Source organism: Camellia sinensis, chromosome 9, assembly GCF_055761805.1.
Source record: "Camellia sinensis isolate YWXY chromosome 9, ASM5576180v1, whole genome shotgun sequence".
NCBI lineage: Eukaryota > Viridiplantae > Streptophyta > Magnoliopsida > Ericales > Theaceae > Camellia > Camellia sinensis.
The window spans coordinates 167227829-167299917 of record NC_138969.1 but is presented as its reverse complement, the minus strand read 5'-3'; the positions used below and the strand labels follow the sequence as shown (position 1 = coordinate 167299917).

At 38.9% G+C, this 72089-nt stretch overlaps 3 protein-coding genes across 3 annotated transcripts; 2 read left to right on the top strand and 1 right to left on the bottom strand.

Annotated features, from left to right (window-relative positions):
• Positions 1-5148: 5148 nt before the first annotated feature.
• On the bottom strand, positions 5149-6264 carry LOC145799888 (uncharacterized). The gene has a single exon (XM_082889530.1). The coding sequence runs from the start codon at positions 6262-6264 to the stop codon at positions 5149-5151; it is 1116 nt and encodes a 371-aa protein (XP_082745656.1).
• Positions 6265-31577: 25313 nt separating this feature from the next.
• On the top strand, positions 31578-32874 carry LOC145799887 (uncharacterized). The gene is made up of 2 exons (XM_082889529.1): positions 31578-31839; positions 32669-32874. Exons 1-2 carry the CDS (start codon positions 31578-31580, stop codon positions 32872-32874), a joined length of 468 nt encoding a protein of 155 aa, XP_082745655.1.
• A 26506-nt stretch (positions 32875-59380) lies between these two features.
• On the top strand, positions 59381-70799 carry LOC114294785 (G-type lectin S-receptor-like serine/threonine-protein kinase At1g61550). Its single transcript, XM_082889528.1, has 7 exons — positions 59381-59408; positions 59521-60879; positions 60970-61080; positions 61542-61696; positions 61773-61983; positions 62185-62422; positions 70119-70799. The coding sequence occupies exons 1-7, from the start codon at positions 59381-59383 to the stop codon at positions 70339-70341; spliced, it is 2325 nt and encodes a 774-aa protein (XP_082745654.1). The 3' UTR covers positions 70342-70799.
• Positions 70800-72089: the final 1290 nt, after the last annotated feature.

The window sequence follows — 72089 nt, the reverse complement described above, 5'->3', positions numbered from 1 at the left end:
GCTGCAGGACGTTTGGTCGGAATAACCAAGCATTTTATTCTAAGTTAGCTGGAAAAACTAACTTAGAGGTTGGCTGGATTAAACCAACACCTTCCTAAGCCCAGGATAAGGATCCAGGCTGCAGGACGTTTGGTCGGAATAACCAAACATTATTCTAAGTTAGCTGGAAAAACTAACTTAGAGGTTGGCTGGATTAAACCAACACCTTCCTAAGCCTAGGATAAGGATCCAGGCTGCAGGACGTTTGGTCGGAATAACCAAATATTATTCTAAGTTAGCTGGAAAAACTAACTTAGAGGTTGGCTAGAATAAACCAACTCTTGTTACTCTTCAGCCGAAGTAAGGGTATGGCTGAAGAGTGGTTGGCTGGAATAAACCAACTCTTGTTACTCTTCAGCCGAAGTAAGGGCATGGCTGAAGAGTGGTTGGCTGGAATTAACCAACTCTTGTTACTCTTCAGCCGAAGTAAGGGCATGGCTGAAGAGTGGTTGGCTGGAATTAACCAACTCTTGTTACTCTTCAGCCGAAGTAAAGGAATGGCTGAAGAGTGGTTGGCTGGAATAAACTCTTCAGCCGAAGTAAGGGAATGGCTGAAGAGTGGTTGGCTGGAATAAACCAACTCTTGTTACTCTTCAGCCGAAGTAAGGGCATGGCTGAAAAAGTGGTTGGCTGGATAAACCAACTCTGTGTACTCCTCAGCCGAAGTGATTATATCGGCTAAGGAGTGGTTGGCTGGTAAGCATAGTTTAACCACCTAAAACCGAAATAGCAGTTGAAGTAATAGAAGGCATTACAAAGTACAGGCATACATATCAGAACCGGAATGAGAGTTCAAGCAAAATTTTCATTCATTGAAAAGCCATTACAGGGGCATTACAGGGGCATAGCCCGGTTACAAAGTCAAAGTAACAAAAGAAAAAAGTACAAATTCAGTTAAAAAGATCATCAATCTCGGCATCAAAAGCTGCATCAGCATCAGCATGAAGACCAGCTTCAGATGGGAGCTCACTCACGGTTGGAAGAGTGGTTTCGGCTGGAACCACGGTTTCACCTGGAAGATCAATAGTCAGGTCTTCCACCGGGGGCTCCAACCGAACTGTCTGGTCCACACTAACAACCGGAGTATCCTCAGAAGAAGAGTCTTCATCAGAATCTGAGCCTTCAAGGAACTGCTGCTGCATGGCATTCGCATACTCCGCAAGGGAATTCGGTATGAAGTAGGCTGGAGGGTTGAAGACCTCGGTCTGTTGATCATGACCGAGCTTCTCAACAGCAGCCCTCCAGCCGCACTTGAAGAATAGCTCCTTGGCAGCTGCGCACTGCTTGGCATAAGCATCCTCTGCCTTCTTGAAGCCTTGTTTGCCGGCTTCTTTTGCGCTCTCCTTTATTTCGGCATCTTTCTTCCTTTCAAGCTTAACCAGCTCGCGCAGGTACTTGTCTTTCAGAGCTATGGCAGCCTTCTGCCTTTCATCTTCGGCCGAACTAACCAGTCCGGTCAGTCGGCTGTTTTCAGCTTGTAGCTCGGCCATTTGCTTCTTGATGTCTTCTAGCTCGGCCGACTTAACTTCAGTTTCTGCCACAGCTTGCCTTGTAGTTTTTCTGAGTTCCAACACTTTCTTGTGAGTGTTGTAGTTTTTCTGAATTGCCTGACAAAACAAAGACTTCCCATGAGCCGAAGTAAAAGTTTAAAAAACTAGACCGAAAAACGGACAGAGCTACTTACCAGGATCATGGACTTTGTGGCAGACCGGATGGACTTTAGTTCGGTGTTTAACTGCTTCTGGTGGTGCTCCATATCCTTGGGGAGGCACGCACTCCTGGCCAGGCTAAAGGCCAACTGGTGATCTTTTTCGGCGACAACCGAATCAGCATCTAGGATATCTCGGTCGTTGAAACTGAGCTTTGGTGCCCAGCTGGTGATAGTTCGGTCGGTAGGCTGCGGCTGGGGGCTCAGTGGCAGAATCGGTGGAACAGCAGTCTCATCTTCTACCAAACTTGGTTTAGACTCGGTGGTTCGGGCGCGCTTGGTTCGGCGCGATGAAGACGGCTGTTGAGAGGGGAGGGCCACAACGGCAGGCTGCGTTTGGCTTGGTAACGATACTTCGGGCCTGCTTGTCTCGGTCAGAAGCACCCTTAGTCTGTTCTTCTTGGTCATTTCCTCTTCAGCAGTTAAAGGAATTAATCTTATTTGTGGCAAGTTTGGGTCCGGCTCCGGGGCGCCTTCGAGAAGAAAGTTAGTTACTCTGGCCTTTCGGCGACCACTGTATCGGTAGGTCGGCTCGAAATTCAGCAATTTGGCCCAACTACGTTCAGGATATCGTAGTGCGGCTCGCAAAATCGCAAGGTTTGGATAGCTGTATAAGGAATGGAGGTGGGCGGAATCTGCGAAAGAAGAACTGTTAGTTCGGTTGATAGACTAACAAACCGAAATAAAAAAATACTAGGAAGGAGACCGAAGTCAAATTACCGGGCTCTCCTTTTTTCTAATTTATAGGTCGGCCAGGAATTGGGGCTTGAAAATCCTCAAAGTTCCCAGAGACCCAGAAAAAATCATCATCGTTTAAATCTTTGTCCGGTGTATATTTAATTATCTTCTCTCGGCGGCGACGTATTCTAAGATAATAAACCCACCCATCTTCTTTTGAGCCTATGGAATATTGGTAGAAGATTTCGGCCAGGCCAAGGTTTAGTCCGGCTTGGTGGTTCAGTGCGGCGATTCCCATAATGATACGATATGAATTGGTGGACAGTTGGGTAGGGCATAATCTAGTCTGCCTAAGAAATTCACAGATCAATGGTTGGACTGGAAACCGTAGTCCGGTTTCTATAATGGATAAAAGGGTAAAGGGGAGAAAGCCTTCATTATCCCATGGGATGACATCTTTTTTGGCTAAAGTCAAGTGGACATCATCAGGTATGTTATAGTCCTTTCTGAATTGGGCTAAATCGCCCGGAGTATCTACCAGATACCTATACTTCCCCATTTAATTTATAAGTTACTAATAAGTTAAGTTCGGTCGAGAGAATGTGCTCAGTAGCTCGGTTGAGCACACGAAGGAGTGCCTGGGCAACCTAAGTCTGCAAAGTAAAAAACAAAGGGGTTAAGCACAGATCATTAGACCGTGCTACAAATTAAAAGCAAGGTAAAAGAGCCCTACTTCGGCTTCGTGGACAGGTACTATCTCGGTTAAGCAAAATGCATGGTAGCTCGGTTTGAGCAGGGTTCTTATTAAGCCAGATCTGACGAGCATCTCGGCACGTTGGCTTTGGAAACAAATTCTGTTAGACCGGTTCATAGTCTAGGGGCAGCTTTTTGAGTTTGGTCTAAGGAACTAAGAAAGCTGGATTAGCCCCAAAGGCTCCAATCGGTTCAACTTTGAGTTTTGTTACTTCGGCTGAGCCTCTAGGGGCAGCTTTCTGAGTTTGGTTCAGAAACTTAGAAAGCTGGCTTAGCCCCAAAAGCTTAGCTCGGTTGAAGACCGAGGTTCCTAGTTTAATATGTTCAAACTTCGTTCGGTGATCTTATTTCGGCTAAAGTGAATCAAGAGTTGGTGACTCATTGAAACTTTTGTTATTTATACAAGTTCTAGTTCGGTTATTGTTTAAAGTGATCTACCTATAAATGACAAACGGTATCCTGGTTCGGTTGCTACATGATTTTGGATCTAAGACTAGTTTTCTACAGAATAGTTCATACACGCATGAGTTCTGCTAATGTTTTTCCAAGAAAGTACAGAAGCAAAGCAGAAATGGAAGAAAATGTTTTGCAAAAGTACAGTAAACAAAATGCATAGAACAGGTACGAAGGTAAAGCAGGGAAGGGAGATGGATTTGCTTACCAGATTGAATAAAAGAGGACTGGAGTCAGAAACGGTAGCAGCAAATGAAGAACACAAGCTTGATAAATGAAGAAGTAAAGGCACAGAGAGAGAAGACGAAGAATAGTAAGGAAAGTGATTCAAAAAATGAAAGGGTTGTTTTGTTTAATGGACGAAAGGGCGGGACTGTTCAAAAATTTCATAGTACGAGGGCGGCGTGACAGCTGCCCCCAGCCTATCAAAGCCTGCCACGTGTCATTGGAAAGGGAAGCGTTACAGTCGTGACTGAAGAGACGTTTTGACCGGACAAAACAGAGACCGGAGTAAAATTAGCTCGGCTTAAAGGATTAAGATTTTTTTTAGCTCGGCCGGAGAGGCTAAAGGGTTTTTAGCTCGGTTGGAAAGGCTTAAAAACTCCAGCTCGGCTGGAAGACTGATAATCCCAATCATGCTGAGCAGATGGAATTAAGGGGCAATTGAGAGGGTAATTTTTGGTGAAAATTGGGCCGAGCTGTAAGATGGACTTTGTGGGCCCAAAGTACGAAGGACAGTGTAAAAAGGCCTTAATGTTGACTCCGGCCCAAAAGAGATATAGTTACTCCGGCCCAAGAGAGGTAAAGTTACTTCGGTCCAAGAGGATGTAAAGCTACTCCGGTCCAGAGGTAACTTGGAGTTAGGCCGGTCGAAGAGATAGTCCGGTCATTATGTATTCTGGATAGGTCGGTCGGAATGTTGCTACTCGGTAGATCGGTCCAAACACACCATGGTTCGTGCATGAGAGAACCGAGATATGGTGTAGCAAGAAAAAGAATCGAACTACAGTTAGTACGGCATACTCTGTGGCTCAGTATAGCCAGGTTTATCTTAGTCGTATGGCAGTTCGGCCATGATGAAAACCATCCCACTTGGTTTAAGCAGTGGGGGGTGGGTGTAAAAGGATAAGCATTATCCTTAGGAGTATGAATCCTAGGAGGACTCTGCATGGAGGAATAGAAATCCTACTAGGATTGTGCCATTCGAAACTTATAAAAAGCTCACAAACATCACCTTGGAGGAGGTAACATAATTTTGCTTTATGAGAACATAGAGCTTTGTCTATTTGTCAAGTTTTCTGACTTAGGCATCGGAGAGGTTTCCGGCACACACCCGCCGGCTAGTTCACGTTTGTGTTTTCAGGTGATAAAGCGACGTCGTACGGAGGAGCGTGGACTTGGTCAACAGGATTATACGAGAAGGTGTATTTCTTTCCCGTACAAGGAGCATCCTAGCAAAGCAAACAAAAACATATCAGCAGAGCAGACCAAAACATATCAGCATTCTACCACCATATTCAGACTGAGGCATGATTCCTATAGCCCAGACACGTTCTCACCTGATTAAGATTGTGAATAAGATCATAGACAGAGTAGTCCAAGGTAAAAGCTGACTTGACCCACACTGCAATTCTGACCTTAATGTTTGCACATAAAGCATCAAAAGAGGGCTGCACCCCATTGAACACACAATCATTCCTTTGTTTCCAGATTGACCATAAAATAGCCAAAGGGACTACACTCCATATCTTCTTTACCATCTTAGTGTGCCTACACCCAGCCCACCAATCCAGCAGGTCCTGATCTGAACCTGGTAAAACCCATTGTAGCCTCCACCAATTAACAAAGTAAGACCAGATCAGCCAAACAAAAGGACATTGGAGTAGAACATGAAAAGAAGTTTCCTCTATCTCTTTACAAAAAATACAACAAACATCCACATTGCCATTAAGTATACCAATCCTTCTCAAGAAACTAGTAGTCTTAATTCTACCCCTCCAAGCCAACCAACCGAAAAATTGAACTCTTGGTGGTGCAGTATTCTTCGACAGTGAACTTGAGGCCATGCAAGGAGGACCAAAACCTAGTTCAAACCAATGATAGGCAGCAGAAACACTGAAAACACCAGCTGGAGTAGCATTCCATTTCAAACAGTCCGGAACATTGGCTTTGAGCAAAGAGAAGCTGCTGAGATGGACTGAAAGTCTCCTCAGTTCCTCTTCTTCCCAAGCAAAGAGGGATCTTCTAAAATTAAAAACCCAATTCCCAAAAGCATCTCTATTGGAATGGTACAGAGATACCGACCCATCTTTGGCATTTGATAGTGAGTAGAGTCTCGAAAACTCATCGCTGAGGAAAAACCCACCTGACCAACGATGAGTCCAAAATCTAGCTCTCTGACCAACACCAATCAAAACAACTGCATTGCTACTAAAGAAGTGAAGAAGCTCTGGCCTAGAGGCTACAATGTTGACAATATCACCCCAGATTTTAGACATCTTGCCAACCCTATCTGTTGAAGGGAACCAGCCCCTACCTTGCTTAATGTACTTCCCACAAATCACCTCCTTCCAGAAGGAGTTTTCTTCAGCACCAAACCTCCACCACCACTTTAGTAAAAGACAAATATTCATAACTTTTACTCTACTAACACCTAGCCCTCCAATACTTTTACTTTTGGAAACATCCTCCCTTTTACCAAATGTACTTTCCTTCTTAAATCAAAACCACCCCATAAGAAAGCAGATTGTATTCTATCAATCTCTTTTGCAACCACCTCGGGCATTTTGAAGAGAGGGAGATAAAAAAATAGGCAAGCTAGCAAGGACAGATTTGATCAAGGTCAATCTCCCAGGGAAGGATAAAAATCTTCTCTTCCAGGAAACAAGACGAAGCTTGCACTTATCAATCACAGGTTGCCAGGTTCTTCTCCTACTTGGGCTAGCACCTAATGGCAGACCCAAATACTTAAGAGGCAAGATTTGATGATAACAATTCAGACTTGTAGCGAACTCTTGGCCCAACTCAACAGGAATTCCCACCATACAGACCACGCTCTTATTGTAGTTAATCCTAAGGCCTGATACAATTTCAAAGCACCTTAGGATTCTTTTAATATTGGCTACCTCCCCTCGTTTAGCTTCACAAAACAAAATAGTATCATCTGCAAATTGTAAATGGGTGAGCCTAAGACCACTTGAGCCTACAGAGGCCCCTCTGAGTAGTCCCAAATGCTTGGCTGTTTCCAGCAAAATGTTGAGGGTTTCAACCACAATAATAAACAGAAATGGTGATAGTGGATCACCTTGCCTTAGCCTCCTCTGTGGACAAAATTTTGGGGTTGGAGATCCATTAACCAAAACTAAAATTCTTGCAGTTGCTACACATTCCTTCATCCAACTTACCCATTTACTCCCAAAACAAAAGTTTGACAGCATAGAAAACAAAAATTTCCAATTAATTGAGTCAAAGGCTTTTTCAAAATCGAGTTTAAGCACAATACCACTCTCGCCAGCCTTCTTCCAGCCATCTACTATCTCATTTGCAATAAGGATACCGTCGAAGATATATCTACCCTTGATGAAAGCTGATTGAGTTTCATTTATGATACTTGGCAACACCTGGGACAACCTGTTAGATAGAACCTTGGCCAATATTTTGTACAATGAACCTACTAAACTGATAGGCCTATATTCACTTAGGCAAGTTGGGTTCTCAACTTTAGGAATTAAAGTAATGAAAGAGCTGTTTAAACCATGGACCAACTTAGCATTAAGGTGAACATCCCTCATAAAGTGCAAGACATCCTCCTTAACTATACTCAATCATTTCTGAAAAAAGCCCAAATTAAAACCATCTAGCCCAGGAGCCTTGTTACCCCCACAGGATTTGATGGCATTACTGATTTCCACCTCTGTGAACTCAGCCTCTAAAAGGCTGAAAACATTGGCATCCCTAATTGACTTAAAAGGGCCATTAATGGAAGGTCTTTTCTTCCAAGGCTCAGCAAAAAGATTTCTAAAATGATTCAACACCTCTAATTTAACACCTGTGGGATCTTCAATATTAATTCCATTCACTAGAATTGAGCATAAGGCATTCCTATTGCGCCTGCAACTTGCCACAGAATGGAAAAAAGAGGTGTTTCTGTCGCCCGATGTTGCCCTGTTGAGTCTAGATTTTTGGAGCCACAACCTCTCTAACATTTTGTTCATCTTCCAAGCATCGCCATGCAATACTCTTCTCCTAGCCAGTTCATCTGCAGATAATGGCCTATCTTCAACAACTAGATCAAGAACATGAGCTTCCTCTTCTGTGGCTTTTAACTTATTCTCCACATTTCCAAACACCTTAATGTTCCACTTCTTAAGGGCAAATTTCAAGGATTTAAATTTAACTAAACATTTAAAACCAGCCCAACCCAACACTTGTAATTCAGCCCAAGTTTTCTCAACAAATGACAAGAACTGAGGATGCACAGACCAGGCATTAAGGTACCTAAAGGGTCTAGGGCCCCAATCTCTCTCATCTTCCATTAGGAGGATGGGACAATGGTCAGAGAACAATCTTGGTAATTCCCATAACTTGAAATTAAAAGACTGCAGCCATTCTGGGTTTAGTAAAAATCTATCTAACCTGCTCCATCTTTCATTCTTATGTGAGTTACACCATGTGAACTTCCTTCCACACATTGATAGATCAGACACCTTTAACTGCTCAATCATTTCATTAAACTCTCTCATCCCCTTATCCCTCCTAGAGCATCCTTTTCTTTCAGAGATGCATCTAATTTCATTAAAGTCACCCCCCAAACACCATGGAAATAAGAACTGTGATTTGAACTTCACTAGAATATCCCACAACTCTTTCCTTCTGTCAGAATCATTTGGCCCGTAGACATTCACCACTACACAGTTAAAGTTAAAAAAGATCGTACCCACGAGAAGAAGAAAATTACGATTGCAACAGCAACGATTGAGTTGAAAGACCTCAGGATTCTCGATGCAGAGTAACCCCCTAGCTGCACTCTCTGAGTCAACTGACATGAATTCCACTTTTTCTCTAGCCCAAATAGAGTTCACAAATTCTGCATTGATTCCCTGCTTTTTAGTCTCTTGCAGCAACACCATATCTATATTCCTTACCTTAAGAACCTTCATGATCTTCCTTCTTTTTTCAGACCTTCCTAGCCCCCTAATATTCCAAGATAACAACTTCATTAATAAAAATTAGCCCTCCTAAGCCTCCTGGAATAGTCATTCAGTAGACTACTCCCTTCCCCTTTTTTTGAACCATTTCCATGTCCTTTGTTTACAATTCAACAAGTTTACTTACAACCTCATCCTCTTTATCTTCAAAATTCAGCCCAAGAGCTTTCCCCATTTGTAGAGTTGCTTCAACCTCATTGAGTAGCATCCTACCACGATCTGATGCACTTGCCATAGAGAGAGATATTGTTGCAGCAGCGAATCTAAAAACAGCTCTTTTCCTGAGATTGATAGATGGCCCTAGAATGTTGTGGCCAAGATCAAGACCACCTTTCTTGTTCCAAGCTTTTCTTCTCACACCTTTACTCTTCTTTCTCGTGCAGGCCTTCCTTGTCTGGGCTGCTGAAGTTGAGCTTTCTCTAAACTTGCCAAGAATGACTCCACTGCCTTCTCCTATTTGGACCTGGTCATGATCTAAAGCCCCACCAATATCTAGAATAATTTTCTTAGGAATAATTGGGTTGCCTGGGCTGCTAGGACCACTAAATTTCTGGGCCAAACTAACAGAGTTCCCCCCACTGTAGGCCTTACTCAGCACAACTTCTAAATTTAAACCTGGCCCAAGACCTGCAGAACCACTCACGCTTCTAATGAAAGCCTGGCGTGAATAATTCGCCTTCCACAATACGCTTTCCATCACTCATACCATGCATAGAGCCCACCATTTTTCTGAAACACTAACATCCCGTGCGTCTCCAGCATTTGGCACTGCCATGATGGTGTTTGTTTCTTCCACCATAGAAGAACTCTGCTGACTATTCATACTCTGCCGACTGACATTCGCCGTCACTACCTCATTTGCAGCCAAGTTGACAGCTTTCCGACCCCCTACCACATCGCCACGCTGGACAGCTTGCAAGCTAACCATTCGTGTGCTAAGGTTGTCTTCTTCCTTGTTTGAACTCAGGACATCTTCTTTCTTGTGTGAACTCAGATCGGCCCTATCCCTTTGCTGGGAATGGCGATTGCACTGCGACATAACAACCTTAGAAATAATAATCTACTCCTCGCAAATCTTCACTGGGTATAAAATACCTTTGCAGTCCAGATCAACAGTGCAATTGATGGACTCCATACAAGATGTTGCTATCCTAATCTTACCACATTGAAGGTTCTTGAGGTGCAATGTATCATCATCTATTTCGACAACCTTACCCCAAAACCTCCCTATGCGACTGAAGGTGTTGAAACTCCACAAATTTGGGGGAACCCCATAGTAGCTGAGCCACACAAGCCTTTCTTGGTCAATCACCATGCCTTGTTTCCATTCTTTAACCATGTCACTCCACTCCTTAATCCACCCGTCCAAATGTTTGAGGTTCTCTTTCATCAATGGCACAGAATTGAAAGAGAGTATGACATCTCTACCACCACATAGAGAAAACTTGGTAACCCCTAAGCCCCTGTTCTGCAGTTCCTTCTTAGATTCGGCTGCAGAGCAGGTAGATTTTAGCCTAATAATGACACTCTCATATAACCAACCATTTCCTTCTTCAGTTGCCATAATGGTAATAGTTGGTTTGGATGAGGATCTCTCTTCTTTGACAACCTGAGCATACGATTTGTTCGCATTTTGCATCACAGAGGCAGCTATGGACTTACTACCATAGATCGGGTGAACTGACCTCTGCTTCCCAACGACCTCCTTACCAAATTCTGCTAGCTTGACTTTGAGAGTTTTATCATCACACCACAGCCCATCTATTTTTTGAACTGCCATGTTTACCGCTACTGGGCAATCGTATCTGACAAAACCGAATCTGGTGCGAGTCGTTTTCCTTCTCTTGAAATGGATAAAAACATCTCTCACAACTCCAAAGTAAGAAAATAAGGAGTGCAGTCTTCTTGGATCCATCGAATCTGGAATGTCATCCACAAAAATGGTGTGGATGACTGCCCGCACTTGCGTGCTCCATGATCCTGGCCTTCCATGTCTTTTAACCACCGGCCTCCAACCTCCAAACTCTCTCTCTCTAGAACCCATATCCTCCTCCTTGCAAAAACAGTTCGATAAATGGAGATGAGGGTGTAGGTGATTTTTATTTTTTTTTTATTAGAGTGATTGAGCTCTTTTTTTTTTTTTTTTTAGATTTCTAATTCGATTGCTGCCATTGTTTCTATTTTTTTGTCAATCAATGTGAATGTTTACATTTCACATTGTTTGAAGTCTGATAAATAAATGTTGGAATATAAATATGGACATAATTATATATTTTACAAGATGTGAATGTTCACATATCATTGGTTATTTGTTACTATATTTGTTGTTTGAACAATCATTTTTTACTACCATTAAACAATTGAAATAGTCTTCTTTTTTTTCCTTTCAATTTTGTTTCATGTTGCAGTGTGGATGTTTACATTGGTATGAATTTAGATTTCTAAGGTTAGTTGTATGTTAATTGTAAATTGTGAACATTCACATTATATTTTGGCATATATATATATATTTGAAGTTTTTTCGAAAGTTAGTTATATTTTGTTTTTTTTTTACTATACTTGTTAGTTGAAAATTTATTTTTGTTATCATTGAACAATCGAAATAGTCGATTTTTACTTTTTTAATTTTATTTTATGCTTTCACATTACAGTGTAAATGTTCACATCGGTATCAGTTTAATTTTTTTTAAAAACTAGCTGTATATTAATTGTAAATTGAAAACATTCACATTGTATTTTAATATAAGTTTTATTTTTTGAAAGTTAATTGTATATTTGTTGTTTTTGTTACTATGCTTGTTAATTGAACAATCATTTTTGCTATCATTGAACAATTGAAATAATCGATTTTTACTTTTGTCAATTTTGTTTTATGTTTTCACATTGCAATTACAATAGTATGAGTTTTTTTTTTTTTTTTTTTTTTTTTTTTTTTTTTTTTTTTTTTTTTTAAGGTTAGTCGTGTGTCAATTATAAATTATGAACATTCACATTATATTTTGGTATGAATTTTATTTTTCGAAGGTTAGTTGTCACGCCCCAAACTTTGGACAATTAAATATTAAATTAAGACTAAATCTCAATCAATATTCCATCATCTAAATCCTAGGGGTGAAACAAAAAATCTAAATGTTCTCGTATCTATAAAGTTTATGTAAATTTTAATGTTAAACAAAATACAAGGGATAAAAAATAAAAAATAAATTAATAAATGCCAACCAAACTATCTATCATAAATTCATAACTATCCAATACCTGTAGCATTAAAGTAGCAATAACTAGTCCAAATAACTTAAATAATGTAAAGTCAAAAAACAACCCAAAATGCCAAATTGTCAAAATACTAATGTCATAAAAAAAAAAAAAATACATACATAAACTAATATCAATCCCTAAACTAAAAATTCTAAAAAACAAAAGAAGTCCAAATGACAGATCCAACAAGTATAATCATTTCTTGTCACCATCGTAGTCCCAACTAATCCTGTAAAAGAAGCTCTGCTACGTTCAAATAGAACGCACGTGAGATGCCAAGAGACAAAATGGGTCAGTATACAAGTGTACTAGTATGAGTATAAGATTTGACACCCACGTGCTCACCATACACAAACAAAATTACATTTAATTCTTGTCTGGATGGTGTCGCAGCATATCGTAAACAGTCCTTACCAGTGATGGTCATGACCGAACTTTCTCGGATACAGAGAAAATGAAGATGGCCAAAACCAATATATGGACACAGTCACTTTGAAGGTGTTGGCGACTGGACTTTGGGATGAAATCGAAACCATTGTATGGACCAAGACGCTATGAAAGCGTTGGGGGCTGGACTTCAGAATGAAGTTGCCTACGTATCCCAAACATGGGAATCAAGCCTTACGTAGTTCTGGTTAAGGTACACTCGGGTATTTTAACCTTCACTTTTCAGGCTCTAACTTTTGCCAAGGTGCCCAATGCGGATTTTCGACCTTGCGAGCTTTTTCTTTTTTTTTTTCATTTCTTTTTCTTTCTTTTTTCTTTTTTTGTATTTTTTCCTTTCTTTTTTTGATTTTATTTCTTCTCTTTTTTTTTTTGCATTTTTTGTATTTTTCTCTTGCTCTAACTTCTGCCTGGGCCGCCCTTCCGGGTTTTCGGCCCAGCGAGTCTCTCAAAGGGTAAAAGTGTAACAAGTCCATGCCAAATGGTTTTTGAAGTTGAAGCCTCTTTGTATCTAGGAGAACGGCTGTTGCAATGATTTGTAAGAGAATCCATCATGGCTGCTCCACGAGCTTCTTTTGGTGAGATCTAATCTTTTTTATTCGACTTTGGTGCCTCTTGTTCGAGGGCTGCTTCTAATCTGGCCATGCAAACCTTACATGGCGTTTGACCGTTGAACTTTCTGAACGGGTTCAAGGTTTGAAACGGACGGGTTGAATCTTGAGGCTGAGAGTGATCCTAGGCTGCACAATCTCAAGAGCGATTCCACACAAGTCTTCACAGGGCCGCGCAAAACATTCGTTTTTGAAAGTTTTTAAGAAAGCGACAAATCGCTCGTGCCGAAGATAGTGTGGAACCAATCTGGATCAAGCCAGGGTCCTTCCCAGTACTCACGCTGACAAGCATGTTTTCATTCGTTAAAAGGCTTAGCATGCCCCTCTTTCTCTCAAAATGATCAAAATTTTGCAAAACCCAAGGAATTCCTTCCTCTTTGTTTTTATCATCGCAGTGTTCAAAAGGGGTTTTTGAAAAACTTAGGCTAATGCAATGAGTTTGGCGCGCAGGAGAGCAGGCGAGATGTACTGTCAGCCCATTCAAATCCTCTGGCATAACTAACTTACATTGAAAGCAAGCATGAAAATGAGATAGCCACAGCTGTTTCATTCAGATTTGTTGGTATAACCGGCCCCTCAGCAGAAACAGACTCAAAAACAAAAACGGGTAATTACAAGACAAAACGGTGTTCGAGGCAACAACCCCGAAATCACCTGGTATTCTATACAAAGGGGACTGACTCGCTACAACAAGACAGACCCTTAAGCAAAAAGACAGACTCAAGACAAAGAGACAGACTCAAAACAAAAAACCGACTCGATACCCAAGCTAGAATTTACAAAGCTAGCATTCACAGATGCTCAAAAATGCGTGCCAGACGCCACATCCAAAATATACCAAATGCCGCCCGCAGGTGGTTCACTTTCTGATTACATACTTGCAGTATCTGTGTCCTCAAAATCCAATAACTGGGTGGTAACGGACTTGGCTGAGGTGGGCGGGAGGATAACCTCGTTGTCAATCAAATCTTGCACCTCATGACGGAGGCGGAAATAATTGTCGGTAGCATGGCTCGTCTGCTGGTGGTACGCGTAGTACTGAGTAGCATCATGCGTAGCAGGGAGATTCTTCGGGAGAGGCCGAGGCACCAAGGGTTTAAGGTGTCCCCTCTCGGCAAGGATCTGAAGTGCCTTAGATAAAGGCATGTAGAGAGCATGAAAGATCCTACGCCCTTAGGGCAGGTACTTTGAAGTCTGAGCATTCTTACTAGACGCACTAGTAAAAGGGTCGGCAGGCACTGCCTTGGTTTTCTGATCTTTCCTAGGTGCAGGGTTGGAAATAGGAGGAACTGTTCTGGTATGACGGGGCCTATCCCGATTTTCTGACTGACTTGAACTACCCTCGGGTGGAGTGGGGAAAGCATCCTCCACAGTTTTTTTCACAACTGCGGATATCTGTTGCACGTTCATCCCCCCGGCTTTCAAAGCCTCGACTGCCCGCAGCAGTTGTTCAATGGGATCAGCGTCTGCCTTCATCTTGTTCTTGCCTCTGGCCTCAGCCTGGTCAAGGGTTTGGGTTGTTACTTCAGAGCGAAGCCCGGTTGTTACTGACATGTCGTGGCTGTAGCTGGAAGCCACCTCTGGCTGGCTGAGCTCTATCATAATCTGCCCCCGTAGCGGGGGCTCCTGTGGTATGAAATTCCCGGCATACGGTGCCGCTGGCGGTAAAGCCGAAATTCCATAGGCTAGATCGGCCACAGATCTCTGGAGGTCACCAATCATTCCCATCAGCTCGAATGTAGTGGGCTCGCGAGCCTGATACAACTGGGGGGTCCAGACTGGGTGCGCGACAGGCGACCTAGGCGGATGCGATACATCGACATTGGTTTCATCCTGCAGGGTGATCCCTTGATCTAGCGTAGCTGTCATAACCACAATCTCTTCTGAATTCTGCGTCATCATAAGTCCTGCATCAGCAAAGGGGAACACTAGCTATTCTGTATCAATTCTCTGGACACTCTGAACTGAAAGGAAAAACAAACAACATTTCAGCCCAAACAGATCAACCACAGGTGTAGCCGAACAACTGCACTCTATTGCTGATCACTGTTCCCCAGAATCACTGTCCCCAAAACTGAACCTGATACCCGCAGATAACTGATTCTCATAAACTGATACTGATGCCCTCAGGTCTAATACTCAAACTTGCAAACTGATATGTACGTTCCTGTAGAGAAAACACTCTAAAGCACATAGCAGATAAGTGAGAGCCAAAACACCCCTAAGTTGGGGTAGGGTTTCCCTGTCATATTTTGTCAAGAGCTAGGGTTTCACTATGCACACAGCGGTTTCAAACAACCTAACATCGGGTAAGCAACCTGTCCTAATTCAGAATGGTCACTATGGATTTCGATATGCACGAGGTCGAATGGTCGAAAAGGGTGCCCCGGTAAAACCGGGGTTTGTGTTCCCATACTGTCAGAGCCCATAACCGGTCAGCCTTATGGTCATGTCTTGACAAGACAAGCCTCCGGTAAATCGTTCAGGAATGGCAGATGGCAAACACGGTGTCCTAGGCGCACCAATGCACATGCAATGCAAAGAGACACATAAATGAAATCAAAACAGGATATCATGAGTTCGAGTCAAGCTCTCTAAAACCCCAACAGAGTTGCCAGAAACTGTAGACGCGCCCGCGTGGGGCCCTTGCTACAGTTCAGACTCGATTTGTGTCACGGTTCTTAATCTGAACCAAAGAGTCCAAATCCGGCAAATCATTTTGAGAAACAGGTTTTTGAAAAGAAGTGCCAAACATGGACTGCTTTGCCAGATACAGAGTCGCCACCTAAATATTTTATTTTGGGAAATTTAGGAAACCCTGACTCGGTGCCAAAGGCCACATGTCCGTCATCACCAAAGTTGCCTCGGCTCAGGAGCTAGGGTACGATCGGGGAAGGTCAGCTATGAGCACCCCCTCTCGCCCGATCCGAAGATCGGCCTCTACTAACCGTGATATCCGTTTTTAGAAACGTTATGTGTTCTTATCCCGATTATTAGCCTAGAATTACTATGTTATGCGCGCGCAACACAAAAGTATAGATTAGATTGCCTAATTTGGGAATAAGCGTTGCATATCTGTTTGTTTTGAAGAACACTTTGGAGTTTGCTACTCGCAAGTAGGCTAAAATACGGATTTCAACGAGTTTTTCCAACTCAGACAATCCAACCTTCACCCACAGGCATTCAAACAGTTTATCACATAAGCATTTAGCCACATGGTAAGCATGCTGTCATGATAGCATTCACACGCATGCGATATGCTAAAGCATGAAAATACTTACATCGTACTTCGTGCCAAAACAAAAACTAGTTAGTAATCATATGCATGATCCTAGTTCATTTTTAAATGTCTAATGCAACGCATGCAGAATGTCACTAGAGTAGGCTTGGCTATTCTATGAATGACATGTGAAAATGCACAAGTAGCATGTATTCAAGTTGGATTTGAAATACCAATGCAGTTAGCATGATGCGCCGAGCCCGATGCATGCAATACTGATGAATGATGCACGCATGCATAGCATAAGGTATGCTAAATTAAACATGTCCTATTACTAACCATCAAAGCAGGTAAGTAAAAGGGAGAAAGAAGTGGGGGTTGGAAGACATGCACACACTCACCCACACTTATTACAAATTTACTCTCGCTCGGAAGGGCCGAAAGAATAATACAAATTAACTAACTCGCAAGCTAATTAATTATTACAAATCACCTAATTAATTAGCAAATTAACTAAGCATAAGAAAAGCAATAAAAGGGGCCTCGGGAAGAGGGTTCGATGCGCGCGTGCTCGGGTCTTGCTCGGAAGTGTACTTCCATGCATAGGTTGCCTCTGTTTTCCCTGCTCTGCCTCTTTGAAAACTGCCAAAGTCTCAGAATTGCTTCCCTGGACATTGAGAGACACCACCGGCTGAGTAGAATGACCACCGGCAGTAGTGTGTAATCACCGGCTGTTGGTGAAGCTATCGGCCACCAATGGATTGCCGGTCGGCACTGAACACTGCCGGCCGGCAAATAATGTCTGCAGAACCTGCAATTGACAGCAGCAGAGGGCAAGGCAGAGCATGGCAATGCAATTCAAGCAATGTATGCACCGATCCTATCCCTTATCATATGTATGACTCAAAGGGACATGGTCCTTGGTTCTCGGACCATCAATCACGCATTTCAATGCGTGATGTCCCAAAGAATCAAGTGTGCACTTTGATTTCAAATGTAATGCACGCAAACACATAAGGGCCCAATCCCTATCACTAAATCAAGGGACAAGGCATGCATGTTCAATGCAACCTAAGCATGTTAACTAACATGCAACATGGTATAAAAGGGAGCATGCAAACATGCAATGCACATTAGGTACACAACCTAAGCAACAAGGCAAACAAGCATGCCACAACTATGCAAACTACTTAGAGCATGCAAGATGTAATCTAATCATGCAACATGCTAGTAATTTGACCAAGGGAATGCATATCGAATGCAAATGATTTCAAGCATGCAACACATGCAACCAAAGCATGCAAACATGAGATAATGTAATAGCATTTGAATGGCATACAAGGGATGGACTTGCACTAATTGGACGGCTCTAAGTTAGGTCCAAAACAGTGGCCAAAGCTTAAGAAGATGAGACAAAACACACATACACACATGCACACGTTAAGGCCTAAACACTTAAGCATCAAAGGGCATCTTTTAAGCACACTTAAAAGGGAATAATCGTGGACATGGGGCATGCATTAAGCTCTGAAAATCATGTAAGAACATGGTGCCAAACCAAGCAAACAAGATAGGCTAAACATGCAACAAATGGCCCAAGCATTCAAGGCAAGCTAATGAAGTATTGAACTACACTTGATATGACCACACATGGCAAGACTTAAATGACCAAAAACAGAGTTTTAGCACATAAAACAAAGCCCAAAAGACCACTTAGATGGCATCTAAATGGCTTGAATTCAAAAGCATGCACAATGACCAAAACATGGAGCATACAACACAAGCTTTCAAAGCATTAAAGAGGTGTCCAAGGCAAGCATACAAGCATGTCAAAGGGACTGAAGTGATGCTACAAATGGTGCCAAACCACTTAAATAAAGCAAGTAATGCATGCTACACACTCACACACTTAAGGCCAACAAACCAAAAATGCAAAGGGGGTATATAATGCATGTCATGGCCAACCAAAATGACTAAGGACAGACCTCAAACATGGCAAAATAAGCACAAAATCTTCACAAAGCTAGGCCTAAAACATGCTAGAACAATGGTTTACAACCTAAGGCATGTTAAGGCCTAAACATGGATTACAAGGTAGGTATGCTAAGCATGCATGGTGTACCAAAACCACCTAAAAATAGAGGCATATTATGACATAATAAGCACAAAAATCAGCTAAGGCATGGTCAACAAGAGCCTAAGCTAGGTGCTCTCTCAAGAGGCAAAAATGGTCATTTTCAAGGACAACAAGGAGAGGGGGTGACCCTCTCCTTCTTGGGACCTCAAGGCACCATCCTCACCTCTGAAATCCCTCAAGATTTCAGTGGTGAGGAGGCCCAAACACCAAGGTCTCGGAGCTCACTCAAAATGGCACAAAATGGAGCCTTACAAGGCTTAAGAGGGGTCAAACAACCTCAAACCATAAAACACTCTAAATAAACTATTTAGAGGGCCTAAAAATAGAACTTTTTATGTTATATACTAAACACAAAAACAATTTCAAGGTAGGAAAAAATAGTACGCAAGAATGGGATAAAAAGGGGTAAGATTGTTACCCTTGTTGACCTTCTTCACAAATGGTGGACCAGCCCCTTCCTTGAGCTCAAAACAGCTCCAAAGCTTCAAGAACAAACCTCTGGCCCTTCAATAACCAAGAAAAGGTGTAACACTATGTGTTTGTGTGCAATAGTAAGACACAAACACACGTATACACACACAAGAGAGAGATATAGAGATAGGATATGTATGAAACCCTAAACCTAAAACTCAAACCCTAAAATGGCTGTCTAAAATGTCTAACCCTTTTTTTTCTAACCCTCAAGCCAAGAGAGGAGGGCTCCTCTTATAGAGAAGCCAATCTTGTAAAGCTTACTCAAGAAGCTAACAAGGAAGCCATCCCTCCATACACGTGTATGGAGGGGAACAAAATGCAAGCCAACTGTATTAAAATATCTGCAAAAGCAGATGAACAGTAGTCGGCTGCTCAAAATTGCCATTTTGACAAAATGGACTGCCGACCGGCAACAAAGAATGCCGACCGACAATATACATTGCCGATGGCAACAAAACACCAGCCGGTGGCCTCTGGCCATGGCCGGTGATGTGTGGGGATGCCTCACAAGGCATTCCCTGCCCCTCCAAGGAAAAACACAAGTGTTTGGTGCAAAACCAGACACTAAACAGTCGAGTTCGGAGATCCTGAGGCAAGGCGCGTAGCTGAGACCTCCGGGAACTCCAAACGAACATAAACATGGATGATCACCGGGTGTTCAAACGGTGACGTCCAAGTCTTGAGGACGGTAAAAAATGGGGTGTCTACACGTTTTAGGTTAAGTAAAATTTTAATGATTCTTATATTTAGGTAAACCTAGTGGAGTATGGTAGGATACTCTTCATAAAAATCACCTATGTGAGTGTGAACTGGGCCGGTTCTGTGAGATTTGTGAATGGCTATAAGTCTTTAGAGCACTCATGAAAGACCAGGTTGTTTAGGACCAAAATAAACACAATAGTGAGAACTAACCTGTGTCTGGGGATATTCTGTGTGAATTCTATTGTCTTGGTTTACACAAACGGCTGAACAGTTCAAGACATCATGTTCACTGGTTAGCTAGTAAATCCGATAGTGTCTCACAAGAGAAGGTTCAAAGCCAAAAGTTACCTATCCTTTGCAAAATATTTTCAATTTCTGTACTCTCTGTAATTAGATCATGTTGTTGCATTTTCTCTCTGTCAAATTCCATTTATGTAGGGGATTGTTAGAAAATTTGGTTTTATAAGGCTTATTTTGCGCCAACTTTGAGCCCAAAATTGAGTGGGCCCCAAACGTCTTTTAGGGTGGATCCAAAGAGGTGACGTGTTCTTTGCCGCATGACAAGTCACACGGTGAAGACGGTTCATCAAAACCATTTATGAGTGAATGGAAATTTGACGTCGTTTTCGGATTCGTGGAATGAACATTTAAAGAATTAAATGTGAGTTTCCTTGTAAAGCTTGTCCCACATTGAAACTTGAAGAGAACTTATGTGTGTATATAAGCTCTTGGTGTACTAACTTGAGTTGGGCCCCAAGGGGCACTCTAAGTTTATAGAAGGGAGGAGTTATGGACAAATTGAACCTTAGCCCAAACCGCCACATGTGTATACTGCCGCAGCCGTCTGTCCGGCCAGGCCGAGCCAGGCACGGGTGTGGGTCGGGTCAGTTCTAATATTAATTTTTTGGACAAAATTTATTTTGAATTTTTTCTAAAATTCTTGCAGGAAATTATTTCAATTTCAAAATATATTTGAATTCAATTTTTTTTTTCCAAAATGCCTATGAATTCCTCTTAATTTCCAACTATTTAATGGGTTTTTTAACTGTTGAAACTGCCAGCAGTTTACAGATTCAACAGTGTCCAAATCTGTTTGTATTCAAAATTGTATCTGTTGAAACAGTATTATACCTGTTCAATGACAAACAACACCTATTCGGGGCTGTCAAATTTTCCTATAAACACCAATTTAATTCCAGCAGTTTGGGAATCTGAAATCAGTCTGAAAATCATCTAGAAAAAATCTGTTCTCTTCATTTTCTTGCTCTGTTTGTATAAATTCTTCATATTAATTTTTTAGAAAAATTAAAGAGAGTATAAAACACAAGGTTTTGTTCACCGTACAAGTTGTTTGAAGTGCTACCACAATTTGTGAAGATCATTCTATCTTGGGAGATAGACGCCACTTAACTGTAAGCACCATAGCGGAGCGAATCTGTCTTAAAGATAGAGTGTCACACACTCGACTTGATCTTTTAAATATTTATTTGGTTCGGTAAAAATAAATTCGATACGTAGTTTATTTTATTTATTTGATTTGTTTCTATTTATTTATTATTCACAGAAGATTGTTCCTACACATGATGTAATTTCTAAAATCACCGGGGGTAATTTGTAATTTAAGTAAATCTCAAGGGGTGTATTTATAATTTACCCTTAATAAAAAAAAAGAAGGAAATATGTCACATAAGAGAGAAAAATTAAAAAAACATACCACTTTTAATAATATATACGATATCATAAATATTATGTTGGGCGTTTAGTTCAAAAATTCAAATTTGAATTTTTGTTGTCCATAGGTCCAAGCACTAAAACATTTTGTCCATAAGAACAAATTAGTGTAAAATGACCAAACTATCCATTATATATATATATATATATATATTTATATGTTAATATAGTCATTCACACTTACTTTTTAGCCCTCTCTCTCTCTCTCTCGACGTCACTGTTGTAGTATAGCGCCTCGCTCGCTTCTCCTCCCTCTCTTACGGCCGCTCTACCACCGCCTCCACCAAAGCTATATAGGATGAAGCTATATATATGCGCATATTGTTTGTATCATTTGGTGGTGTAATGGAAAGGTACTCATAGTCCGAGGTGCCAGAATGAAGCTCTTCGGGGGACGAAATCGGGCTCCAAGGTCACTCCATTGACACTCTTTCGCCGATCTCCGCTGCCACCTTCTTCTGCTGTAGCTTTGGAGTTTCTACCTCTCTCTCTCTCTCTCTCTCTATATATATATATATATATTAGATTTGAGCTTAGATCTATGAGATATGTGTTCGATCTGCTGTTGATGAAGATGATGTGTTAGATCTGTGGTTGATGATTAGTGTAACACTTTATTAATTTATTTATTTATTTATTTTTGATTTTGTTTTTGTAATTTTTGTTGTTGTTGATTGTTCTTATTGTTAATAAGAAACATATTGTAACAAATAAAAAAAATCGGTGGTGTATATGAATATGTGGTGTAATAGATAAAAAAAATGTTATTAAGAAACATATTGCAATAGATAAAAAAAATTTGTGGTACTTTTTTTTTTAGTGTGAATATGATGAGAGAGAATGGCCAGGAAGAGAAGATGGATGGTGCTAGGGTTTGGGAGTTTTATGATAATGTTGTTGAAGTTGTTCATGAGATTTTGAGATATGTATATCTATGTGTATGTATTTATATCTTGAGTATATATATATATATATATATATCTAATCTGTGAGTGTATGTATGAAGTGAGTGTGCATGGGATAGATCTGGAAAAAAATTGATGGTTATGATGATGATTTCAACAGATAAAAAATTATGCTAGTGGCCATTGTTGAGAAGGGTTAAAACACACATACACACAAAGAGAGAGAGAGAGAGAGCAAAGATTTCAACAGAATCAAAAAAATTGAACATATATTTTCAAAAAAAAAAAAAATTGACAGGTAAAAAAATTTGAACAAATAAGAATTTTAATAGATAAAAATAATTTAAACAAATAGTTAAATAAAAGTCAAAAAGATTAAACAAAAGAAGTCAAAGGGTAAATTAAGAAACAAAATGTTCTCCAGAATTTCTTACGATGTTGGGTTGTTTGTGATGTGCTATATAAGTGCACTTTTTGACATTTTGGTTAAAAAAATAAGGAAAAAAAAAAGATATATGTATGGAATAACTTTTTTGATTTTTTACGAAAAGATGTATAATAAAATATTGTAGTAAAATTAAAACGACTATTTTACCCTTGTTAACTTTTTGAATTTTGGGTAGTTGAATTGAAAGGCTTCCCCACAAGGTAGGTCCCCCAAATAGTATGAATTTTTTGACTTTTTTAATAATTTTTTGACTTTAAGTATATTTTTTAACTTTTTACAAAAAGATATATAAAAAAATAAAGAGATGATATGACATAAAAAATATAATATATATATATATATATTTATATAGCACACCCAAAGCAAACCACCTAAAATTTATCACCAATTAACCGTATTATATATCAGCCAATATATTTTATTGTCACTTCTCTTCTAACAACCTTCCGTTGTTGACCTTCCTCGCCGAATCTAACTACCTTCCGCCTGACTTGCCAACACCTTCCACTTTCAACAACTCATCAAGGTTGTTTACTTTATATTATTAATTAGTTTTTATAACATTTATCCACGCTAGCACACAATTAGAAAGTTGGGTTGGCATGAGTTGGAGTTAAAATAACCATAAAAAAAAAAAAAAATTAATTTCAAATTAAAAAATATCACATTTAAATTATAATTATTTTTTTTGTTTTTATAAAAGTCAAAAAATCAAAAAAATTATTCTAAACGAGACTTTTTAGTCTTAAGTTAAAATAGTCAAAAAAATTAAAAGTTAAAAAGTCAACTTATATTCTAAATAAAACCTAAATATATTTTTTAATTTATTTTTGTAAAAAAAAATTATTTCTAATTTTGTGATAACAAAAAAATAAAAAATTAACAATGTTATTAAACGAAAACAACGGTATCTAATTTGACAGATGCTTGCCTACGTGGCTTAATAAGTGGATAGCCCAATTTGACCAAGACGAGAAAACAGTCAAATGAGGCAACTTGCCCTTTACTATAATCATTCAAGCAAAAATCTAAACTAATTTTGATGTTATACCAAAAATTACACTCAGTCAAAAAATGAAAAAAGAAAAAAAAAAGTTTATTGGTAATAAATAAAATCAAATATAAAAAATAAGGAAGGTTGTTTAGAGAACAAAGTGATTTTTGTGATCTTGTTTTAAAGGCATTGATCTCTTTTGAAATTTAAAAAAATTACAGTGAGTCCTACAATTTTGATCAAGTTAAATATATTAAAACTAATACATATAGTGTGAAGATACAAAAATAAACAAAGAAAAATATTTATTACAGTATAAAAGAAATGACAATATCATTTTCTATTCATTTAACTAATGAATTATTGACAAAAGAATGTTGTTAAATGTTATATAAACTAAAAAGAGAACTCAATATAATTATATCGAAACTGTAAGATTGATTGTATTTTCTCTAAATCTCAAAAGAAGTTAATGTAATCTATCCTTAATTAATTAGGGCATTTGATCTAGTGGTTGTGTAACTGTTGGCTGTATAATTTGTAAAAGCCAATCATAATTTAACACGTGGCACGAAGAGGGCAATGTGGGGAGTTAACATAAGTTGCCAATCAAAATCAGACACGTGGCAGTTCGTATTGGTAATAATAGATTTGCGTAGCACTGGAACAATCGAGAGATACAAGATGATATGGCTTAATAGTTATTCACAAAGTTTAAATTCAAAATCAGGAGGGAAGCCTAACTGTAAGAGTGGCGTAGTCGGACTGACTGTGAGAGGGCATGTTCAGTAATCATGAGAGGACATCTCGACGATTGGAAGCCCACTTCGACGATTATCATTGAAGAGTATAAATAGCAGAGAAGGCTTCAGACTTAGATCGAAAAATCAATTTATTTACTTCATTTTCCTTCCAGTTTTACAGTTCTTTACATTTCTGCACTTCAATTCCTGTACTGCACTTCATCTCCCAGGAGTAGTTTCAAATAGTTTATTGCTGTGAACCTTTGTGAGGCTGGGTCATATCATTGTAAGTTTTCATTTACTTAATGAAATTTAGATTCTGAAATTGTTCTTCACTTGTTGTTATTTACTAATTTCTCCTAAATAAGCCACCAGTAAAAGTCCTCTTCATTGAGGCTGAAAGAATTATAACACAATCGTTTGATAATTGGTTGGCAATTAATATTTTGTAAGGACTAATTGATCCTTGCTGGCACGCTTAAATTTACATTATTAACCTTCGAAAGTAAAAAAGCCAACATATATTTTTGGCACGCCCAGTGGGATCCTAAAATGGCTAGACATAAGAGACAAGGAGAAAATGAACGTCTAAAAGAAGGTGTGGAGGGAGAGGTAGAAGTACCTGATCCAGAGGATAATATGATAACATATCCTATGGAAGCACCTATCTCATTAGAACCTATGGTCAAACAGACCAGTAACTCGGAACATGCACCACATGTTCAAAATATTTGATGAGGCCATGGAATTGGACCATCTACTGTTCCGTCTACCCAGCCAATGAATCCGTGGGGAGGCTTGGTAGATGCCATGGGATAGCGGTTAATATATACAATGGAAAGATAGGCAACATCCTTCATGGATCGAATGAATTTCCATCAGCCAACTATCACAAGGCACATGAAGGAAAATTCAAATGTTCTTCAATAAAGATTGGCTAGAGATAAACAACCTATGCAAAGTAATGAACATACTAATGGTCCAACTAGTAATCAAAATTATGAAAGACCACCTATACCTCAGTCATAGTATAAGCCTCTTTGAAGGCCTGTGGTAAATCAAAATATCTCATTACCTAACAGCGAAACCATACAAATTGGTGGATCTGGGCCAACACAAGAAATGGCATGAGAATGCTTTCAAATCCCATGTTTGAAACCATGCCTGGCACAATGGGGGTTCACTAACCCTCAATTTGAATTCACACCCGGGGGGTTGGAAGGGTTTCTTGTGGTTAGGAGAGAAACAACACCTGTTCCTCCTCTTGCAGCACCTTTCGCAAGTCCGTTCGCAGGATAGGCTCAGAGAGGTCAACCATACCCTTAACAGCAACCAGTACCACAGGGACAACCAGTCCCAAATATACCTCCAGTAGTAGTCCAACAAGCACAAGCACATGGGATTCCACCAAACCCTATGTTTGTTCCTTTAGTAGTAGTCCAACAAGCACAAGCACTTGGGATTCCACCAAACCTTGTGTTTGTTCTTCCAGTAGTAGTCCAACAAGCACAGAATATGGTTCATAGGGACTAAATTGCTGATATTCTCAAAGAGATGTGTGGACCTATGGCTCGGGGGATTCAGACTACTGTATATAGAAAGCCATACCCAGAATGGGTAAATAGGGTGCATGAATACCCAAGGGGGTTTAGAATACCAGACTTTGCTCTCTTTTATGGAAATGGAAACCATTCAACAATAGAACACATTGTCAAGTTCGCAGGCCAACGTGGTGAATTTACCAATAATGATTATATGAAGTTGAGACTCTTTCCAAATTCTTTAACTGGGGCAGCCTTTGTATGGTATATTAACCTTACACCTGGCTCTATCCAAACTTGACAGAAAATGGATGTGGCATTTCATGCCCAATTCTTCCAAACAGAGCCTGAAGTTTCCATGGCAGATTTGGCAAGGTTGAGCCAAAGGCTTGATGAGAAGGCTGCTCAATTTATTGCCAGATTCAAAAGGGCATGAAACAAGTGTATGGTCATTCTACTAGAGCCTGAATTTGTGAGATTGGTTTAGGCTTCGAAAGAAGTTCGATTCAACTGAATTTCGAGACTTAGTGGAATTAACCTATAAGGTGTCTAGATATGAATCTTTACTTGAAGAAGAGCAGGATCGAAGTAATGCATTATATAAGATTTATTATAGGGACACTAATTATGAAATTGATGCAGCAGAGATCGTAGGGAAATAGCCTATGACTTTTGAGGCGTTAATTCGTAAGGACACTACAATAAACTAGCAGTTTAAAAAGAAAGACCTTCATAGGAAGTATTCTTTTGATTTAACAAAAGTAGATAACATTTTTGATCATTTGCTTGCAGCAAATTTCCTAAAGTTACCAAAGGGAGTTAAGATCTTTACCCCAGAAGAACTTAAAAGGAAAATGTACTGTAAATGACACAACTCTTGGTCTCATTCAACTAAAAACTGTATTATTTTTTGGGACAGAATTCGAAAGGGGAGTTTAAAGTTTCCAGCCAAAGTAAGAAAAACTATAGGGATTGACACCAACCCTTTCCCAAATATTGGGGAAGTTACAGCCAACAATGTTGGCGTGCCAGATTTCCAAAACCTATCCTTGAAGGAATTGGAGGAGCTTAATGTGATAATCCTGTCCCTTATTATGTTAATTGGTCCTTAATATGAATGTGATTATGTGTTTTGATATGATTTCGTGTGCCATTAAGTGAAAATATGTGGTTTTGAATTTTTATCTGTTCACCGTAGGAATATTTGTTTAATTGTCTGCTTTGGAAATTAAATTGGAGGCCTTATCGGCCACAGAACTCGGAATTGATTGCGCCATTGTGATTGGCATAATTTTTAGAGCTTACGGTGAAATTTAATTGAAAACTGATTCCGATCAAATTAAATTGATTTAATTAATGACTTAGTGCTCTATTATTTGATATTAAAATAATATAACAAGAGGGGCTTTTAATATGGGCACTACACACCCAATTTCTCGCCTTTAAGCTTTACTTGGCTGATCATAAACACTAAGAAAAGGAGAGGGTCGGCTAGAGGGAGAGAGGGTGAAGGAAAATTGAAGTTTTGACCTCAAAGCTTGGTGATCTTGAAGGCACACTCAAGAATTTACCATAGATTGTAAGGATTAAGCTCCTAGGTGAGTAATCATCCCTTGATTCATAAGTTTGGACTTGTGATTTTGTGTATTCAAGCTAATTGGGTAATCAAGAGTGAGAATTGACATAATTTGAGTTGTATGTGTTGAATTTAAAGCCAATAGATGCATGCATGTAGGAAATTACTATGAATTTCCATATTTGAACACAATGTGTATGATCTATGTTGAATCTTGTTTGAAATCCATGTATTTGATCATCTCTTCACCAATTAGGTTGATATGAATGAATATTTCTCGCACGCAAGAGTAGATCATGGGGGTATAAGCTTTGCATGTTTGAATTTGATGTATTGGTGATGAGTTTGGGTTAATTTGAGGCGTGCATGTAAGTAATTCAAGAAATGGAGCTTCATTGTGTTATGATTTGGTGTTGGTATCATGTGGGTATATGTATGTGTGAAATTGGAGCCATAATATCCAAGAAATGTGGTTGAAATGTCGAAATTGAACTCAAGAAACCATTCTGGAAAACCCATAATTTATGATGTCCGCTCGAGCGGGGGAACCGACGCTCGAGCGGGGAATTCATGCTCCCAGTATTTTTTGCAAGCATGGGTCTGCTCGAGCGGAGAAGTCCACGCTTGAGCGGGGAGCTATGTAGACAGACCTTCCGCTCGAGCGACCGAGTTCACGCTCGAGCGTGAATTTGATGCAACCAGCACTTTTGCAAACTAATTGGGTCCGCTCGAGCGGGGAAGTCCACGTTCGAGGAGGGATCCTGTTTTCGGAAATTTTGTTTATGCGTTCTGTGTTTCGTTTTCCGTTCTCCTTCACTTCTAAATACTCTTAGGCATGCATTGAGCATTGTAATTGAGTTAAAGAGATAAGAATAAAGCCTAAAGAGGAAAATGCAAATTTAAGAATGGATTGAATTGTTGGTGACCCTTTTGTGTTCATGGATTGTGTAGGGTCGAGCTCCAGGGCAAACCAACCAATCGATCACTGTGAGTAATATCGATATTTGGAAGCTTGTCATTTGTCTAATTGCTTATTTTCTTATAAGCCTTATGCCTTATGATTTGCTAGTTTGAATTGTGGACAAATGTCTGATAAGAATGAATGGGCCAGAGGCCGTTTTGACAAGAAAGAATGGATGGGCCAAAGGCCGTTTTAACATGAATGGTTTGGCCCCCATTAACTCTGTTAAAACACATTTGTTTTGGTTTGAGGCCGTAGGTAATCTCATGATTATTGGCCGGTTATGTCCTTAACCCACGGGGGCGGGTTTGGGTCATGACAGTTAATGTGCAGATACATGTTGCCAGCTAGACTGCTTCCAAGAAGGACAGAAGTTCACCAGCAAATGAACAAAGCTTTGCGGACCAAAAGGATGACTCTAGTGAGAAAGCATTGGATGATGACTCTCTTGAGGCAGTTGTCATGCAACAGATGTGTCCCAGATGTAGGTTAAGTTACAAATGGCTGAAAGGGCTCCCAATTGATGGGAAACAGTATTACAAGGATGTATAGAGACGTCCTAAGCCAACCAATACTTATAACAAGAGGCCATACCCAATTGGTCTCAGACAACAACCATTCTTGGCTGGACCACTAGCTACTAGAATGCAGTCCAAGGGTAAGAGACCTCTGTATGAGTTCAGACCATCCAATTACTACAGGATGAAAGACAATTATCATGAGAGAAGGCCAGAATTGGGCTCAAACCAGGGAATCAGAGCCAGTAATTGGCCTCCAAAGTCAACTTCGAATAAGATGCAAGGCAACTACCTTGAAAGAAGGCCTAAATTAAGCTCAAGAGCCAGTGATTGGCCTCAAAAGTTAGCTTCGAAAGTGGCTTCAAAAACTAGGAAAGCAAGTTCAGCAATTGAACTAGTGAGTTCATGGATACCTGGGGTGCCAGACTAGTTTGTCATACAGAACAAGCCTAAGGAAATACCTGCACAAAGAAGTGTCTTTGGAGACCAGGGCAGAATGATTAAACCTCTCTTGGTGACTCCAAATATTTGGGTATTACTCAAGCACCCAAAAACAAAGGAACCAGACATTGTTCCAGTAATCTCTAGGTCTCAAAGGAGGACGATCCAGCGAAGGTACACCCAGTACCAAAAGAACCTCAAGGAAAGTGGAGAGAGTTCTTCATTGGCCCAGTCAAAAGGCCAGACAGAGGAAAAAAAAAGTCCAAAATTGACTCCTCAGAACAAAAAAAAGTGTTATCATAGAGCGGTTGGCTAAGGTTCACACTGAACTGAAAGCCAAAGAAAGATCTAGCTTAGCAGGTCTTGAAAAGGCCTTGATGGAAAGCGACGGTGAGACAGAAAGAGAAGTTGAACTAGGCTAAAGAAAAGAAATGGCTGAAGATGAGATGTTTGAAGCCTTCATGGCTGAACAGACCTTCTTGGTTAAAAAGCCAACGGGAGCAGACCACAAACGAGTTAATTCGAAGGAAGTCACCAGTACTGAGGTACCAGAGTGCAGTGTGGAAGATGCTTCCAAAATAACTGAACAAGTTAATTTGGAAAAGAAGCAAGTGCAGCCAGCAGTAGTTTGGCTCATTTCTTCCAGTGTCAGTAAACATGGTATGTATATTGCCACAGGTGTTCTAGGCTAAAGATTGAAGCCAAGAAGGTCAGGAAGATGACCCTATTCCAGTTTCTAGTGAAGATTTATAGGTTAGCATGATTCAAGATGAGTCTGAAGTGGCCACACCAATGGAAACTGAAGATGAAAGTGAAGAGGTGAGTATTAATCTCTCGTATCCCTTCAAGTACCCTACAACATCTATGATGCAGCACGTTAAGCCCTAATATATCAAGGCTTATTTTGATGGGATACAAATGAACAGGGTATTAGTGGATAATGGGGCAGTAGTGAATCGGCTTCCGAAGTTGTCTTTGAAGAAATTAGGAAAAAGAAACCCCAGATTAATCCCAACTAGCACAACAATTGCTAGCTTTGCTGGGGATAAACAGATGGCTCAGGGTATCCTATCCATCAACTTGAGTGTGGGAATCAAAGATTGCATGAAAGCATTCTTTGTTATAGATAGTAATGCCAAGTATAATGCTTTACTTGGCAGGGATTGGATCCACACCAGCAAATGTGTGCCTTCCTCTCTACATCAGAAAATAATGATGGCCCTATGTAATGGAGAGACAGAGGAGATCAATGCAGACCCTTAACCCTTTATTGCTTATACTGACTTTGTAGAGGCTAAGTTATATACTGAAGGAGTGACACCACTCAGTATATTAAGGAAACCTGATGGAACAGTCGAAGTGACGGCTGATGAGGAAGTAGCACACTTGAAGCACTTAGTGCAGGAGAGTGCTGACGAAGAGTTCGTTACCAAGGATGCCAATGATGCCTGGTTGTAGGCAAGAAGATAAGACCCATGAAGTCAGACCCTTGGCTTTGGTTAAGTTTTCAGCTTTGGTTATAAAATCAATAGTCCAGAAGGTTTAGGAACAAGAAAGGGAAGCCATGGTGGTTGGCTGTAAGTAGGAGCAACAACAGGTCAGGCCTTTGACCCTTGATAAGTACTATGCATTGGACATCAAAACAAAAGTCCAAGAAATACATGAAGAAGAAGCATTAAGGAAAGATTTTGTCTATGAGGAAGAAGGTAAAAATGTTGAACCAGAGAAAGCGGGAGTAGAACAAAGCAAAGAAGTTGCTTCGAAGGCAGAAGAAGTCGAAGGAGAAACATTAGTAAGTGCTCAAGTAAAAGACCCCTTGGAAGAAGTCAATTTAGGGGAAGGTTCTGCGTAGCAACCCACTTATATCAGTGCTTGGTTAAGTTTTATTAACATGAACCAGTTGTTGGTAGTCCTAAAGAAATATAAGGATTGTTTTGCATGGTCTTATAATGAACTGCCAGGATTGGATAGGTCATTAGTGGAACATAGGCTCCCTATGAAGCCTAACTTCAAACCACACAAGTAGAAACCAAGACGGATGAGCCCTGAAGTGGTTCAGAAAGTGAAGGAGGAAATTCTTAGGCTCCTTAAGGTAGGCTTCATTAGAACAGCCAGGTATGTCGAATGGTTGTCTAATATTGTGCCTGTGGTTAAAAAGAATAACAAGATGAGGGTTTGCATCAATTTTAGGAATCTGAACTTGGCAACTCCAAAAGATGAATACCTCATGCCTATAGTGGATCTATTGGTAGACAGTTTAGCAGGACACAAGGTTTTGTCTATGATGGATGGGCATTCTAGTTAGAACCAGATCTGCATTGCAGATGAGGATATCCACAAGACATCATTTAGGTGTCCTACGAATATTGGTGCCTTTGAATGGGTAAAAATGCTATTTGGTCTAAAGAATGTGGGGCACCATATCAAAGGGTAATGAATACTATCTTTCATGATCTTATTGGAGGATACCTAGAGTATTACATTGATGATATTGTTGTAAAATCCCAGTCTATGGAGGAACACTTGGTTCACTTGGAAGCAGCTTTCGAAAGAATGAGAAATTTCAAGTTAAAGCTTAATCCTCTTAAATGTGCTTTTGGTGTATCAGCTGGAAACATCTTGGGATATGTTGTGCACAAGAAGGAAATGCAGATTGATCAGAATAAAGCCAGAGTCATCATTGAGGCCAAACACAAGAAAGAAGTACAAAAGTTCCTTGGTTAGGTTAATTTTCTTCGAAGATTTATTTTTAACACTGCTGGGAAAACTAAAGTATTTTCTTCTTTGTTAAAGTTGAAAGATGAAGAGGAGTCTGTGTTGACAGCAGAGCATCAAGCTTCTTTCGAAGGAATTAAAGCCTACTTGGCTAAGCCTCCAGTGTTGATGTCGCTAAGAAGCGACAAGCCCTTAAAGTTATATATTGCTGCAACAGAAGATTCATTGGGAGCTTTTCTAACCTAGGACAATAAAGAAGGCAATGAGCAAGTAGTTTATTACCTTAGTAGGTTTTAAAATTCTTGTAAATGTAAATACTCAATTGTAGAAAAGTTGTGCCTTGCATTGTACTTTGTAGCAATGAAATTAAGATATTATCTTTTGCTACTATTGTCTTGGTAATTGTAACCACAGACTTGGTTAAGTACATGTTATCTAGACTTATGTTGAGAAAAAGAATTGGTAAATGGATGTTAGATTTGTCAGAATTTTATCTAGAATATGTTCCACAAAAGGCAGCAAAAGGAGAAGATTTGGCTAACTTCTTGGCAGATCATCCATGTCAAACAGAAAGCCAAGAGATAACGGATCTTGGTATGGCCAATGTTGAGCCATGGTAAATGTGGTTTGACGGATCAAAGGCCAATGGTCTGATTGGAATTGGTGCTGTAATTAAGTCACCACAAGGGGTAGAAACCACACATGGTTTCAGGGTTGATGAAATTATTTGTTCTAATAATCAAGCTGAATATGAAGCTTTAACAATGGGACTGGAAATGCTTATTGGATTACAAGCTCAAGCAGTTGATATATTTGGAGATTCTTAATTGGTAGTCAACCAAGTGAAAGGAATTTTCAAATGTCAAAGTACAAGCATGTTACCATATTATGTTGCTGCATTACATTTTCTTTCTCAGTTTCAGATAGCAAATGTGACTTATATCCAAAGGTCCATGAATAACAAAGCCAATGATGTAGCTCAGAAAGTTTCGAATTTCAGAATGAGGGATGATACTCAATTGAACATAAGTCAAGTAATATATCAAAAATTAATACCACCTTTAGCTAAAAGGAATATTGTGTTGGAAGTCAATCATAATGACTTACAGGATCAAGATTGGAGGCATCCAATCATACAGTACTTAATTGGCCCATCTTCGAAGGCCAACAGAAAGATTAAATTATAGTTTATACAATACATAGTGTATGGTAATGCTTTTTACAAAAGGGGAGCAGATAAGTTGTTATTGGATTGTCTAGGGCCGAAAGAGGCACTGATAGTCATGGCTGAAGTCCATGAAGGCATTTGTGGTGCCCATTAACTTGGTGTGAAGATGAGGTGGTTGGTTCGAAGTCATTCCTACTATTGGCCAACCATCCTTAAAGATTGTATAGAGTATGCTAGAGGTTTCCAGGCATGTCAAAAGCATGGCATGATAAGACATGTACCAATAATTGATTTACATGTAGTTGTGAAGCCTTGGCCATTTAGAGGTTGCACTATGGATATGATAGGGAAAATACATCCACCTTCTTTGAAGCATCACTGTTTCATCCTAGTGGCCACAGATGCTAAACCATATAAGGCTGTAGATCAAACTGAAACTATTGGATTTATTAAAGATTTGATTCACAGATTTGGCATCCCACAGACCATAACTATAGATAATGAGACTATATTTGATGGAAAAATGGTAAAGTCATTCACAACAGAATTTGGAATTAGTCTTATTAATTCCATCCCTTATTATGCACAAGTAAATGGTCAGGCAGAATCATCCAACAAGTCCTTGAAAAAAGGAATACAAAGAGTTGGGGAAGATGATCGTAGGGATTTGCATAACTTGTTATTGGATGTATTATGGGCTTGTAGAACTTCTCCAAGATCAAGTACTGGAGTCACTCCTTATGCTTTTGTATATGGACATGATGCAGTGTTGCTTGTGGAGATTAACATTAGGTCCTTAAGGATGAAATGCCAGGACCAGTTAACTTCTAAGTAATATCATCAGAGTATGTTCTTGAATTAGAGAATATAGATGAAGCTAGAATTCTAGCATTAAATAATATTCTGTTCCAAATGACAAAGGCAACCAAAAGCTATAATAAGAAGGTTAAGCATATTAGATTTGATGAAGATGATTTGGTGTGAAAAACAATACTCGTAATAGGAATTAAAAGCCATAAATTTGGTAAGTGGTCACCTAATTGGGAAGGACCATATCAAGTCCATAGAGTTTTACCTGGGGGAGCATACCATCTGAGAAATCTAAATGGTTATGAACATCCCAAGTAAATCCATGATAGGTATTTGAAGCCTTATTTTCCAACTGTGTGGGAAACACATGAAGTGTGAGAAATGCTAAACAAAAGAAGCATGAAAACATTCAAATAATAAATAAGGATTTCATTTCAAAAAGAGTTAAGTACATGCAACCATAGATTGGCCCAAAAATCAGTACAATGCTTCAATTATTCCCTTATAATTGATTCTCTACTCCTAAGGGATGGGAACAACAGAATGGTTGTAGCCATGTCCTGCCTACGGTTAGTTAGCCTTTGATTGGTAATCTGCATCTCTGTAGCAGTTCGATCCAAGGCTAGGTTAACTGCTGCTAACTCCTCTTCTAATTGAGCCTTTTTCTCCAAGAGTTGGATACGAAACTGTGAAGTAGAAAAATGTTGTCCCTTCAATTTAGATACCTCAGTATGTATATGGGAAACAAATTCCTTGTCTTTCAATAGCTTCTCTTCTGCAGCCTTAGTAATGTGGTAGATGTTGACATAGAAATCTACGGTAGTTGTTGCCTGAGATAAGTGGCTTGAAATGGCCATATTGGATTGCTCAATGACTTTGCAACATTGGAGGAAACCATTCTTAAGTATGGGTCTTTGCAAGGCTTCGAATGGGATCCTTGAAAATGATGTTAGCAATTCCAAACAAGTCCCTAAGTCCAATGGAGGCAAAGAAAGCTCTACTGATGGTTGATGAGCTCTTAAAAATTTCTAAGAGAAAGTCAGGAAGGGCCAATGGTTCAGCTTCACTGCTGGCTACTGGAGTGGTTAAAGATGTGTCAAAAAGGCTAGCCAGCCGGGCTTCAAAAATGTCAATCTCTTCCACTGACATTGAATATGCAGAGAGGTTTGGAAGAGATGGTTGTATAGGGATAGGAGAAGAGGTTGAAGTGTCCTTGGCAGTGTCTATAGTCTTGGCGACTAGCAGATCAAGAGAAGAGGGACTAGAGCTGGATGATGGTGGTGGACAAGAAATTGGTAAGCTATCAGTATCTTCTCTGAAAGCACCGGCTATCACTGATAAGGTGACAACTAGGGCCTTCTCAGGTGATGAAGGAGCAACCAGGATTGTAGGAAGAGTAAATTGGGCTGAGGTAAAGGTTAGATGAGGTAGATATGGAGTTAAGCCCAGACATAAAGAAATAGGGATGCCTTGCCTCAAAAAGGTATGGAAAGTGTAGAGCTGGGAAGTAGAAGTATTGCCTGGATGGGCTCGACACTTAAGGGCACTTCGGTGTTGATCTTCTTTTTCTTTATCGAGGCTACCTCAAATGGCCTTTCAATCTCAGACAAGGCAAAAGAAGCCATTGTCAAAGGAGGAGGAGGTGGAGTAACTGTTGCTACAAAATAGAAAACAAGAAGCAATGGTAAGTTTTATTGCTGAAAACCTGGGAAATGAAATTGCTAGAGAAACTAGAGGAAATTACTAGCCTCGAAAGTGGTGGTGGTAATGATTGGAGAATTGCGAAGAGCGTAATGTTCGGCATTTTGTTGCCTCCTTGCAATTTCCCTTTGAAGTGTATCAGCAGTAGCAACTTCATTCCTTAATATCTGTTGTTGCCTCATTTTCTCAAATCTTTGGAAAACGACTAATTCCTTGGATTGCTCTCTCTCTACTGCCTTAGCGGCTGCTTGATGAGTAGGGTCATCAAAGAAATCAAAGGGGGAGACTGTTATTTTCTTCCTCCTCTTAAGTGGTGTTTCTTCAGGTACCTTTTCCTCTTCAGGATCAAGCACAAGTTTCTTTTTCCTTTATTGCTGTCGCTGCTTGTCTTTAAAAATGTTTAGGGCTTGAGCCCTCTGATGAGAGTCTACTTGTGAAGCTCCTACATCAAAAGGAAGCTATAAGTAAATGAACAAGGCGTTATAAAGAAAAGAGAAATGAGAGATAGAAATGCATGACTCTCTTCGAAGCAGCCCTGGTGACTCTAGGAGGAGGAGGAGAGGCAGCATGAGTAGTCTCTGTGGCAGCAGGAGTAGGAGCTGGGATAGCAGGAGTAGTAGAAGGAATGATGAGTCCAGTCTCCTTGGACTTGACCTGAGGCACATCCAGCCCCCACTAACAAATCTTGAGGAGGGATAGCCAAGTGCGCCTCCATATTGACTGTCCACCAATTCTGGTATCTTTCCAATGTATTGTTGTAACAACCCACATTCATGTCATAGTCATGTTCATGTTCATTTACATAACTTTGTCTTGTTAAGTTTGCATTCATGAATCTTGCCTTGTTTTGTGCTCATGTGATTTGTCTAAGTGTTGTATGCATGCTTTGTTCCTTCCTTGGTGTCTCAAGCCTAAGTTATGTTAAGCCTAGATCATTCCTAGCCGAGGTCGCCTTCAGCCTAGAAATTATCTTGGAACCACTTTGTTTGACCTCCACCTTCGCCCTGGCATATTGGCCGAGATATCATTATCTAGGCCGAGGTGTTCATCACCAAGGCCGAGATGTGTATTATCTAGGCCGAGATGTTACCTTTGCACCTAAGTGATCTTGTCCTGGAGTGGTATGACCTAGACTGAGGTGTGGCACATCTAGGCCAAGGTGTGGCACAGCTTAGTCAAGTGTTGTCCTTCCTAGCCGAGGTCATTGTCACCTTAGTTGCCGAAGCTTTGTCCTTAGCCGATGTCATCACTTGCCGGAGTGCCTTACCGGGTAGCTTGTTAGATACACTTTGTCTTACACATGTCTTGTCAATCTGTCACCTTTTTTAGGAGAGCCAACCAGCCGTTGCCACGTGTCCGAGCTGAGTGTTAAGTCAGCCGGCAGAGGGAGAAACCTATCATTTCTATATCCTTGTTCTAAAGAGGAGAGAGAAGCTCTAGGAGAGGAAGATGAGTTCTTGAGGGAGAGTGGATTTCCAAGCTTGATCCCTAGAGATCAAACTGTTAGATCTGTGTTCTAAGGTTAGATTCTTGATCTACCCACGTTGTTCTTTATGTTCATGTTATTGCATTGCATGATTGAATATGATTTGTAAGCCATGCATTGCTTTGAAGTTCGGTTTTAGAAAGAGAAAATAGTATTCATGTGTTCTTCAAGAAAAGTCATGTTTTGATCTGAAAGCTCATGCCAAGATCCATGTTTTTGTGTTTGTTTTCATATGATCTTCAAGTATGGGTACCCAGGTCTATGTTTTCGAACTCATAGCATGAAATTCCAGATTTTTGTAATAAAGAAGTTATGATTTTAGCATTCATATTCTTCATGGTCTTCATGTTCATGTTCTTTATGTTCTTCACGGGTGGAAACCCAGATCTCCAGACCTCACTTCCCTAAGTGTAGTCGCCGAGATCACTCTTACCTAGACCTCACACTTAGGTCAAGCATCGTATCTCACCTTGGCCTATCTTGCATGATCACTTACACCTTTAGTTTGTCTTGTGCGCACCTCGGCATGCAACCGCACGCCGAAGCCTAGGTAACCACACCTCGGCCAGGAGGTGTGGGACCTCGGCAAAGACCTGGTTAGTACCCAGCATGTCTTCCTGACATGTAAAACAGTGTTTTGACTTCCAGCATGTTTTCCCGAGATCATTTGCATGTATGTAAGACTTGTTTTGAGAAGTGCATTCAATAGGCTTTGCCATGTGTTTGTAGGACTTGGACCTTTGCTTTGATCCCGACGTCCCAAGAACTATGTGAGTGGTATTTTTAATAAAGCTATGTTATCATGTTTTGATAAGCTTTGCTTCACCTTGTTTTGAAGAGTATTTGATCAAGCATGAATGATTACCCCTATTTTGTATATCAAGAATTGTCTTGTTTTGATGACATTCTTGGAAAGTCCTTAGTGCCAGGGGACTATAATGCAACTGCACATCTTGTTTTGAAAGTCCTTAGTGCCAGGGGACTATAATGCAACTGCACCCTTGCTTGAGAGATCTCTGCCATCGACGGTCTAGGATACGGATGGCCCCACCGACGGTCTGGGATACGGGTGGATTTGTCTAATCGATTCTGGGTCGATTATTCCCTGGTTTTGTCTTGTTTTGCCACCGACAGTCGATGAACGGGTGGGTTTGTTTGTCAGGAATGTCATCACCCCTTGTATTATGTTGATGCTATTAACATCCAAAGTAAGTAAGTGAGTAAATTTTGTAAGATCAAGTTGATGAACTAGATTCATCCCACGTTTTTGTACAAGCTATGATATGTATGTTTTGCAAAGACCTCGGTAATCATTCATTAAAACCTTTATTACTTATACCATTTACTGAGTATCCAAGCTCACCCTCCCTATGTATGTATGTAGGTAACAAGCAAGAAGTCGGCTACGCCGAGATGTATGTGTTTTGTATGTATGTTATGTCGGCAGTGAGGATGTCAGCAATCTGGAAGATTATGTTTCTTGATTTGTAGTTCAAGTGTTTTTGTATATGTCGGCTTGAGAGGCCTTTGAACAAGATGTAATATGTATTTTGCTTATGTTATATTCAAGATGTAAGACCATGTCAAATATGTATGTCATTTTATTTGACTTATGCACAGCTCTTATGGACTAATTAGATTTGTATATATTGCTTCCGCACATGTTAGCCCCATATGTAATACTTTGATTGTGTGTGAATTTTGTAAGTGGCCATCGGTAATCTCGGATTACTGGCCATCACGACACCATCCTACTAGGGGCAGTTTGGGGTCGTGACAATTGCCTTGAGGAATGAAGGGTAAGTATTCAAAATCACTTAAGTCTTGGATCAACTTGGAGGTTGCTTCCTCCAATCCGGACCTTGGAACTTTTAGTTCTCTGCTTACAAGATTTGAGTTGGATTGGCTGCAGAGAGGGATGGGAATCCCCTGAGTGAATCCAAATTGCCTAGCGAATTGGGCAGGGCAGTACGGCTTAGAAATACATTTATGAGCTCTAGGATTCACAGTGCCAATGAAAAGCTCCATAGGAATTAGAATGGAAGCCCACATATTTTTGTGTTGAGGCCTAGAACAGGACTTGCCACCCAAAAAGGCCCTCAGCCAGGTTGGTCCAAGGTTGGTTTTGAAGGGACAGAAAAATAGGCTAGAAGGGGAAGATGGAAGTTGATGGAAAAAAGAAAAGTAGAAGGCAAAATTGGAAGGGTAAAGAGAGATCCTAGCAAACTTCATGCCATAAGAGGTAGGGTCTAGTGATAGAAATCTTAGGCATTTAGAGTGCAAGTTAGTGAAATATGTAAAAAGCCAGAATTGGAGTATCCAAAATGGGCCTCCTTGATTGGCAGTAATGGGTTTTTCACAAAATTGAGAGCAAGTTCTGTAGACATGACCCAAAACATATGGAGCTAAAGCTACCTTTTCATGCAAAACAAAAGCTTTAGCAAGAGGGGCAAACTTAGGCATAATCCTCTGAGAAGAGGTATAGAAGAAGAATTTACAAAGCCAATACAATAAAAACGAAAATAGTTCCCTATCAGTTACAGGACCTTTCCTTTTGTTCTCAGATTTGACAAAGTCACTATAGGATGAATTCAGAGGAGAAATAGAAAAAGAAATGTTAAGGTCAGGATAGTCTGGGCCAAAAGGAGTGCCAGTAGGGGATAACCTTAAAAGGTGGCAGATGTCAAGGACAGTAGGGGCACTGTGAATGATATGCATGATGCGATATGCATGATATGCATGAAATGCAACTAAGATACAACCTAACATACACAATGCTATGAAATGGCATACACGATGCACGAGGTAACATGGCATACACAATGCACGAGTATACAACCTAGCATACGCAATGATATGAAATGAAATGGCATACACAATGCATAATGGACTTACACCAACATGAGTGGACCTCAGCCACACTCACATAAGAGGCCATTAGATGAAAATGAGACACTCGAGATGCGTGCACACGTGCACGCAAATCGAGGACCGACCCTAAGGCACCGAATGCCACTCTAACAAGACATGGCAAGGCATGAAATATGATATGCAAACATGCAAATTTCAGCGCTAAAATATGGCCCAAAACAGTCCCGAATCATGGAAACAAGGCTCCCGATGCATGAAATGGTCCCGAACTGCAAGATTAAGCACATGAAATGACTTGTAGCTACATCAAGCATGCATTATTTGATCATGACATATGAAGACAGGTTCAAGGCAGCCCAAAAAAAAGCATGTTTACAGTTTTAGATGAGGCCAAATAATGAACACAAATGGGGCTAAAGTAGCATGCAAAAATGGCCCTAAATGTGAGGTAATGAAGCAAGTCACAGCTTCTGGCCCCAAACAGCTAAGGGTCCTTCAAAAATGTTGAATAGGGACCCAAAATATGACCTTTTATAGTTTACAACAAACCACAAAACCCAACACAGGTATGGCTAAGCTCTCATGCAAGAAATGGGCCAAAAGAGGGACAAAGAAGCAAGTGGTGGTTGATGGCCTCAAACACAAAGGGGCCCTTCAACAATGTTGAATAGGGGCCCAAAATATTTCACTTTACAGTTGATGGCCAGACCCAAAACAGTATACATGCAAGCCTAAAATGCTAAGCAAAATAAGGCCAAAAAGAGAGATATAACAGAAAGTATATGAAGGATACCTCAAACAGTGAAAGACCCTTAATGAAACATGAAGAGGGGGTCAAAATAAAGCCATTTACAGTTCTGTAAAGAGCCCGAAAATATAAGCACAAGGGGCTAACAAATCATGCAAAAATATGGCCAAAAGAGAGATATAAAGGCAAGTGATAAATAAAAGCCTCAAACGGCAATGAGCCCTTCAACAATGTTGAATAAGGGCTCAAAATAAGCCACTTCTCAGTTCATGACAGAGCTCAAAACAGTTTATACATTGGCCAAAAATACTACGCAAGAAAATGGCATACAAGGGAGATAATGAAGCAAGTGCAACAAAGAGGCCTCAAACAGTGAGAGGCCCTGAAAAAAAAGTGAAAAGGAGCTCAAAATAATCCTAACTCCAGTTAGGGTCGGAGCCCAAAACAGCAAGCACAAGGAGCTAAGAAAGCATGCAAAATATGGACCAAAAAGGGGGAAATGGAGCTTACCCTTGAAGACTAGTCCTTGGCACCCTTTTGGCTTGAAATACAGCACTCCTAGGCCTTGAAGAACAACCTCCAGCTTCTGGAATGGCGGATGGAGGGGTGGGGCTATGCGGTATAGTGTAAAATGGTGTAGGGTTTGAAGGGTTTTGGTGTTTGGAGTAGAGAAGGAGAGAGATGTAATGCAAGAGGCTTGAGGGAATTTTTGTAACCCTTAAACCAGAGCTAGAGCTGCTGTTATATAGGCAAAAAGGGGGGGGGGGGAAATGGGGGGGAAAAAATTCAAGTTTCCCCCCAAAAAGTGGGATATAAAGGCAAGTGGTAGCTTCTGGACCCAAATGGCCAAGAGCCCTTCAACAAAGTTGAAGAGAGGCTCAAAAAAAGACACTTTGTAGTTTATGACCAAGTCCAAAACAGCTCACAAGTAAGCCTAAAATACCGTGCAAAAATAGGCCTAAAAGAGCGTTAAAGAAGCAAGTGATAGGAGGAGATCTCAAACAGCAATAGGTCCTCAATTAAACATGAAAAGGACCTCAAAATATGACTAAATCAAGTTCAGGTCGGAGCCCAAAAATGCAGAATGAAGGTTCGGGAGCCAAAACACGCAGTTTGGGGCCCCGAAAGTGGGCTGTTAGGCACCGGAAGTGGTGTCCGACCACGAAGTTGGTCTCTCGGACCACAGTGTCCCTCAAAAGGGAGCAAATAAGATGTATGCCAAAAATCGGGGCAAACGGAGGTGGTTAAGCGGTCTCGAACCGAGGCACACGGCCAACGGCTTCGAAAAATCGGAAACCGGACTCCAAACGGGCAAAATGGCCTATGACCACGAAACGTAGCCTACGGCCACTGAGAGATGATCTACGAGACCTCTCCCTCCCTTCGGAAAGAGAAACAGAGAAAATCGTGCCTGGTTCGCAAACCGAGGCAAGGTATGAAAGAGTCCGGAAGTCCGGAGGCAAGGCTCGCAGCCGAAACTCTGAAACTTCTGAACAAGCACAATATGCAACATCACCGAGCGCTCAATCGGTGACGTCTGAGTCTTGAGGTCGGTCAAAAATGGGGTGTCTACAATGCCCAATCAGTTTAAATGGGTAAAAAGAATTGAGCTAATTGTTTGACTGATTTTGGAACCCATATGAGTTTAAGCCTTTGTCTTAAAATTCATAGGAGTCCTGAAAGTACAATATGAAAAGTTTCTCTCAAGGGTGATTGTTTCGAAAACAAATATCTGGTTTCGAAGCCAAGATTTGGCTCCAAAGCTAGATGTCAAACATCCAGCTAGGGCTTCGAAAGCAAGTAGTTGACTTTGAAGCCCATTTTATGCCTAAAAATACAAGAATGCTTAGGTTTGGTTTGCTTCAAAGGGATTGGGGACTTGCTCTTAGGTTTCTTGTAAAGATAAAATCCTTCGAAGTGAACTTTGAAGTACTCTGTAGCTGGAATTTGATTCTTATTTAATGTTTTAGACTTCAAAGTTGCAAAACCAGTACTTGGCCAAGTAGTGAAGGAACCCCAAAGGACTCACTCTTTAAGAGTAAGCAGTATAATTCCTAAGGGAAATTTCCATACTTCGAAGCACGTAGACTGTATTTCGAAGCAAGAATGGTTAATTCAAAGCTGTTGGTTATACATATTATGTTAACCATGCGATTGGAATGAGAAGACCTAGGATAGAGATTGTCAATTGTATTCTATACTTTGGAAATATTCAAATCAGACTTCAAGTATTCCATACTGTGGAGATGTTCAAATTAGGCTTCGAACCAAAAATTGGTTAATTCGAACTCTAATTTTATTTGAATTGTGTGAATAAAAGGGTCACAAGCATGCAATTAGAACATAAAATCAGATCATGCCAAATAGGGAAAGAAAACCCTAGTTTTATTGATATGTAAGTAATTACATTAGAAAAGCCTACTTGGCTACGAATTCGATTTCATAATAGTAAGTAATGGAAAATGTAACAAGTTCATTAAATTTAACCCAGCAGTATTCAATGAACTTATGTTCTTTCTTTATTCTGTCTTCTGTCCTATCAAAGCTAGGTTGTTGCAGCTGGTATGCTCTTATTTGGTGAAAAAGTTGTTCAACTTTCATCTCGAACTCTATCTCTTTCAAGCGTTGTTTCATTTCGTCCATATCTAAATCATCCCAGTACGCTGAATCCTTATTCTTGAAGTCATTATATTCTTTAATAAGGTTTTTTGCTTCGTACTAGGTCTGAATTAGATTGGCTGAGATTTCATCCAAAGAGTCACTACTAGAAAAAGAAATTTTATACCAATGAAGAAGGAGTGGGAGTTGATCCAAAAAAGCTTGAAGCTCTGCCTAGGCAATGGGGTTGGGGACATGATCCTGAGTCATAACATCACTGGCCCATTGGAAGTTATTGAGAGGAGTGTCATCTCCAAGAACATTGAAAGGCAAGTGAGAGAAGGCAGTAAGCAGAAGTTGAGCTTGGTATCGCTCAAATGCAGTTGGAAGAGCTGGAGGTTGGTAGAATGGAAGAAACTGATTCTCGAAAAGAGTAAGTTTCAATTCCTCCATCCAATGAGGATTCTGAGGGAGAGGAGGTGCAGACGGATCCATCCTGAAAGAAGAGGGGATCTGGGGGTTATTCACATATTCAAGCCAGTCAGAAGAGCAAAGTTTTGCCTTCTTAGCCAAGAATGACGGATTATATCCTTGTACTTCGTCTGGAAGAGGAGTTGCTAGCACTATCTTCGCTGACATAGAAAACGTGTACCACGCCACAAGCAAGTTGTTCTCCAAACTACGTTGGTGATCAATGGGTACTTAGGGATAAACCACTAAGCTCCAAGCAGGAGGAGGAATAGAAAGAGGATCATCGAATTCAACAAATCGATGATGAATCTGCTCCCTTAATTTGGGTTCATCAGGTTTTGGCCAACTTTCCCAGCTAGTAGATTGGAGGAAGAAGAAGCGGTTGTGTCCCATGTAGAGAGTGGTGGGGTAAAAGAGGAACTTCCAAGATCCATTTTTACAAATGCTTGGTCCAAGGGTTTGTAGTTAGCAGATTTTTGGTCTAAAGGTTGGTAATTTGCAAAAGCTTCCATGACTTGTATAAATGAAGGCGGATATGTGTAACTAATAAATGCATTAAGGTTCTTTTGAGGCCTGCAATCATTCTCCAAAGACTCCTCGTATGCTCGATCAATGTCAGAGAAGGTGTGATTGGCCATTGTAGATGTACCAGTCTTTTCATTTACTCAAAGAATGGAAGTGCAAAGCACAAGGATTTAATGAAGTTCACTGCTTCATTATTCAAAAGTAGTTATACTCCCAAAATATGTAGAATCCATGCACGTCCTAGAACGTGGGCAGATTGCACTAGTTCACAAATATCACCAAGTATTGGGTACATTAGTGCGGGGGGTAATATTGGCTGTATAATTTGTAAAAGCCGGTTACAATTTAACACGTGGCACGAAGAGGGCAATTTGGGAAGTTAACACAAGTTGCCAATCAAAATCAGACACGTGGCAGTTCGTATTCGTAATAATGGATCTGCGTAACACTGGAACAACCAAGAGATATAAGATGATGTGGCCTAACAGTTACTCACAAAGTTTAAATTCAGAATTAGGAGGGAAGCCTAATTGCAAGACTGGCGTAGTGGGACTGACTGTGAGAAAGCATGTTCAGCAATCATGGTAGGACATTTCGACGGTTGGAAGCCCACTTCGACAGTTATCATTGAAGATTATAAATAGCAGAGAAGGCCTCAGACTGAGATGAAAAAACCAGTTTATTTACTTTATTTTCCTTCCAATTTTATAGTTCTTTACATTTCTGCACTTCAATTCCTATACTGCACTTCATTTCCTAGGAGTAGTTTCAAATAGTTTGTTACTGTGAACCTCTACGAGGCTGGGTTAGATCATTGTAAGTTTTCATTTACTTAATGAAATTCAGATTCTAAAATTGTTCTTCACTTATTGTTATTTACTAATTTCTCCTAAACAAGCCACCAGTAAAAGTCCTTTTCATTGAGGCTGAAAGAACTATAACATAATCGTCTGATAATTGGTTAGCAATTAATATTCTATAAGGACTAATTGATCCTTGCTGGCACGCTTAAATTTATATTATTAACCTTCGAAAGCCAAAAAGCCAACAGTAACATCCTTTGTGGTGTGAGGTCTCTGGTTCAACTCCTATGAAAAGGATTTTGATACTCTTTGTGGTGGTTTATTTATCCCCCATTATAGGGGCTTATGTAATTAGTGGTAGTTGTATTTGTCTTGGGCTCAGGCTAGTTGGTTTATTGGTTGTTAAGGGGTGATTCTATTTGCACCAAAAAAATAACTCAATAAGCGAAAATTTTAAAATTTTAATTCCTATTATACTTTAATGTAAATTTACTAATAAGGATAACACATATTAAATCCTAAAATAAAATATTATTTTTTTTTTCATAATACACTCTAATCACTTATACGTATTTTTCATATTTAAGTTTCTTCATCTTCTTTCTCAAGTTTCAATTATTTTCTCTTATTCTTTTTCTTCCTCACTCCAAAACTCCAATCCTCCAATTCAACCCACCATTATCATCAACATCATTATTTTTTATTGTGTTGTTACTTGTAAATAGAATAAAGTTTGAACAAAATCAAACAATGGATGAGAATAAAATCACAACTGTTTTTTTTAAACAACTCATCAAAGAGAAGGTAAGTTTTCACATAAATATCAAAATACAATTCTTGATTTTTGGGTTTTTTATTTTGTATTTTTTTATGCATAAATGAATATTCAGCCTATTTTACGTTAATACTGTTTGGATTTAAAAGTCCGAACAAAACAATCTTGTTTGGCACTAGAAAGCCAAACAAGCTGACTTAGACCCAATTTTTGTTTCATCATTCTCCTTCTTCAACTTGGACCTAATGTGCTTCTTCTTCAGTAATTGGCAATGAAAAGAATGAGAATAGGATGACATGGCTTGTCACGACCCAAACCTGCCCCTATAGGTTTAGCATCATAACCGGTCAATAATCCGAGATTACTAAAGGCCTGCTTATCAATAATACAGTAATAGAGGCTGGTGGAAGCCAAGAAATGATAAAATATAGGGTTAATTACAAAAAAAAAAAAACCCAGGGTGTCGCTTGTTTTTCAATTTAAACTCCAAGATTTCAATTTCGACAAATTAAACCCTAGAGTTTTATCCATGTTTCAATTTGGCCACTCCGTCCATCTCCGTCATATTAAACTAACGAAAGTCTGATAGAATTTTAGATTCAAACTCAAATGTTCAAACACTTGTATCTCCCTCGTCGTAACTCCATTTTGCCTCATTTTTGCGTCGTTGGATTCACCTCATGGTCTAATTTTCATTCCACTCTTCATACACCTTGTTTCACATCTTTTTACTTGTCGTTGGACCTCTAAAAGTTGTCCAAAAATAAGATTTTTCTCTCCTTGGGTAAAATTTTCATATTCAAGCACTTGTATCTCCCTCGTCGTAACTCCATTTCACCTCATTTTTAGGTCATTAGATTCAACTCATGGCCTAGTTTCTATTCCACTCCTCATATGCCTTGTTTCACCTCTTTTTGTATGCCGTCGGAGCTTTGAAAGTTGGCCAAAAATAAGATTTCTCTCTCTCTCTCTCTCTCTCTCTCTCTCTCTCTCTGTTTTTTTTTTTTTTTGTTTTTCTTGCTGCTATCGCAACAATATTCTTGGAGGCCACCCACACCTTTGAAACAAAACCGATGATAATTACATCAGTTCAACATTGGAGGCCACCCACACTTTCTTACTTATGTTGGATACCCTAAGGATATCTCCCCATGCGACCGTTGGTGAACTTGTCAAAGGGAAGGTGGAAGGTAGAAGGATGGCCTCTTTTCTGCATTTTATTATCAAACATTTATGCATCTAAGGGAAGGTGGAAAGATGTTGAGAGAGTGAGGAAACTAGTAAAGGAGAAAATGACTAGAAAACCATTTGGTTGCTGTTGGATCGAAGGTGAAGGTGTGTTTGCAGATTTTTGTTGAAGATAGGCCTCGTGAGTCATGAAAACTGAGGAGATATATGAGACCCATCAAGCTCTTGTGAATCATTTGAAGGCCGAAGAGTATGTACCAAAATTTGATTTTGTGCTCAAGAACACTGATGGTATGCAATGTTTTCCTTAGTAAATTGCTTCCTACTTCAAGCTACATAGAACTATGCCATCAAAATTGAATTTCATCATTTAGTAGCCTTTAAGTTGATGAAGACCTAGAATAGTGGTAGATGGATGCTTTCATCTAAAATGCAGCATCTTCTGATCACTTTATTTGACATGATAGATAATTTATATATGTATATACATATAAAATTTTTTGCTAAGAAAAAAAAAGAGAGAAAAATTTTATTTTTTGCCAACTTTTGGAGCTCCGACAGTATGCGAAAAGACGTGAAACAAGGCATATGAGGAGTGAAATAAAAACTAGGCCATGAGTTGAATTTAACGACGTGAAAATGAGGTGAAACAGAGTTACAATGATGGAGATACAAGTGCTTGAATATGTGGATTTGAATTTGAAAATTTTGCGCAAAGAGAGAAAAATCTTATTTTTGGCCAACTTTTGGAACTCCGACAGAAAGTAAAAAGATGTGAAACAAGGCGTATGAAGAGTGGAATGAAAACTAGGCCATGGGGTGAATCCAACAATGCAAAAATGAGACGAAACAGAGTTATGACAAGGGAGATACAAGTGTTTGAACATGTGGGTTTGAATTTAGAATTCTGCTCAAATTTTCGTTAGTTTAATATGACGGAGATAGACAGAGGGACTAGATTGAAACATGGATGAAACTCTAAGGATTAATTTGTCGAAATTGAAATTTTGGGGTTTAAATTGAAAAATACATGAAATCCTGGGTTTTTTTTTGTAATTAACCCTAAAATATATTGTCCAATGAGCTGTGAGAACTTAAATTTACAAAATAACTTTAAATATAAATATCCACACACAGTTACTTAAGTCCATGTCAAACGTCTGTACAGAACATAAACATAACTTATGAAATTGAATCCCATTATCAAAACTCAGTATTAACAAAGGTCATAAAACATTCATAACACTTGAGCACAATTGCAATATTGTTACTCACAGTCAGTTCCCTAAATCACGTGATTAGGACGCGACATCTGACCTACACAAACACATTCAAGCACAACATTTTATAACATGTTCAATTCATTCAGTTGGTTCATTCGTTACTTGTTCATTCGGTTGTTTCTATTCGTTCTTTCATTTATCTCGTGTTCATACAATGTATATGAATGTGAAATACACTTGAAAACCATGCAAATGGAGACCCGGAGATCTGAAAAACGAAGAGAAAACAAAACCGGTTATGCCTTGAAAATCACACGTGCGGGGGCACTGGCCACATGTGCAGAACCACCACCGCACATGCGCCCCGCACGTGCAATTAAAGCAGTATACAATCTGGAACAGGGGAGGTTTGCCACACCTGCGGGGCCTTAGGCTGCACTCCGAACGTGTGGTTTGGGTTAAATTTCAGTCTGAAAATTTGCTTTGAATTGGAACTCAATCCTTTTGCATTTTTTTTGGCCAAAACCTTTTAAAACACTTGGAAACTCTTCAAAATCATGAGTTCAAGGTCAATTTTGCAAAATTATAGCTTTCCCATCGTGGCAGAGCCCGTAACCGGTCTGCCTTATGGCAAGCTTCTCAAAGCGAGCCTCCGGCAAACTGTTCAGGAATAGCAGACGGCAAACACTGTGACCTAGGCGCACCAATGCAAATGCAATGCAAAGAAACACATAAGTGTAATCAAAACAAGATATCACGAGTTCGAGTCAAATCCTCTAACTCCCCCAGCAGAGTCGCCAGAAACTGTAGACGTCCCCGAACGCCCCGGGAGGATGAGTCCCGTTCTGTTCGTCTGTGGGTCACTACAGTTCAGACTCTCAAATTGTCACGGTTCTAAATCTGAACCAAAGAGTCCAAATCCGGCAAATCGTTTTGAGAAAACAAACTTTTAGAAAGAAGTGCCAAACATGGACTGCTTTGCCAGATACAGAGTCGCCACCTAAATATTTTTTATAGGGGAAATTTAGGAAACCCTGACTCGTTTGCCTAAGGCCACGTGTCCGTCATCACCAAAGTTGCCTCGGCTCGAGAACTTGGGTACGATTGGGGAAGGTCAGCTATGAGCACCCCTGCTCTCCCGATCCGAAGATCGGCCTCTACTAACCATGATATCTAGTTTTGAAAACATTATGCGTTCTTATTCCGGTTATTAGCCTAGATTTACTATGCGATGCGCGCAACAAAACAAGTATAGACTGGGTCGCCTGAATTGGAACAAAACATTTCATGTTTGTTTTGAAAACTGTTTGCTACCCGCAAGTAGGCTTAAAATGCAGATTTTACCACCTTCAACATGATTTTGCCACTGTCTAGTGGGCTTAAAACTCACAGTCGATGCATTATTCCAATTTAGATAAGCCAACCTTCACCCACAGGCATTCAGGCAGATATATCACATAAGCACATAGTCTCATGGTAAGCATGTTGTCATGTTAACATTCACACTCATGCGAAATGCTAAAGCATAAATACTTACATCGTACTCCGTGCCAAACCAATGAACTCGTTAGTAATCGTGCATGATCCTAGTTCAATGTTAACAAATGGCTAATGCATCACATACTGAATGTCATTAGAACAGGCTCGGCTAATCTAAGGATGACATGCGAAATGTGACAACTCGATGCACGTATTCAAGTTTGGAATTAAAATACTATGCGGTTAGCATGATGCACCGAGCCCGGTGCATGCAAGACTGATGAATGATGCACGCATGCATAGCATAAGGTATGCTAAATTAAATATGCCCTAATACTAACCATCAAAGCAGGTAAGTAAAAGGGAGAAAGAATTGGGGGTTGGAAGACATGCACACACGCAGCCATACTTATTACAAATTCGCCCTCGCTCGGAGGGACCAAAAGAATAATACAATTTAATTAACCTACAAGCTAATTAAATAATTTACAGATCACCTAATTAATTAACAAATCAATTAAATTAAGGAAAGCATTAAAAGGCGTCGGGAAGAGGGATGCACACGTGCTCGGATTGGCTTCGCCTGGAAATCTAATGCCATGCACAAGCTGCCTCTATTTTTCCTGCTCTGCTCCTCTGAAAATTGTAAAAGTCCCAGGGAGCACTTTATGAACACTGGGGAATGCTACCGGCCATGAGGAATCATCACCGGTCATGGCAGGGTGGTCATTGACCATTGGTGTAGCTCTCAGCCACAAACTTTTGGTGGATCGGCACTATAGTCGACCGGCCAAAGCTTCCAGCAGAAACCTATTTTGACAGCAGCTGAGGGCAAAACATGGCATGGCGATGCATTTCAAGCAATGTTTGCACCAACCACACTCCTTATCATATTCATGACTCAAAGGAGCATGGTACTCGATTCTCGGACCACCAATCGCGCATTTCAATTTGTGATGGCCCAAGGAACCAAGTTGTGCATTTTGATTTCAAATGACATGCAAACCAAATAAACACATAAAGTCCAACCTCTATCATACTCAATTCAAGAGGCAAGGCATGCATGCTCAATGCGATGCAACCTAGGCATGTGAGCTAGTATGCAACATGAGCATGTGGGCAAGTATGCAAGCTAGCAAACATGCAAAGTATAATCTTAGCCATGCAAGCATGCAAGATGCAACATGGACAACATGTTAAGTACAATGCATACCAAATGCATTACAACCTAAGCATGCAAATGTGTAATGTAATAAGCATGGAACAAGGCCAAATATGCAACAACACATAAGGCAAGCATGCAATACATGTGAAGGATGGTCTTAAACTAATTTAGGCAGCCCTCAAACAAGCCCAAAATAGTGGCCAATGCTAAAGAAATGGGTCCAAATGCACATACAAGCATGCATGGATACATGGTTCAAGACTTAAGCGTAATGAAGCAACTTATAAGCACACTTAAAAGGGACAAACATGGACTAATGGCATGCATATTAAGCTCTGAGAATCATGCTATAAGAGGTTCCAAACCAACCAAGCAAAGTAAAAGCATATCATGCAACCAAGCCTAAAGCGTAAGACTCACCAAAGAAGCATTGAACTACACTTGGCAATACCAAACATGGCATGATTTAAACAAATAAAATCAGAGTTTTAGCATGTCAAAATGAACCTCAAAAACCACTTAGATGACATCTAAATGACCTACACATGGAAGCATACACAGATGTCCAAACATGGAGCATAGGACAACACCCTTTCAAAGCATTAAAGGAGCATCAAATACAAGCATACGAGCACACCAGTAGGACTAAAATGGCATGGCATGGCAAGTGGTTCCAAACCACTGAAACAAAGCAAGGATGGCATGCTAGAGGGGTCAATGTTCAAGGCATACAAGAGGGATTATATGGTAGCTATACAAAGCGAAGCATGGACGACCCGAATGACTAAAAATAGACCTCAAGCACACTAAAACAAGCGTGAAAGCTTCACAAAGCTAGGCCAAAACCCATGAGCATGGTAGTCCAAATGCTATGTACATGTTAAGGCAAATCATGGCATTACAAGACATGTATAAAAGGCAAGCATGTTGTGTCTAAACCAAGTAAAAACAGTGCTATATCATAACAAAATAAGCACAAATAACACTTATGACATGGCCAACATAAACTTAAAAATGGTGCTCACAAATGAGGCAAACATGGCACTTTTTGAAGGCCACAAGAAGAGGGGGCCCTCTCCTCCTTAGGACCTTAACACACCATCCTTACCACTGAAATCAGGATTTCAGTGGTGAGGAGGCCCAAACAAGGTGGTCCCGGAGCTCACCAAAATAGCACAAAAATAGGGCTTAACAAGGCCTAAGAGGGGTCAAACAACCCCAAAAGCTCAAAGCAACCTTAAACAACTATTTTAAGCAAGTAAAAACAAGACTTTTATATATTATACACTAAGCTCAAAAACAGATGCAAGGTAGGCAAAAAGGCTATGCAAAAATGGGGTAAAAAGGGCAAGAATCTTACCCTTGAAGACCTTCTTTGCAAGGATCACTCCAGCAACTTTCTTAGCTCCAAAACAGCTCAAGAACTTCAAGGACAGCCCCCTAATGCCTCAGCAATCAAGGTAAGGTGTAATGGTAGGTGTCCTAGTGCAAAACTAAGGACAAACACACACTTAGAGCAAAAGAGAGGGAGAAATAGAGATAGAATAGATACATTATGCTAACCCTAGAACAAGAGCTCTTTGGAACTTTTTTGTAAAACTTGAGGAGGGAGGATCAGCCCTCCTCTTATAGAGGATCACTCTTGCAAAGCTTACAAAACAAGCTAAGCAAGAGTGAAATCCCTCCATACAAGTGTATGGAGGGGGTGCAAAGTGTATGCCAGCTAGCACAGCTGGCATAAAAATATCTGCAAAAGCAGATGCACAGTGATCGGCCAGCCAAAAATGCCAAATTGGCCAAATACATGGTCGACCGACCACAAAGAGTGCCGACCAACCAAACATATGGCCGATGGCAACAAAACACTAGCCGGTGGCCTCAAGCCATGGCTGGTGATGAGTGGGGATGGCCCACAAGCCATTCCTTGCCCTCCAAAGCAAAAACACAAGTGTTTGGTGCGAAACTAAACACAAAACGGTCGAGTCGAGAGATCCTGAGGCAAGGCGCGTGGCCGAGACCTCCGGGAACTCAAGACGAACACAAACGTGGGTGATCACCGAGTGTTCAAACGGTGACGTCCAAGTCTTGAGGACAGTCAAAAATGGGGTGTCTACAGTTATGGGTGTAGACATGAGGATGGGTTTTGTTAAATTTGTTGATTCTGATACATGGGTTGGATTTGGAAGAAAATGAAGCTTTGCCCTAAAATGTTTCAAATAATTATTTTGTATAAATAATGAAACTGGTATTGGGATTGTTAAATTAGATGAATGTGTATATAATTGGTGGAGTTGGATGTGTATCTTCTCTCACCTATGGAAATTTGGATAATTTATCTATCTTGGAGATTGTATATCTATTTAGAAATATCTATTTTAGACTATCGATAGAGAATAATTATGATTGTTGTAGAAATTGCATGAGGATTAGGTGAACTGGAACTAATCTCTTATTTGTTGTCAGTGAATGTGATTGTGTTTAAAATACATTGTATATGTATGATGTTGGGAGGAGAAATGGGATGTACTCTATGTTTGGGAGAAGAAAGGGGATGAACTCCATTGAATTAAGTTGGCATGTGCGTTTAGGGTGAAAGTCCCGAAAATCGCGTGTATACATGGGTGCTGATTCCACGGACAAAATTTTTGTAAAATGGAAAATTTGAAGTGTTTGTGTAATGATTGTATTAGTTAGAGAACCACTGAGTTGTAGCCTTGGTTGGGTTGTTTGGATAACAATGGACTTGACTGGTGGATTGAGGTGGAACGAATTGTCATGAAATGAATTAAGATAAAATGGCTTGAAATATGAAACTTGGCATACTATGATCTTGTAAGAATACGAATGATTTTGTCATGGGCATTATATATGCATATCATACTTATATCTTTGTTGAGAATCATACATTGTGTTAAATTGTTTCTACTGAGCTTTGGTTCACCCTACTTGGGAAAACCATTTTCAGGTGTTGGGGACATGCCTCCGCCAAGACAATAGCTTTGGGGGAATCAGAGGTGAAAGCTTCTTTTGTTTTTATGTTATCGTTTGATTTAAGCCAAAGGCTTTATATGTATTGGATTTGTATCCACTTTTGTTGTAACTAGGCACAACCTTGGAAATATGTAAGTTTTTAGGGCATATGAATATTTGTTTAACTTTCATTTCTTATTACTACTTGTAACACATGCTGTAGATTCAGGATGAATCATTTGTGAATGTATGAGGCATGTGTCACCTTCTGCGTATCAATTCTGATTAATGAAAGATTACTATTTTGTTTACGTCACTGTGTACAGGTTGCTAGGAGTCGATTTATGTCATTTATTTTGGGGTGTTACAGGAAAACTCTTGTTTTGAAAATAGTTTGAAATTTATAAGCTTGTGGTGGTTGTAAAGATGAGATTTTGAATAAAATGGAGTTTTGGAAGGAAGCCCCTATTCTTTTCTCAAAACTTAGGAATTGTTTGGAGTTTTGGAGAAAAAAAAAAAGGCATGGAAATGTTAGTATTATTGATTAGTTGAGGATTTGATTTTAAAGAAAAATGTGGATGAAACTTTTTGAATCCACAGGTACGGATTACTCATTGTTAAAAGTTAATCTCGTTGAGAGAGGTAAACAATGTGTTTTTGTTTTGAAATTGAATATTTCTATTGTGGTTGACAGGACTCGTAAGGAGTGTGAATGTGATTATCGAGAATCATAGAAATTTTTGTATAAATCATTTGGATTCCGGCTTTGATATCATTTTGGATATTTTTATTATTATTGTTGTTGTTATCTTTTAATAATTGCATTAGAGATAACTATTTTGGATATCGACGGAGGATAGCATTGCCCTGTGTTAGAAATTGCATGTGGATTAGGAAATGGAATTTATTTACAGTCATACATCGCATTGTGCATATCGTAAATTGTAAACTGGAGGCTTCATGTTTTGAAATTGTTTGGTTGGAAACACATGTATTGTGTCTTTGGAAAGGGTAAATAAAATGGTAAAGCTGTTAGTGGGTGTGGAAATTAAGTTGACCTGTGTGTCCTTGGTGTAAGACCAAAAATCTGTGTGGTTGGTGCCAATTCCATATGGATAGTTTCAGTAAAATGGCCTAGTTAGCTTGTATAGCATACTATTTCTTTGAACGCTAGCCCTAGATGTTGTTTTTAAAAGGAAAGCCTTGCAAATTTGATTTTGGAACTCTTGCATAACATTGTTTCAAATAAGGAAAGCGTATGTTTAATCATGGCATTTCATATGCATTCACATTATGTCATTGTTTAGCATCATACATGTCATTAAGATTATCTCTATTGCGCTTTATGCTCACCCTATGTGGAAAATCATTTTCAGGTGAATTGGCGTGCCTCCGCCAAGACAATGGCTTAGGAGGATCTTGGAGTTTGATGCTCAGTTGGTTGTGGTTTTGTTTTTATGTTAAAGCTAAGGGCTTCTTTGTATTGAGTTTTAACTCTTTTGATGTAACCGGGCTAAGCCTTGGAAATTTGTGGCCTCCACGGCATATTCTTGCAATAATTCAAGTATTATTCTTTTGATCATGTGTTCCGGTTAATATTGTTGTTTCAATGTATATGTCGAGCATGTTATAGATTCTTGGAAGGATGTAAGGGACTCTCATGTTATAATGTCATATGCTTATGCAGAATGGTAGCTTTTGTATGTCTTGCGAATTATTATTATGGATTTGAATGTCTATTTATTTTGGGGCTTACATGTGCAGGATTGATTGAGTCAACACAACTAAAAGTCGGGTTGTTGTATCCTGGGGGAGATAGGCTAATACGTGATATTCTAATGCATCAGGAAGTGGTAGTTTTTACCAAGAGTGTTCGCAGTTTGGTTGCGGCTAGGAAACCTCTAATCGGCCATCTGTCTACCGAATTGGCGGATTGGGAAAAATCAATCCACATACGTGATATTTTGTCAGGTGATTTTTCTCTATTGCTGATTATATTTTATGAGATAGTACTATATTTAATTATTGCTAGTTGTAGCAATTGAGAAGGTGAATGGTTAAAATTTTTTTTAATGAAATTAAAATTTTGAGAAACCATTTCACATTTGTGAATGATTGTGAGAGCACCTAAATTTTTTGTAGAGGTAATCGTTTTTATAATGGTAGATTCAGACTTGTGTGATTGCGCACTTAAAGATATTATCTTTGAAAGATATTAATTTTATCTGATTGCATATCTACTTTAAAAAATTGCCTGGATATATTACATCGAGGGGGATTAGACTAAGCCCATACAAATAAAATAAGGATACCCAACTTAGGAAGAAGAGACCTTATGACCAGGTTCAATGGAATAAACGAATCATATGATGGTTGTAAGAAAACGCAGTAAATAAATTTATTTATTTTCTGTCTATCCCAATGATGTGAGTGCATTTATCTTGTAATGTTTGTAGGGTTGATTTGTTAAACTCTTTACGAAAAATGTAGCCCTTTATGAGTGGGGTGTCAGAATTACAAGAGCACCTTTGATAGATTTCACCTATGTGAGTGTGAATGTGGGACCACTTTCTATGAGATTTGGACTTATTTCTCCAAATACACTCATGTTAGTCTAGGATTAGCACAAAGTCGTAACGTGCTAGCCATCAAAGCTTATGTCAACACCTGGATTATTATGTGTGGGTTGTTATACTTTATTTCCCCTAAGCAGTCAGAGTTCAAGTCTGAGACCGTTACTGACTCTAGAGTAGAGATCACTATTTCACTAGTGGGGTTCAATACAAAGTACACCTTCATGATGCATACTATCCCTCTTTCCCTGATAATTTATATTTATTTTTAATATTAAAATTAGTAGGGGATTGTTGGTGCATATTGCACAAGTTATTTTAATATTAAATATTTTATATAATAATTTGTTTAATTTATGATAGATGGTGGTTACTTGTAGTAATGTGTATTTCAAGAGTTTGTAACTCTTTCTAGTAAGACTTGCATTGTTATCATTGAAAGCTTGAGAATGTAACATACATGTTGGTTGAGTTATCCATATATCATGGTCATTGTGCACCCAACGTATATGCTATTACATGTATATTAAAGTTATGAGTTACATACATTCATGGTATTGAATTATCATATAGTGATGGTGATTTATAATTGATTCATTATTGTATTAACTATGAGACACTTCATGTTTTGATGGATGTGCATATATACATGGTCGTGCACATGAAGAATATGTGTGTGATATTTTATGTTGTTTTTATATAGAAATGGTTAGGCAACTTGTAAAGGTGTTTTTATGGTGAAACTTTGGACGCACCTACTTGTGCAAGGTTGATTGAGTCAACACGACTAAAAGTCGCGCTACTGTATCCTGGAGGAGATAGGCTAATACGTGATATTCTGTTGTATCGAGAAGTGGTAGTTTTTACCAACCGAGAAGGGCTTGAATCTCTTTAAAGAGAGCGAAATTACCGCATCTCAACCCAATTTATTGTATTTTCATATATCTGGAGATATGACATGTAATACATATTTAATAGAGTGGAAGAGGGGTAATATCGATGGAGTAGGCAGATTTGCTGAACCACATAAATCTGGTGTCTTCTCATGGTGATGATTTTTACCCATATTCATTTTGACTTTATAATTCTTTGTTTATTTTGGTAAATACTCCAACAACATGTTTACATGACAAGTTCATCTGATATGACATTTTAATTAGCTGAACATGAATCGAGGTTTAGTAGCCTGAATTGTATAAGGGTTGAGGTTCTCTCAAGCTTAAATCTAAACTTGAGGGACTTGTGGGACCCATCACGAGTCTCGTTTCAATTATTTGAATAATTTATTTGTATAGCCTTCAATGTATATCATTCATAAAAAAATTAGGTCAATCTGATAATCGTAACCTTTTTATTTTATTATGTTTGCCTCTAATATTTCCCCTCCCAAACACACATTAATGTGTATTAATTGGACGTTTATTTTTATTATTTTTTATTATTTTATGTTTGTCTTCAAAAAAGAAAAAAAAAATGAATGTCTATTTTTAAAAGTTTTTTTGTTGTTCATTTTTTTTAGAGGGACATGCGATACAAGGAAAATATTACAATTAGTGGTTTAACCTAATTTCTTTCATAGATAATATAAATTGAGAGCCATACAAAATAAATAATATAGATAATCAAAATAAGACTCATGGCGAGCCTTACAAGCGCCTCAAAATTCTTCCTAAGTTCAAATTTAAACTTCTAAACTTAAGAAAAAAATAATTTTTAAATAATGCAGGGACACTTAGGCCTTGTTGGGTAAGAGTTGTTTTTGCTAAAATAGTCATTAAAGACCAAAAAAAAAAAAAAAGTTTAAATTGCTAATAAAACAAAATATCACTTTCTATGTATTAATCAATTATTTTTTCTCTCACAACCATCAATTTAACTACAAAAAAATAAAATAAAATAAAATAAAAATAATAAAAATCCATAAATCTTTCCAAATATAACTTTTTTTTTTATCTAATAAAATAATTAAAAAAATAACTAAAATAGCTAAGTCCCAGACAAGACTTCTTCTGATAACATGGATTGGTAGTCAAAAAGTGATTATGGCATCATTTTTTTTACTTGAGCATTTTTTTTTTTTTTTCTAGGGTAAAAAATCCAAGTAAAAAATAACTAATTTCTACGCAGAATCTTATTAAACTTAAAAATTTATTCAAACTTACCTACCGAGCCGATCTTGAACCACCTGTTGGAAACTAGTTCAAATGATGAATCTACAGCTTCGTCGCTTCGTACCCAAATTCCGATCCTTGAGAAAATGGGGGAGTTGTAAGTTGTAACAGCTTATTCACCGCCAAATTCAGATTCTTCATTTTTTTTTTTTTTTTTAAGAAATAGATTTTTAAGCTTGCACTTCATGTGTTTGCCTTTTTGTTTCTATGATATGCATATGTGTTTCCCCAATTTGATTTTATCATACAGACAGTTTTGTGTTCTCTGAACTTTGTAGTTGTGAGGAAACATTTCTATGTGATCTCAAGAGGGAAATTCTACTATACACACCCCTCGAAAGGAGTGTACCATACGCCTTAGTTATATCATTTTCTTGTTTAATTATGATATTATTTTAGTCATGACCGATAAGAAATGTGAGCATAAAGGTAAGTCAAGGTGTGGAAATCAGCACTAAGCATGTCATTAGACCAGAACCATTTAACTACTCGCAGGACACCTTCAAAACAAAGCAGCACTAAGCATGGCTGCCCAAAAGAGAGAATATCTTACATGAGAAATGTGTGTCCAATACACGTCCTAGTGCTTTTCTTTCATTTCCAGTCCTCTTGATTGTCTTCAGCATTCCATCACAACATTATTCTGCAACTGATACTTTAACTCAATCACAGCCAATCTCAGTAGGACAAACTCTCATCTCCTCTGGCCAAATCTTTGAGTTAGGCTTCTTCATTCCAAGCAATTCCAGTAAGCAATATATTGGGATTTGGCCCAAGAACATACCAATACATGATCGAAAAGCCGTATGGGTGGCAAACAGAGAGAATCCACTTACAGTTACAGCAATAGACTCTGCCTCTTCAAGTCTAACAATTGGTAAAGATGGAAATCTGAGACTACTTGATGGCATGAACAACACTGTCTGGTTGACAAATGTTTCTGTCCATTCCAACAACTCAATTGCAGTGCTTTTAGACAGGGGAGACCTTACTCTTAAAGATAGTGTCTCTGGATTGATCCTGTGGGAGAGCTTTAACTATCCTTCTGACACTTTTTCACCCGGCATGATGCTAGGAATGAATACTAAAACAGGAGAGAAACGCTTCATGTCTTCCTGGCTGACTGAAGATGACCCATCGCCTGGAGAGTATGTTTGCGGGTTTTCACTGGACACACCACCGCAGGTTGTCATTTGGAATGGTTTCAAGCCGTACTGGAGAAGTGGTCCATGGGACGGATCGAAGTTTATAGGGGTACTGGACATTGACCACGGCTATGCCAATAAATTAAACCTCGTAAACGATAATCAGCAGGGAAGTGTATATATCACATGGTACATTTACAACACCTCTTATGTCCAATTTATTTTCGTAACACCAGATGGAACTTTGAAGGAAATGCACTGGGATGAACCAGTCAAGCACCCATATGTTGCCTGGATGGCACCGCTGAATCGATGTGATATTTATGGGGTTTGTGGACCATTTGGAGTTTGCGACAAGAATAAGTCTCCAAATTGCGAGTGCTTGAAAGGGTTTGTACCAAGTTCAACAGAGGAGTGGTGGAAAGGAAATTGGGCAGGTGGTTGTGTGAGGAAAACTGAACTGCTTTGCGAAAAGAACACTAGCAGCTTAGCATCATCAGGAAAGGCTCAAAATGATGGGTTTTGGAAGCTGAGCAATATGAAGCTGCCAGATCATTATGAATATTTGTACACCGAGGATTCCTCAGGTTGCCAACAATGGTGCTTGAGTAACTGTTCGTGTGTGGCATATGCATATGTGACTGGAATTCATTGCATGGTTTGGTCTGGAGGCCTCATGGATATTCAGCAGTTTCCACTTGCTGCCGGGAACGACCTCTTCCTTCGCCTTTCATATTTAGAGCTGGGTAAAGTTAATTGATTTGTGCCTTAATATCTTAGGATTAGCAATATCATTTTTATTTTAAAATTTGTTCTTCATTATCTTTTTCATTTTATTTTTTTAGGTAAAGATAAGAAAAGTAAAAAGTTCATCATCAGCTTTACTACAATTTCTGGTGTTGTCCTCTTGGGTGCCTTCATGTATGGTATGCACAAGTGGAGAGCAAATCAAATAGGTAAGTAGGGTATTTTTAATATGCAGAGTAAATCAACAAGGACATATCTATTTGCTTCTGAAACTAACTTGTCATGGACATGTAACACAAAGATGTGGCCATCAATTTTCTCTCTCCTATCAACAAGTCCATTTGTGTTTTCTGCAGACAATACAACAATTTTGTACTCTTAATAGTCTGATTAATTACAAGAATCTTCAAGTTTAATCACCTGCAAAATTTATAATTTTAAAGCCAGTGTACTTTGAGAAAAAACAGGAACGGTATTTTTATAACATTTTAAGCTGTGAAACAAAAAACAACTACGAGAAAATTCACTTATCATTAGCTATAGCTAAGTCATAAATTATTGGATTCGTTTTTTGCTCAACAAGCGAAGCTACTATGATTATTTTTAACATATTTCAAATTTGAGAAATCTAAATAATTTTCTGTTCTATGGTTCAATTTTTGAACATCAGTAAAGAGAGAAAACATGAGAAAGGACTTTAAAATGGTTGATTCAGTGGACACTTCAGAGCTACCAATTATTGACTTTGATAAAATACTAGTTGCAACCCATAACTTCAGCACAACAAACAAACTTGGGGAAGGAGGATTTGGACCTGTTTATAAGGTAATTATATTCTTTAATATATGAATTACGTTGACATATATCCGATGTACTAACTAATAAAAATTGTGGTCTACAGGGAAGGTTAGAAGATGGCCATCAAGTGGCAGTGAAAAGACTTTCGAGGCATTCAGGACAAGGTGTGGAAGAGTTCAAGAATGAGATCGTATTGATTTCCAAACTACAACATAGGAATCTTGTTAGGCTCTTGGGTTGCTGCATTGAAGGGGAAGAGAAGGTATTGGTTTATGAGTACATGACAAACAAAAGCTTGGACACTTTTCTCTTCGGTTGGTTTATAGTCTCATCTTTATTACTGTAAATTGTTCATAGGTCATTCCATGCTATTACTACAACTGTGCCTAACACCGAGGAAAGAAATGTTCAAAACTTATGTTTAGCCTTGTTCTCTTGTCCTCATTGGTGATACAATGTATGGAAAGGACTGACTTTGATGAATGCCTCTTTTTGACTGTTATGCTTTTGGTTAGATGCAACGAAAAGGGTGAAGCTTGATTGGGCTACACGCTTCCACATTATTCAGGGTATTGCCAGAGGGCTTCTTTATCTCCATCGCGATTCTTGTTTAAGGGTTATTCATAGAGATTTGAAAGCCAGCAATATTCTCTTGGACAATGACATGAATCCAAAAATTTCAGACTTCGGGTTAGCGCAAACTTTCCGAGTGACACAAGAACTGGCAAACACTCACAGGGTGATGGGAACATTGTAAGCATCCTTTCTTTCCTACAATAGATTTTGCTCACCTTTGCCAACTACCTGTCCTACTGATTCAGTTATGTATGATATGGAACATTTGATGTTTGAAATACTACAGATAAAGGTATAATGGTCTTAAAATATATCTTGGATTGGGATGGAAACTGTAAATCAAAACACAAAACATGCAGCGGAATAAAATCATCAGATCATACCTTTTGATGATTGAACCTCGTGGATAAATCACGTGCTTCCAGAATCAGATCAATCAATCCCAGCAGTGGGGTGATATTACAATGGTGAATATCACCCACACAAACCACAGTGCAAAATGACTTTGATCGTTGTTTCTTGGGAGAGAGTCAGAATATGGGTTGAAACAGACTCAACGTTGTTTCTCTTGGATTACCCATAACCATATAACAAATATTTAATATATTATAATATCTATCCATATCAGTTAAGATACAGATAATATCTAATATATTATATCTATCTATATCAGTTCAAACTGATAACGTCTGTTTCAAGAGTGGTTATCCTAAATAGGTTTGATTTCAAAATCAAAACCTATTTGGATAAGGATTCAAAATCAAATTTTAATGGTCATGCCACATGGGCGCCCATTACTAACATCTCCCACTCGCACATGAGTTGGCATGACACTGCCACATCTCTATCTCAATCTCCCCAAAAACGAACAATCTCATACTAGCCACTGCACCGTGCGACTGCTGAGAACACCTGCATGTGGGAGCTCTATACTAGAAACTCAAAATGAGCCAGCATAGAGACATCAACCCAAAAAGAAAAGAAATAGTGTCTCATATACCCCAGACCCATCTAATTACACCGGTCCAAAAAAAACATCTCTAATCCCTCAAAAAGAGCATGTTTGACCCTCTCAATTCTTGCAATATATTCACACTCAATTCGCCTCTCATACAGAGCGATGTGAGTTGCCGGCAGTGAATATACAACAGTGGTGTAATACTAGATGATCTTCCCTTTGCACTCATGCCATTTAGTTTAGGATTGACCGCTTTCCCAGTGATGTCCCTTAAGGCCGAATCATGCATGACCGCAGGCAACATACCAAAGTAGCAGAACATCAACCCCTTACCTTATGACATAGTCAAAAGTCACAAAAGGGTACATAAATGAAAGTCATATCAATAATGACTCGTAAGACTCACACGGTGAGGAAGCAGGGATCCATTCTCTCACCTCATTACTCGGTCGCTAAGCACATATAGTATGAATATATGTTACGGTGGAGTAACTCTTCCATAAAGAGTGACGTCATACTCGATACACCGTACAGATATTAGTCTAGTCGCTTTCTAGCGCCTAACCCGAATTCTCTATTTGCTCGCCTTCTAGGCGTCAAATGAGATCTCGAATCTGGCTAATCATAACAGGCACAACATGGAAAGTGGGTACTAACATCCATGTTTGGTCCTTAACACGACCTCATCTTGGTTATAACCAAGGCGACATACATAGTGGATGATTTAAGCCTCTCTTGGCTCCGAATAAAAATAAACCACCAGTCTCATCCTTGCTCGCTCCCAAGCGCCAAGGGCGATTGCTCGTGTGAGTGAGCCAATCTTGCCTGCTGACATCATCATTTGCTAATCATTATGACACAAACCATAATAGTGTCAACATCCCATCATCTCAAAATAAGTGATCGATTTAAAAAAAAAATTGACCACAGCTTGCGCAATTATAGATTCCAAACATAAGCCTTATCAGCACCTCTTGCGATAAGTATATACAACGGAATCCACCATGTGCGCCTCACATGAAATGATTTAAGATCACTATCTCTTGCGCAATAACCTCTCTAAAGATATTTTTTGGTGACCAATTTGCGTTCATTCTTAATGCGCCCAACTAGCGCAGATGCGCCCAACTAGCGCATTGAATTTTACAAGGAGCAAATTAATATGCTTCTAATAAAGCATTTTATCCACAGTCTAATGAGCAAGGTCAATGTCTAAACAACTCAGTTAACCATTTATCAAAGATAAAACTTATCATGCCGAATACGCCCACATAGCGTACTTTAGGCTCCCACAACAAAGAAAAAATCAAGGAATATAGGTCATCTGTTTCTCCTAAAGACAATCTGAGGATTCACTCAATAGCTAAGGCTCTGGCTTTTACCGATAGGTAAGTCAATGGGTTTGCAATTTTGCATCTAGAATCGTTCTAGGATATTCCTTATGTAAGTCATTGAAGACAAACCGAGAATTTTCCTAAAACAGTCCCTAAGGATCGTACATCCGAGCATATGAATTACATCACCCATGTCCATCATATCTAAAATGGAGGACTGCCCACCCTAGGTGGCGACAACCTTATAAATTCCTGGCTCATAATGACTAAGTAAGGAAAAACTTCTTTTGGACCATTGATCATGCCTCAGTGGTCTTCATCGATCATCGTTGCCCTATCATGGCTTGACGAAATCTAAGAACCACTGTTTGGATAACTGTTTGTAAAAGATTTATTGGAACTAGCAACCTTTTTGCGCTCCTAACTTTTCACCATAAAAGCAGAAGGTAAATCCCTACGGATCTACTTATCCAATTCTCTAATGAGAAATCGGGTCACAGTGTCCACAAATCAATGTTCCGAACTTATGTCAATTATAGCCTAAGTCAAAATAACCTCACTCCCCAGGAGGAAGTCTTCTCATGGTCTACACTTTCCTCAATGGTGCGACCATTCGGTATCTAGCGAGCCTTATGCCTCAAAAATGACTATCCAAATTACGCATAACTTTATAACAGTTTTGCGTCATAATGGAAAGTCAACCAAATTATAAAAAATGGTTAATCCTCAAAGACTTTGTCTTAAACTGCGCAGCATTGATCCACTTTCAAAAAATAGGGGACTAGAGCCTTAGGCATTATCCTAGGCTCTTTATCATCTTGCGGAGCAATCATGAATGTTTCCCTCTCAATCACCCAGTGATGACGTGGAAAATTTTCACATTTGCTACCACGCAACTAAAAATGTAGAGTATTCTGCTCTAATGGAGTAATCCATTAGTAGACACATCGCTCCCACTGTCCCTAGGATATTGGAAATTTCTTTCCATTCTCAACTAGGCTACATAGAGCGCTATGCTTGGAATTCTCCATCTTATAGAGTTCCGAAAACTCTATTCACGTCACCTTTACTAATAAAACTTTATGTGACTTAGTTACACTACCACAAAGCTGCTTACCTATATGCACATGACCCGGAGGGTTTGCATGACCGCATACAATAATGCGCCACACGACCCTTTGTGTTTACAAGACAGCATACAATAATGCGCTATAGAACCCTAGGTCTTAACTTCGCAATCTTATGAGAAGTAGAATAAAGATAAGCTGCTTAATGGTTACAGATCGCCCATAGATGGCTCTCTGCTAACCCATTACTCAAAATGGAGTGTAAAAACTGATATGGAGGGCACTTAGTTAGGGATATAGGCAACAAACTAGTGCAATTCCCAATTGGGAAACATTTTGCGCCATTATCTACCTAACATTAACAATATTTAATTCCTTATCTCTACTACACCAGTGTGTTGTTGAGTACTAGGAATAATCAATGTTCTAAGCATCCATCTCTCTTCACAGAGTTTTTCTGAAAAAATAACTCAAATAGATACTCGCCACCTTGGTCAAAACTAAAAGCACAAAAAACTCTTATCTAATTGATCTCGACCTCATATGTGCAATGTCAAAAATCATCTCAAAACTTTTGACTTATGGGAGATCAAATAGTCTTGACTCAGATGCGTATCGTAATCTATAAATGTGTTGAGATTGAGGCTTAGCTATTGTACCCTCACACATATCTAGTCACAAAATATCATAGTGGACTAAATGCGCCAAAACAAATGACCTTCTGCGGCTTTCCTACTTACTTGTGCGCACCCATTGCGAACAAAGTTACACATTCACATGAGAGCAGGATGTCATAAGCGAGTGGGCCCGAGAAGGCCTACTCAAACCATCATGTCATCATCTCATTAATGTGATTAAGTATAATAAGCCACTGGTTCATGACCAATGTCATAAACTAATTCCAATCATCTTAATGTGTGAGTTCTCGAAGACAAGTTTTAAAGGTTTAGGCCCAACTAGGTAATGACTCACGACTAAGTCATATTCACTAGATCATAAAAAGGATGTCATGGAGATATCAACTGCGCCTAAGTCGCAAATTTAACTAGTAAGTGCTAATCCCCTGCACCTTCAAGTCAATTTTATTCTCCATACACTTTAATACATCTAGTTGAAAGATGACGATACTCCTGTTGCCATCTCTATTTCTCGCTTCATAGTTACTTGCAATTAATTCTACTATCCACAAGAAGGAGAGAATAAGCTATCAACTATGATAGCTCCTGAAGTAACTTAAGCGCGAATTAGGCTAAAGAGTCTAATTCAACACAATGCTCTTACAAGCGATGCGTTAAATTCTTAGAGTCATCATAACCTTGTCAGCCTTAACCTTTTCATTACTATGCTGCAACGTTTGCGCTTAGTGGTAAATGTTATTCAAAACGTTAGCCTTGTAAAGGAATCACACAAAGAAGCACCTCATCCATGTTTCACACTCAAGTGTGGAAACAGTAAGTGTCCACACTTAGACAAGTTGGCAATGCTAATAGATTTTGCAGCCACTAAGCGCTAATCTTTTCACTCAGTGTTAATAGATTTTGCAGCTTCTAAGCGCTAATCTTTTAACTTCACGTGATATTTCAACGCACACTATTATAGTGCATGAAATTTCGCTCAATCCACTCCCAATAATTGGGTAGAGAGCAAAACACTGCTCGTACTGGCTACTCGTCTTACACTTAATGACTAATTTATTTAAGCTCGCATTTCTTGGATGACGTGACTCTTGAATGTTACTTCATCCAATGATGTAACATTATTTACAAGTCAAATTACAAAGTCAATCCGCGCAACTCATTAGTCAAGATCATATACAGATCTATTGAGGGCTTACTAATTTCATAACTCCAAAACTCGCCAACTAAAACTATGTAGCGTGCCGCTAACTATAGCGCACACATTAGTTTTTATTGTGCCAAACAAGGCAACAAAAACACGGCGACTTTGAGTCATGTTTCCTTACTTTGGCTCAATTAAGGTTTGACCTAAAGTCTCCAAGACTTTTTCTCATCTAAAGAAGGGGATTAGTTTGTTCACATTTGAACATCTCTACTAAGTCTAGGTCAACCAAATTAACTTCCATAAGCTAAATCAATTTAGAGAGAAATTCGCATTGGGATTAATTTGATTAGCATAATATAATTTTGCCGCAAAAATCTAAATTAAATAGTGACAATATTACACAAGTCGCAAGATCGAAAATCCGCTATGCTCGTAATCATCTCTTGCGCCACAAGTGACAATTATCCAAAATTTAGTTTAATTTATGCGCAAAATATTGGTTTTCGGGAGTTAATCTACAAAGATTTCTCTCAACCGAATAACCTCCCACTGACTATGGCATATACAAAGCATGATAAATTCCATACAATAGCATTTTAATGTAAATCTACAAATAACTCATGCTATATTTATTTAATAATGGAATTCTAATAAATAAATAAATAATCATGCTCTTCTAATTACAACATATTACAAACCCAAAAAAAATATGCTGTATTCAATATTTAAATTATGCCATAACAGAAAGTACATCATCCTGAAATTTTCTGGATTTTTTTTGGTATTTTCTGGAATTTTAAATAACTAATTAAACACACATAAAATTAGAAATAAAAAATCCAGAAACTAGTAAACAGAAACAATATTCAGATTATGCCATAATTAAAATGTACATTGTTCTGAAATATTCTGAAATTTTTCTGAAATATTCTGGAATTTTAAATGACTAATAAATACACATAAAATTAGAAATAAAAAATCCAGAAACTGATAAAATGAGACAATATTACCAGTAGATATTAAAACATTTCAGAAGTCCATAATAAAAATTTCAACCCCAGAAAATTATTTATGCAATACCAGCATCATTTTAAAGCATAAAAAATGAATTATTAACACAGAAAAAATATTTTTTATTTTCGTAAAATTTTCAAAATTTTATAGAATGTAGAAAAATTAATTCTGAGTCTAAGGGTACCAACCATGCTTAAAACAAAGCTATAACGAATAAATTATGGCCAATTAACGCAATTCAGAATTAAAAAACAAACAAACAGAGCCTTAGAGCCAAGCCAGCGCGGAAAAAACGGCTCGGCTCGGCTCGGCGCCGCTCAGCGCAAGTCGGCTCAAGGATCGGCTCGGCGCGCGGCTCAGCCTCGGCTCGGCGCGCGGCTCAGCCTCGGCTCGGCCCGCGGCTCAGCCTCGGCTCGGCGCTCGGCTCCGCACGCGGCGCGCGTGCGGGCGCGGACGGCGCGCGTGCGTAGACAGCACCGCCGACGCGCGCGTGCAGGCGCGTGCAGGCGCGTCAGAAGGGCATCCGGCGCGTGTAGGCGCGTGGAAGCGCGTGGGCGCGCGTGGCTTCGACGTGGTGGCGCGTGGATGCCACGCGCCGCCTTCCAGGGTACTGACAGTTCCGATTTTTGTACTGCCGGACTCCTTTTTCCAAAATAAAATCATTTATGCTCTAAAAAATGACATTAATGATCATAAAAATGAAATATTTTGGATCTCACTATCTTTTATAAATATACATATGATAAAAGAAAGCACGAAAATATCCATCAATGGCTCTGATACCAATGTAAATCAAAACACAAAACATGCAGCGGAATAAAATCATCAGATCATACCTTTTGATGATTGAACCTCGTGGATAAATCACGTGCTTCCAGAATCAGATCAATCAATCCCAGCAGTGGGGTGATATTACAATGGTGAATATCACCCACACAAACCACAGTGCAAAATGACTTTGATCGTTGTTTCTTGGGAGAGAGTCAGAATATGGGTTGAAACAGACTCAACGTTGTTTCTCTTGGATTACCCATAACCATATAACAAATATTTAATATATTATAATATCTATCCATATCAGTTAAGATACAGATAATATCTAATATATTATATCTATCTATATCAGTTCAAACTGATAACGTCTGTTTCAAGAGTGGTTATCCTAAATAGGTTTGATTTCAAAATCAAAACCTATTTGGATAAGGATTCAAAATCAAATTTTAATGGTCATGCCACATGGGCGCCCATTACTAACAGAAACTATAGGAGTGCTCTTTCTTTTCTAAACTTTTTTTTTGTCTCTGCCTCCCCCTAATTAGTTATCTTCCCTTTTTACCTCCACTACTGTGTTCTTCTCTCAACATTTTTAGACAAAATAGATTGAAAAACATGATCTCAACATTATAGAAAGTAAGAGCCCTTATTATTAATAATTATTTATTTATTTATTATTATTTAATTTGCAGGAGCCCTTATTCTATACATTACACCCAAATAAGCAAACCACAAGAGTTTGATCATCTTGTTTTATGTAAAATCTTGATTTGCTTCTATATATATATATATATATTCAAGCAGAATCAGCGATTCACTTAATAAGTTTTTTTCCCTTCCTTCTTTAATTTTAAATTTTTTTAGAATACTTACATTCTATTTATTTATTGGAAGTACTATAATTTTGGGTAAGCATAAATGTAACAATTTCCAATTAAATGCAGTGGATATATGTCTCCTGAGTATGCAATGGGAGGGTTATTCTCAGAGAAGTCGGATGTCTATAGCTTTGGTGTTTTGTTATTAGAAATGGTTAGTGGCATGAGGAATACTAGTTTTCATTATCATGAAAAATATTTAAACCTCCTTGGTTATGTAAGTGCACTAATTTCACCTTTACATGCTTTCAAATATTGTTGTCACTACCATTATATGTGGTTCTACTAATTCATATATGGACATATGTGGAACTATTCCAGGCATGGGAATTGTACAATGAAGGCCAGGCATCAGACGTAGTGGATGAGGTAGTGGTTGATTCATGTTCTTTGTCTGCAGTACTGAGATGTGTACGTATTGGTCTTCTTTGTGTTCAGGATCATGTTGCGGATAGGCCGACCGTGTCTATCGTGGTTCTTATGTTGAGTAATGAAATGGATCTTCCACATCCAAAACAACCCACATTTACTATCCAAAGCTTGTCAGACGCCGATCTTCGGTCACAATGTAATAAAAGATGTTCCATAAATAAGGCATCTCTATCGATTATTGAAGGACAATAACCAATTAACAAATCATGTATACGTCGCACAACATATGTTGGTATTATTGTACAATGACATCTACAAATATAGCAATTAAAGTTTGAAATCAATGTTATGTAACACAGATGATCTTCTCGGTTAGTTATTTGCTATTCGTAAGCATAGGTATAGGTGGGAATATTTTGTCCATATTTATTTAATGATTTTGAATAAGATAAAAGAAATACAAATTGTAACTTACGAATATCTTACTTTTTTGGGTTAAATAAATTGAAAAAATCAAATAAATTATAATTTAAAATTGAAATCAAACATCTCTAGGGAATTTATTATTATTATTATTATTATTATTATTATTTTGGTACTCAAGCTAGATGTCCAATTCTAAATTTTTTGAGTTAATAGGCCTAAACTTTATTCTTTTGAGACCAAAATGACAATTATAATTTGAAAGATCATTTTACCCCTACCAATCTGTCTATTTATCCATTGATAGCTCACTTATTTGTCCACGTGTCATCTCACTACTTGTCCATGTGTCCTCTATCTTTTCACCTATCTACCTATCTGTCCATATAATCACCACCACCACTGTTACTGCTCGCTACCATCTGCCACTGCCATTGACTTTTTAGGCAACTTTCATGACAAACTTTTCGGTCAACGGTGGTCTAGCATCGGTCCAACAATGTTGGTACAATTGATTTAAGAAATTCTTCAAAAAAATAATTTCTTCTTCTCACCAAATAATTTCATTAAGCATGTTCGTATCACCAAAAAATATCAAACATTAGGCTAAACAACATATGGCCTCATTGATATACACTTTTCAACAATTATCCTAAAAAAAAGAAAAAAGAAAAAAAAAGGGACATTCTTTGCTTGTACTACTAGTCCAAGCTCCCATTGATTTTTATTTTTATTTTACGTGAATAAGGAGCATTTTTGCAATGACCCCGCCACGTATAATATCTAGCGTTTAATTAATGAAAGAGATTTGGATTTTAATTAGTCCTTATTCTAAGTCTTTGAGGCCTAAGTACAGGCTGGTCATGATCCTTAATCTCTAGGGCCGGGTTGAGGTCTTGACAATTTCGTAGATTTTTGGAAGTCGCTACTGAAGTTTAATTTTCAAAGAAAAATATTTTTGATCCCTAATTTTGGACTTCCAAACAAATCTTAAGTGATGTGTTATAAGCCACATCACTTGGCAATCCCACTAAAATATAAAAACTATTGCATAAATATTTGGTATATCATTAATGATTGATTTTGGAGTTCTAAAATTGGGGATGTAGTATTACTGATTCGAAAATGCTTTGGACCACCAATTTTGGACCCATAAACCAACCATATGTGTCATAAGTCTCATGACTTAAGAACCCCAATAAAATATAAAAAATAGCTAATAAATACATGCTATGTCATTAG

Bases quoted from the DNA above. Each gene is read 5' to 3' on its own strand.
- LOC145799887 (XM_082889529.1), top strand. From the start codon at position 31,578: ATGAGCCCTGAAGTGGTTCAGAAAGTGAAGGAGGAAATTCTTAGGCTC. The intron at 31,840-32,668 runs GTTAGAACCAGA...TTGTAACCACAG, and splicing joins TATGATGGATGGGCATTCTA to ACTTGGTTAAGTACATGTTA.
- LOC145799888 (XM_082889530.1), bottom strand. From the start codon at position 6,264: ATGAATATTTGTCTTTTACTAAAGTGGTGGTGGAGGTTTGGTGCTGAA.
- LOC114294785 (XM_082889528.1), top strand. From the start codon at position 59,381: ATGACCGATAAGAAATGTGAGCATAAAG. The intron at 59,409-59,520 runs GTAAGTCAAGGT...TGCCCAAAAGAG, and splicing joins TAAGAAATGTGAGCATAAAG to AGAATATCTTACATGAGAAA. The intron at 61,984-62,184 runs GTTGGTTTATAG...GCTTTTGGTTAG, and splicing joins CTTGGACACTTTTCTCTTCG to ATGCAACGAAAAGGGTGAAG.